We start from the raw sequence: 71,489 nt of genomic DNA on the forward strand, positions 1-71,489 counted from the left end.
TTTCTGAATGATTCCACGTATACACTTTGGAATTAGGAAGAGAAACATTTTACTCTTCACTAACCAAATAAAACCATCTATAAATCATATGCAAAACAACTTTGAGTAACGAGGGACTTAAGTCTAGGAATTGAAGAGTTCTGTATTTTCCCTTTAACTTTTCCCCTCCTTTGGGAAATAAACAAAGACATCTGCCACATCAAGAGTCTGGTTGTTTTTTGTTTTTTTTTTTTTAAACTGGAAACTGAATGCAATCCTTAAGGTTTACTTTGGGAGGAGATTTTGAAATCTTAATAAATGACTTTTGCAAGCTGCAGTCTTTTAAATTTTCCTAAAAATAAAATTTAGCATTCTTAAGTTTAAAAAAGTGGGCAGTTCGACATTTCTTTTAACCTGATTACTAAATGAAACATCGTGTTGTATATCATAAGCTATAATTAACTTATTAAGAATAGTTTCTTGAAAACTGCCTTAAGCAGGCTACTAGTAAAAAAAAATTGAAACACACGTAGTGATGGGTCCCCCAAGTTCCCAGACCACCCCTGCTGAAAATATATTGTTACACATTAACTGTTACTGTTTAATTTAAAACACATAGTCTGTGTGTACCCTATCCTGAGTCTTTGTCAGGTCCACAACTTCCTTTCTAGAAGTCCGCCAAGCCACTGATCAATAAAATGAGTAAAGGCTGCAAAACATCTAGGAACTGTCTTACGATGTCTTGCAAATGTGTCCTGGTGCTTTGCACGTCTTCTTATTTATAAATTTGCGTTTCGGGACATCGAGAAACCTTACACCTGGCTTTCGCCCTGACTTTATTCCAAAACTTTCCAAAAGGTAGGCTGCTTTCCCTCTTGTCCTCCACACATTTCACACAGCTCAACATGGCTGTTTCATTCCAAAGCTTTCCAGAGAGCAGCTCCGAGTCTCGATAGCCTTTGCAGCGTTGTCAGGATCTTTTCCGTCCAGTCTACAATTGCAGAGTGGCTGGCTCTACTGCAAGTTGAAAAATAAACAAGTGCTTTCTAGCTGTACTTTGTTCAGCTCTTCTCTTTATCTGTTTCCCTTATCCAGCTGCCCTTTCCCCCAGTCCCTAGCACTTTTATTTTTTTCCTTCCACCCCCCCCCCCCCCCCCCCCGCCCTGTCCTACCATCAGTTGCCTTTTTGTTCTGTGTCTTTTATCTCCTGTTCTTCTCCTGCTGTTCCAGGCAAACCCCAACCCCAAACCCACACATCCTTTGGTCACGTTGCCATTAGTGATTAAAACAATAGCCATTCTGAGCTTACTTTAAAAAATTAAAAAAGGCCTCAGAAAATGTTCAGTGCTGCCAATTTTATTTTTATTTAATGCTAAAAGTTAAAGAAAAAAAAAAGGTACTGTAAATCTGACAAATGACAGAATGCAGGTGATTTTTCCATAGCGTGATTTTAAAATATAATAATGTTGGTATCTGAGATTACACTCACTTCAGCTGACATGAGTTTCATCATATATAGAAAAAGTATCACCTTCAACTTAAAAAAAAAAAGTAAAGGTTAAAAGGTGGCACACTTTAAAAATACTTGGTGGCCAAGGAAAGGTATATAGTAAAAGTTGTAAACCATGTGAACGTTCTCATAACTTTTAATGTGAGGCCACATGAAAGACAGTACATCTGTTAAATTCTGTAAGTTGTTAAAGCAAAAAAGGGAAAGCTTCAACACCCCATCCCCTAATATTTTGAGTATGAAAAGCACAGCTGAAATATTTAGGATCTGAAATCTGATACTGCCCACGTACAGTAAGTAGCTTTCTGACATTTTTATCCAGCTGTGGAGAATCTCTGCACTGTCATCAGGTACAACCAAAGATCAAGCCCATGTCCCAGCGTTAACTTTTTAACTTAAGAGAATGCCAGAAAAATAACCCAGATCAACATTTTACAGCTGCAAGCCTTCCACGAAGGCCACCCAAGGGCCAGGTGGATTCACGCAGACCTCCTTTTTTTTTAATGGGAGCAACCTCAATTCTCAGCCCTTTAAAGCTATTCCTGTTCTCCACCCTCCCTCCCTAAACACCAGCACAGAGAAACCGTAGGTTGTCTTTTCCACAGCTGGATAGACTTATTCAAAACAGCAGGATGGTTCTTTGTTAATCTTTTTTTGGCAAGCTTATCTGTATTAAGATTGCAAAGCATACAGATAGCTACCACAAATTAGGTCAAATAACTGATCAACTTGCAAAATCTATGAGGTCAAATTCCAGTTTATAATAAAGTGCTTAGATACACATTTATATAACAAACCATAATTGTTGAATTCTTTACAAATGTCTTTATGGGCGTGTAAAATCGACTCTGTGTTTCTGCATGTGTGCATTTACATAAGAGAAACCAGTCTGATCTGAGTCATAGATGCGCCAATTAAAAAAGTGTAACAACAAACTGGTTAATCATGCAAGTCTGTTTGTAATATAACAATGACCGGTAACATGAATTTGCACAGCATTAATAATAAGTGCACTCATTAAAAACACACACAAAAAAATACTGTATTTGGTGCAGTATCTGATTTTCAAGTGTTAATAACTCGACCATTAAAAAAATATTTGAGCAATTTAAAAAAGACAAAAACGTAACTAAAAAAGAATCCAAAGAGGATAATAATCTCTATCTTCAAATTAGAATAGAAGCTAGGTCGTAAACAATACACTTAAGTTGTAGACCTTGAAGCCATGATTCAGCCTAATTATAGGGCCAAGTTACAAACACCTGAACATAAAAGGATATAAAATAGTGTTCCTGTCAATGTTAAATTGTAACAGCACAAAAGAAAAACCAGTATCATTGTGAGACAACTATTTCTAATAACAGATGATTTATTGGTTTAAAAAAAAATCATTTTACTGATGCAAAATAGTGATCAAAGAAATTAGTTTACAAAAGGTTTCTAAGAATAGTTTGAGAGGTGGGGCGCCTGCCTATTATTAAAACCCTTTCTTTAATTTTCACTAGTTTATCTTTTTTTTTTTTTTTTCCAGAAGAACAGTATTATTCACTTGGTATTTCAAACACACATAAGAAGGAAATTACAGGTTTCCTCCACCCCCATCTGGGCTGTCACTGATATGCCCACGGGCAGTCCTGGCAGCACCATGCGCCGTTACTGTCATTGTACCATACTGTATTTAGCACTCACTAGAAACAGGGTGTAGGTGATAGTACCAACAGCAATAGCACTACAGGTAAATGATAAAAACAAAACAAAACACAAAACAGAAACGAAACCAATCCCACAATCTCCAAGTTCACCTGAACTGTAACTTCTCTTGCAACTCTTTTCAAAGGAAAAGACACCACCAACAACAAACAGAGCTCTAGGGTGTTTAAAAAGATAAAGTGGCGCTGCAGAGCCAGGCTCTGTTCAAAGATGGCAGTGCCATCTTGTACACACCACCATCCATTATCACCGCCTTCAGTCACTGAATTGTGTATTATGTAACCAACTAGCATGCAGCATTGTAATCTTACAACTGATCACGTGGTCAGTGAACAGTGGTCAACTTTGCCTTTAAAAAAAAAAAAATCCCCCCCGCCCCCCCCCCCCCCCCCCCCCCCCCCCCGCCCCAAACCACACAGTCCTGAAAATCTCTCAGCAGCAACTCTCAGGCAGTCAATACCCCAACAACTGAACTTTCAGAACAAAATAGATAAAAGATTCAGAATCTATTTTCCTACTACTCTGAGAGGACAATGTTTTGGGGTAAACTTGGTGATATTTCTCAGTGGCATGCCACCCACTTCACAACAGTGCCCCCTTGGCTCCTTCCCTTTCCTTCTCCACCAACTGGCCTCCAGCCTGAGAAAGGGGCCAGCATTAAGGAATAACAGACAGTAAGGCAATCTTACAATGTCAGAAAATGTATTTGGCTTTTTTTTTTTTCTTTTTAAAAGAAGTGCATACAAATACAGCTAGAAGCATTTCGGATTTGCCAAGTGCTCTAAAAAAGCAGCGCAAGTCACAGCCTACATTGAACGGTAACTGTCACCAGGATAATAAAGCACAAAGATATGCTAATAACATTAACAAAAGAAGAAAATGCCTTTATAAGTACATACCTTTTGTCGTCAAAAAAAATATAGAAACACAATGTATTCAAAAAAAATCAAAATTATACAGCCATGTTTATGAAGTCTACATTTCCCTTGTCTTGGATATATATATATATATATATATATATATATATGCATATATATATATATATATGAGTGTGTGTGTGTATATATATATGTATATATATGTATATACATATATATATATATATATATATATATGGAGATATATACACAATTCAAGCAGTTTTAGTTAAGGGTAATCATTGGGTTTTTCTGAAACCGGAAAGTCACGAGTCTCTCTCTTTTTTCACTTTCACATCTCCAGCAAGGATGGTTGCAATTTCCCCTTGCATAAAGGCCCAGGGGACATTGGAGCCCACAAGAGGGCATTTTTCCCCACTGGGACAATAGACCTCTCCACTAGCTCCCTGCTGTTTGATGCTTTGTCTGGAGCAAGGGAAGCAGAACTTGTGCGAAGGGACAGACGGGCACTGCACAAAGTGGGTGTCCTCCAGCCGCTCGTGGCAGAGGGTGCAGCACAGAGGGGCGCTGGCTGCCAGAGAAGAGTCTGGGAGGCTGGCAGGGTGCACTGGCTCCAGTCCTCCTGTGTTGCCTGCCCCCTGGCCCCCCACCTCTCTGGGGCCTAGCCTTCTTTGGTTCATAGAGGACGGAGAGGGTGGACTGCTGCTATTCCTCCTGGTGGTGGAGTGAACCTGGTTGGCATCTTTTGAGGCATGACTGCCCCCTGCATTGTCTGCTACTAAGATCAGGGCTGCCATGGGCGACTGGCCGTTCTGAGCCGCTTCAGGCGGTGTGGTCCGGTTGGAATGAGGTGAGGCAGTGGGTGGTGGTGGAGACACAAAAGAGGATGTAGGAGTAATGGGGATCTTGAGCCCTTCGGTGGGTGTGGACAGCCATGGCTGTGCCTCTCCATTGATCTTAGGGGGGCCGACTTCACCTTCTGGTTCTGGAGAAGGCTTTCTCTTCCTTGCTGTTCTGGCAACTGGGAAGGGGGAAGAAAGAAAAGAATAAACGGATGTGCACTGAAAAGGAGCTTTCTTTCACTAACACAAAACAAGATCCACTAAAGAATTTCTATTCTCTCCAAGCCCGTATATAAAAATCTCATTCAGGAGTTTCAAGTGCACGTGCAACTCCCAACACTTGGGACTTAACGGGGCTCTTAGGCAGTATTTGAAAATAAGCCACAGAACGCAGCACCGCAGTGACAGCCTGTTTTTACACATGCACGCACGTCCACGCACGTCCACGCCCGTACCTACACGTGGAACCGTGCATTCAATTGCTAACGGCCCCCAGCAAGTTGAAGGGTGGCTGGTGCCCTCCCGCTCCCACCCAAGAATGTGCTGGGAAAGGAAAACCCTGTGTCAGTGCCTATCAGCCCAGTCTGACTCATCTCTGTTATGCTGCTTCAGCACATGAACACGTTGCCACTAAGCACTGGTTCCGCCTGGGGCAGATCAGGAAGTTGGGTGTTTGTTGTTTCTGGGCTGGGGCTGCGCGGTGAATGGCAAGAGCACCCCCTCCACTGTTCCGCTTCCCCCGCTCGCCCCCTAGGTCCCCTCGCACTCCACAGCCGCCCCTACCTGCTTTAGACCCGTTGGCCCCGTTGGCCTCGAAACCCAACAACCTGCCTGCAGTCAGGGCCGGCTCCTTCTTAAACTTGCTCTCGAAGGGCCCCGAGTGGCCGTGCTGGTGCAGCGCCAGCAGCGTGTCCCGCACGGTCTTGGGCCTGTTGACCCAGTCCTGCTCCGCGGGCCCGCGGCCTTTGCTCGCGCCCTCGGCTCCCAGCTCGGTGGCCCCGGCCGCGCCCGCCAGGCTGTCGGCGGCGCCGCGGTGCGAGGGCGGCGGCGGCGGCGGCGGCTGCTTCTCCTTGGCCACCGCCTCGCGCTGCTCGTGCTCCGCGGCCGCGCTGCTCGACACGGACGCCGGCCGCTTGTGCGAGCTCAGTTCGGCGGGCTGCGCCGAGCCCAGGCCGGCGGCCGCGGCCCCGGACACGGCGGCCAGCGAGGCGGCGGCGCGGCCGCTGAGGCCGAGCGCGGCGGGCAGCGGCGTGGCCGAGCCGTTCATGAGCGGCACCAGGGTGGGCGGCACGGCGTGCCCGCGCCGCGGGTTCGGGCTCTGGCGGTTCAGCTCCGGGGGCTCCTCCAGCTTGGAGAAGCCGTTGGGCACCAGGATGCCGTTCACGGGCGGCGGCTGCGGCGTCGGCGGCTGGGCCAGGCCCGCGGCCGGGCGGCTGCCGCCGAAGTCGGAGGCGAGGCGCGGGGGCCGCTCGGCGGCGGCCGCCAGGGGGTAGCGCTCCAGGGCCTGCGGGGCGCGCGGGGCGGCCTCGGGGCCGCCGTGGCCCAGCTGCTGCTGCTGCAGGAGGATGTCCTTGGCCGACAGCGGCGGCGGCTTGGCGGCGGCGGGGGCCGCGGCGCCGGGCGGGGAGCGGCCCTCGGGGAAGCAGCCGTGCGCCCGCTTGAGCTGCCGCGCCGTCTCGATGACGAACTCGACGCGGTCGGCGCCCTCGTAGTTGACGCAGCCGCGGCACACGGGCTCGGTGAAGTCCCAGATCATGGCCCAGGGCATGCGGGGCAGGTCACACAGGTAGCACGACTGCCGCCGGGAAGCGGCCGCCACCGCCACCGCCGCGGCCATGTCCGAGGAGCCCGCGGCGCTGGAGGTGGAGGAGGAGCAGGAGGAGGAGGAGGAGGGGGCGCCGCCGCTCCCCGCCGGCACCACGCGCGCCCTCCTCCCCCCCCAACCCCGCGTCTCTCCCACCAGCGGCGGCGGCGGCCGCAGAGGCGGCGGCGGCGGCGGCAAAGCCCGCGAAGGCTCGGCGCCCGCGCAGCGCCCCCGGGGCACGAGGGGCGGCGGGCGCGGGGCGAGGGGCTGCAGCCGCGGCAGCACGTCCCCCCGGCCGGCGCGGGCGCGGGCGGGCGGCGGCGCGGCGCGGCGCGGCGGGCGCGGCGGCGGCGGCGGCGGCGGCGGCGGCGAGGGCTCGGCCGGGGCCGCGGCCGGCCTCCAGACCGGAGCGAAGACGGGCCGCGCGGGCGCGGGGGAGCGCAGCAGGTCGCGGCGGCGGCCGGCGCGGAGTGCAGGGCGGGGGGCGGGGAGGCCGGGGAGGCCGGGGGGGCGGGGGGCGGGGGGCGGCCGCCGGGGCAGGCTCAGCCCGAGCGGCGGGTCATGCCGCGCCGAGGCAGCGGCCGGACGGCGTGGAGCACGGGCGCGGCGCGGGCCCCGGGTCGCTCCGCTGTTCTCTCACAGCTCCTGGCGTCGCCGCTCTCCGGCACCCGCGTCAGCGCCCAGCCCGCCTCAGCTCCGCCGCCACCGTCGCTGCTGCTGCTGCCGCCGCGGCCGCTCCACTTCTACAGACTTGATTCTTCGACAGCCTCGCACCGCGCCTGCGCGGGCCCCCTCCCCTCGCGCGCGCGCGCGCGGGCGCGCGCCCGCGCCCGCCCTCCCCCGCGCTCGCGCCCTCCCCCGCCCCCTCCTGCCCTGCGCAGGGAGAACGAGCGCCGCCGGGAGAGCCGGCTCCGCGCCGCCCGCCCGCCCCGCCCCGCCCCGCCCCCCGCGTCCCCGGGGGCTCGCCTCCCTGCGGCCGCTCGGCTGCCTCCGCTGCTCGGTCACCCTCCTCCCCTCCAGAACGTCTGGGCCGAATGCTGCTGCCCGCTCGTGTTCCTAAGAGCAAGGCCGCTCTGATGCGGTGCTGTCAGTCTCTCGAGGACGGGGATTCTCAATCTAGCGTGGTTCACAGTTTGGGTGTTTTTAAGGAGTTACACTGGAACGCGCGAAGCGCTTGCACACTCGCACTGGTCTTGGAGAGGACACGCGCCGGCGCTGCCCTGACGTCTTCCTAGCAGAGGCGGCTGGCCGTTCCCGAGCCTGGGAGCGCGTCCACACGCCGCTCGGCGGATGCCCCCCGCCCCACGGCGGGCACCGAGGCCTCCCGGCCCCGCCCCGCGGAGCGTGGGGTCCTCGCGGCGCCGGCCGACCGCACCGCCTTACGGAGAACCGCGCGGCGGGCGCGTGACGGGGGCGCGGAGCCGCGGGCCCGCGTGCGCCGCCGCCGCCGCCGAGTGCGCACGCTCCGCGCGGACGTGCCTCGGCGCGGCTGGCACGGGCAGCCTCCTCGAGCGAACGCACATTCCGGGGATCCGGGGTCTACGGCCAGCGCGGCCGCGTCACCGCGCAGGCCCCGCCCCCTCCGGCGGCAGTGGGCCTCCAGGCCCCGCCCCCGGGGCCGAGCTCGGGGCCGCGGTGGCGCGGGGCGCGGGCGCCGGGGTCCCCGCCGGCCGTGGCGGTGGCCGCAGTGGCGCGGGGCTGAGCCGCCGGCGGAAGTCCCCGGCGCCGTTGGGGGGCGGGACCGACGGCGCGGCCCGGGCCGGCGGGGCTTGCCCGGCTGGCGCGAAGGCGGGGTGCGGCCGCTGAGCCTGCCCGCCCCGCCGCGCTCTGCCCGGCTGGCGGCCGCCGACGGTGCCCAGGCTGAAGCGAGCACCCGAGCTTCACACTCTTGTCGGGAGGAGGAGCTGGTGTGTGTTATGGTGAACAACTCCGGGCTGGTCCTTAGTCTTACCGGTAGACGCGGGCTTAGTCACTCTCGTTTGGGGACCAGACACTTCAACTCGGTAAGGGCGGCCCTTTGGAGTTTCCTTTGTTGGAAAACAGGCCCACATCCCTCCCAGAGACTGGAATGGGCTGGTGAAGTGTGGGAAGAACAGGGCACTAATTATATTATCTTCCCTACAACTGGATTGGTAGGTTGGGGAGAGAGAAAAAAATCCTGCTGACGTTTCTCTCTAGTTGTTGCTATTGAAAATGCCAGGTTTGCTTCAAAGGATTAACCACAAGGAAGAGGAAAAACACCCTCAGAGCAACAGCGGAGGGAGCTGCTTAGAGCACATGAAGAAACCTGTTCGAAAGTGGCGCAGAAAACGTAATGCCAGACCTAAATGTGTTTACAGGCCAACCCTGCATGTCTTCTCTGGGGGATTTCCAGAGAAGGTGTACTTGCCATAAAGGTCTCCCCATCCGTTCCGGGATCTTGCTTGCCATTGCAGTCCTGCCTCACCCTCTTCTTGCTGGGAGAATTGGGCCTGCCCAGATCCCTCCCTGCCGGTGGGCTTGGGCACTCCTCGTGGTACCTGCTGTCTGGAGCCTCTTTTAGGACCCCGTCCCTCTGGTCACTCCCCGTGGGGACCCTGGGCCACTCATTGTAGCACATGACTTCCCAGGCCACTGCCCAGAGTGGGCAAGGTCCCGTCTTTGTGCTGCAGAGAGATGAGCCATCTGAACACCCCCAAGAGATGGCCCCCACTAGGCAATGACTGGAACATTTAAACAACCACCACCACCACCCTGTGTTGGAGCCCTGGCCTAATTATACTCATTTACCTGCAAGCTGGTACTGTATGTAATGCCCTCAAGGGAAAGCCTGCCGTTCCATCCCAAAATAGAAATTCTGAGATACAAATTCTGCCTCGAGAGGGACTAAGGAAGGATTTTTGTAGAACAGAGCTTTTCTTCTCCAAATGAAGGGCATTTCCTTTTTATTTTACACTAGGACCTGAATGTCGAAACCATGTTGTTGTAACTTCCCTAATGAAATGCCTGCTGGAGAATGGAAAGGCTATTTTAGTTGTGGTCTCTCTTGCCATAAAAGGCTCCGGAATCAAGGGGGTTAAGGCTGGCCCTGGAACCAGGGCAGCTATTCCTTATATTGTATCAAAAGTCTTTCATGCTGCCTGGCCTTTCATGTAGCTCTGAAGCAGCTTTATCGATCTATGCTAAGTAAACATAGCTTTGTTTTCGTCTTCCACCCTCCGCCCTCCCTCCCGGCACAGACTGGAGTTGGATCCCTTCCAAAGCGGCTGCTGCAGCAGCTCCAGCCGCCTCCTCCACACACAGAAGCAGGGTTTCTAGGGTGAGGCAATGCGTCTGCAATTCGCAGAGACAAGGCAGGAATTGTAATTGTAGTTCATCATGTGATGACTTATGAAAGAGGAAGTTGGTATGTTTTAGTCACGTAGACCCTGCCCTCTTGCTTAAGGCTGCAGGTCCTTTGAGAAGAGCATTATGATAATCTTTGCCATTCAGAGTCAAGGTTACCAGGTTGGCTGGCTGCAGGGTGCTCCTATACATTCGGACATGGACAGACAGGTGGATGCTGCATGACGGGTTGGTGGGGCAGTGGGTTGAGGCTGGCTTTTAACCAGAACACTGAAGTGCTGCAATTTGGTCTTAAGAACTAAAGGAAATATTCTTTGGGGAACACTTCTGCTGAGGTTAGATGAAGCAACAGTCCTTTCTAGCTCTAATTTCTAAGATTTTTTTTTTTTAAAGTAAAAACCACAGTTGAGCAAAAGGAAAGCCGCTCTGTATGATACCATCAAAAAGAAGGAATAAGGGAAGTGATCGTTTGTTAAGACCAAGGGAGCAGTTCCAGGTGAAAGCTCAATGGATGGAGCGAATCTGAACTCCCCGCACTGAGATTTACATGGGCTTCCACTGCGTGAGCATTAAACATCTCAAATCTGAATCTGGTCCCCGGAGCTTACTCCATTCGAGATGCTCTTGTTAACACACCACAGCCCTGTCCTGACAGTCCACAGGGCGGTGTAAAAAAAAGTGGTTCCTTCCAGAGGACCCTGAGGGAACTCAGCCCTGAGAACACGCAGCTGGGGGAGGGTTGCATCTGTGTGCTGTCCACGAGGTGGTATTCCTAGAGACTGCTGAGTTCATGCACTTCACCCTATACCCACATGTGGACTCACAGCCTTCATTCTTTAGAGTGCAGTTTCTATTAATAGCATGATGTTGCAACCATACTAGAGCTTCTTAAACTCTGACCCTGGCATATTTGAAGGAGAAAAAAAAAACACACACACACACACACAAAACGCAGCCGCGTGTCACTTGGATTTTTGTGAATAACATCCTTAGCTCCTTGTACTTGAGCAAAACTACCATAAGGCTGGAAGAGCACATGTGCTGCTCAGGGCTTTTCTACTTAAAAAAAAAATTATGAATATGTACTTGAACATACTTGTTTAATGAATACATCTATACATAATATGGAGAGTCCTGACATAAATGAACCTTCTGTAGTAGATAGGAAAGCCCTTCTTCTAAGTAATAGCATTTTATGAGACAGTTCTACTGGTTTTCAAATTGCAATACACTTTTTTAGAAATACTTTCCCTCTGTTTGACCTCTTCCTGTAGCCTGCCTCCCCTGTGCACAGAAAGCGTTCGGATATTAAAGAGACTTTTGCATGTGGAGGAGATAAACTCTCTGTGGAGGGTCTAAGAATCAGGCCAAATAAAATCACAGGAGCCCTTAATCACCCACATATTATACACAGAAGCTGTTAGTCACCAGCCTATGTATAAACATATGTATAGGTCCCCATTTAGAGTAAAAGTTAGGGTCTTGATGTAGGCTAACTACTTACTGTGTCAGTATTTAAAGAGCTAAGTGAAAAATACAGACAAAGGAGAGATTGAGGTCACACACTCGCTCAGTCTGCAAGGAAATTTGTAGGAGAACTGGAAGGGATTCAACAGCCATTTGCTGCCAGAACCCTCCTATTGACTTTTTGGAAAGAGTATGATGAAATGTACTTTTCTGGAAAAATGTCTGAATGCGGGTTTAACCGATATTTAAGACACTCACCAAAATCTTTTAAAAGATATCACTAGGAAGATGCTAACAAAATAGTGAACTAACTTCAAGGACAATGTTTGAAAATACTAAGATGGTAAATTTTCTTTTCATTAGCTTATCTACTTAAAATGTGACTTTCCTGCATACACATTCAATAGTAAGGGACCGAAAAAAATGGAAGATGTTACGATTCTAAAAGGTTAAGGATAATATGGTCAGTTGGTGTTTATTTATATCTTTCATCTGGATATTCAAAAAAAAGATATTTCAACCATAAATTCTGTTATCTGGTCATTCTTTCCCAGAAATGAGAACCTAAGGTATTGAAATATTAAGTGATATGCCTACAGTAAATTAAAGGGGAGCATCAGAACTGAAATCCAGGTATGAGTCCTGTTGATATAGTCTAATGATATAGTCTAGAAGATTCTACTTTCATTTTGAATTTAAAAGAAAATCATGTAAGCACAGTGTAGAAACCTAGCAAGAGAGTGTTAACATTTGTGAATGTTAACAAAAAGAATGTTAAGATGTGCCAATCTCTGTCTATATTTATAGGAGAAAAAGCAATTCTAGGGTAGTTCACGGGACATGCAATCCAAAGAAAAGTAAACAATCACAATAGATAGAGGGAGATGGTAGAGATGAGAGACAGTTGCCACCACGCCATGGCTGGTATGGGACTCCTTAAATGGCAAGCTATTTTGCACTGGTCTTTATAAACCTTAAATTGAAATCGATGTTGGTGGTAGGATAAGAGATTTCCATTCTGGGATTTAGCTGGGTGAGAATATGGTTTGGGCAATCACCAAATTGGAATACTACACCTTCAGCTCCATATGATGTGTTTCCTTAAGAACAAAAAGGAAAATCTCATGAAATCATTTAATTCCTGTTATAGGATTCCAATCCTGGCTACTTTGCACTCAGACAAATACATATAAGGCGCTTGGGGGCCCTGAAAAGAAAAAAAAAAAAAAAAAAACACAGCATGTGAAGTCAGATATTCCATAGCATTTCTGGTTATAAAGTACCTATAGAAAGCAAAATGATCATAACTTATTCCAAATAGGCCTTCACTATTATTGTTTGTATTTCTTATGAAAACGAAGTGAGCCAGTATGAACTATACTGACTTTCTCTTGACAAGCTGAGAATATATTTTGTAAAAGAATGCCAATCAGCAGGAAAATTTGGCCTTTACCAATGGGGTTTCAATAATCTCTTCTGGTGGCTTACTTGGCTCTCGTCTAATGTGTTTAGAAAAAAAAAAAAAAATGTAGGAGGAGGAGTTCCAGTCCAAGATGGCCATGTAGGAAGACCCTCAACCTACCCGACCGTGGAACACACCAAATCACACCTATTTATAGACCATTCTTCCTGAAGAAGCACTAAGGGCCAATCCAACATCTTCTCCACAACAAAAGATAGAACAGAAAAAAAAAAAAAGAAGAGAGAGTATTGTTATTGAAAACAATTGTTTTATGAGTACTGTGTACAGGTGATATTCTAGTAATATCCAAAGATCTAAATATTTAACAGTAAAATTATTTCTCTATTTTTTTGTGTGTATGGTCAGTTTTATGTACAAAGGAGACGCAGCAAACTCCCTGCAAAAGGAAAAAAGGAAGAAAAATTTTAAAGACTCATTGTGGGCTGTAATTTATTAATTGGAGTAAGTGTGCATATGCATTCACACATCCGATCCTGTGCCCACATGGCAGTGCTTCTTTGCCAAGGGGAGTGCAAAACCATCGAGACGGTTCAAATTCACACTCAGAACTGAGCCGACACAGGGAGTAAGAAAACGAAATACATGGAAACAGACAGCCCGCGTTTGCGCCCTAACAAAAGACCACTGGTAGACAGAAATAGAGAAAGAGATTTCCTCATGCGACTGCCTAAATATAGTGTGTTTACTAAAAAGATTGTCACAGACAGCTAAAACGCAAGCACAGATGAACTTTGATGGGCTTGTTGGCCAGCCTTGTCAGCCTTTCAAGCAAATTCCTCAGTGAGGAAATGGATCTGAGACTTGCCTGGGAACTACCCCCATGTGAACTTCCTAGGGGCTATCTCTTAGCATTTCAGAGATAGCTAGATCTGGAACATTTTTCAGGCTGCTTTTATTCCACTACCTCCCTACTTGCCTATGTTTGCATTAACAGACCAATCCGTTACTCTTCACCATGACAAGATGTCATGTTCACTCACTCTATCAATTTGGTAAGTTGGGCAACCAGGAGAATGAAGACTTTGCCTTCAAAGAAAATGTGCGGGTGAACAACAACAGCTAGAATCCATGTTTCTCAGACTGCAGTTCTTTCTTTAGCCCACTGGTGGGCTACCTCCTATTTCTGTTTTCTTCTCAGGTTCTTTTTATGTACATGTCAATACCTGCGCAGGAAGTGGCCCAGGAACCATAGGTTCTGTTCACACACCTGGCAGATCACCTGAGACAGGTCACCTGGACACCCTGAGCCCACGTTCTACTCTAGTGGGAGAGGAGATGCCATCTCTACTCAGACCCTTCCCATGGTGGGTGATTTAGTAGGAATACGGGGGTGGGGGGAATTTGACAAATCCAAGGCTGACATTTCTTCTGACACATGTAGTATCACAAAACAATGCAGAAAAATGACCAGCCAGGGTCTGCCCATTATTTTGGGGCATTTTGCCATCCAAATAAAGTTGTGAGGTTAAGTGGCTACCAGATCATCACATCATCTGAGAACATTATGTCTGCTTGGTTTGGGCTCAGATCCCAGGCTAGGAGTGCCTAAGCCATGGTCTGTACTTAGTATAAGTTAGCCAGGGCAAAAGCATCTGTATCAGCATTACTATGCCCAATTAAAGTGTCTTTCAAGACTTATGGAAAATATTTCTTTCCACGAGAGACCACCTTATTTTTCATATATAGAGAGGCAAAGGTTATGTATATACTTCACAGAAAATGGGTGAAGATTCAATATACTATTGACAGGCCCTTCAGATTACTCAAGAGGACCTCAGTTGAGAAAAACAAAAAACCGTTCCATATACTGACAGTCATTTGACTGAATAGAGCAGCAGGATGTGGAAACTTGTTTTGAGGGTTTTTTGGTGTTTTTTTTTTTTTTTTTTTTTGCATTCTCACCCAGGATTCCACTACTTAATAGCTGTGCGGCTTCTCTGCTGGCTGTATACTGAATTTATAAAGGATGTTAGGGGAGTTAAGTTCTAAGAATCCTGATATTTTGAAATCTCTTAATTGTAGTGAAATGTTACATTTATAACCTCCTTTATGTTTGTCATTTATTTGGGCCTGATTATGAAGAAACCTAATGAATTTTCCTAAGTTCTGTATAGTTCAAAAATGGTGTTAGCGGGAAGCACTTATATGTGGATGTTTCATTTCAACTATTTTTTCTAAAACCAAAAAAGAGCCATATTCCTTACTTTTCATATAAAAATTACTCATTATCTTTAAAAATGGGTGTCCCAGAATCAGACTTCCAGATCCCATGAATTCAGAGTGTGGAAAAGGAGAAGCAGCCCCTTTTAGCTGTAACAGGAGACATTCTTTTAAAAGCCTGGAATGCTGAAGCCCTCTTATACTGAAAACATGTCAGGACATGCCTTTTTGGGATGCTGTCAAGTGGTTTAGGCTCAGAATTCTACATTCCATACTTTTGAAGTTGTTTTCTGTTGGCAGACGGCCTCTTGATTATTTTCATGTGGTGGGTATTCAGGCCAACCTCTCTGGTTCCCCATAATTAACCAAAAAGCCCCACAAAAAAAACAAAAAACCACCCCCCCCAAAACAACCCCCAAGCCCCACACCCTGTGAAGTGTCCATATTTTAGCATGAAGTTACAGGTTGTGTGAGTGCTGGGCTTATCATGGTCTATTCTGTGAGTCTTGTCATAGGTCATAACAAAAGTCAGTTCCAAATCAGATACATGTGACCTAGAGGGCTCTATCCGCCAGTGCTTGCTTTGACTTCTTAATAGTGTCACCACGTTAAGGAATGAAGAACTACAGCTGCTGTGAAAAAGTCTTCACCTTTAAGGAGCTATCGTTTCCCTGGTAAAATTAAATAGCAATTTCCATGCACCTCAGCCCCTTCTGGGATCAAGGCTGGGAATGGATTAGCGGACAAAGAAACAAAGGGACTGTTGAATGGAGTTTCTTTTTCCTGACTCAGAAAAGTGCAGTTTCCCCCTCGTGCAGGAGATACCAGTTAGGTGCAAACCAGTCCTCCCGGCTCCAGAGAGCCCCTGTTTTGTAGGAAGTCGTGATTCACAGGTGGGAAAATTACACTACATTACAGTACACTGTATACTACTGTATACTACACTGTACAGCAGGAAGCTAGTTAAATTAAAAGTAAATGCTCCTCCTCGCCTCCCCAACCACCAAGAACTCATTTCGCAGGTGCTCCTATCTGTGGGTCCCAAACCAAGGTAGCCCACTTTAAAACCCCGACAACATTTGCCTTATTACAGAAGACACGTGAGCAGATGTTTTGATATTTCTTGAATGCTGGCAGGATTCTCAACATGCCCCCAAATGAAGAGGTTTGATCTTGAGTGATGGTTTAAAAAAAAAAAAAAAAGTCTCATTTCATTTCACTTTGTGAGAATTAGTTCTTAATTGTCTGTTTTATTGGGAAATTTCCCAGAGATTGATTCACTATGAGAAACTAGCCTGGAAGAAACTAAACAAGACAGACATAACAGTCAGAGGTCTTTTAAAACATTTCGTCTTGCAGACCAAGAATACAACCTGGAAATCATTTTTATGCTTTTATTATGGCATATAAATTATGATATTTTTAGGTGAAGCCAATAAAGCCAGCACAGGGAAGAAAATCAGTTTCTCTCTCTTCAAGCTTTCCATAGGTAGTATAATTTAAATAATTCTATGGTAGAGTTTCAACACCTCTGATTGAGTACTGTTGTTTACGAAGTAAGAACAGTAATCCTCACGTAAAAAGGTAGTATTGCTACCCTAGACAGCAGATGGTGTTACTAAATACACAGGCAAAGTCTAAGGTCATAAGGAACTAACAATTAACCAGAAATACGATCTGTCACACTCGTTTAATGGGTAACCTACCAGATATATGCCACTTGTGTTATGGTGAGTGCTGGGGGGTACGTCGTCAAGCTTCAGAGCAGTTACACAATCAGTTTGGAAGTATTGTGATTATATTCTCATTTAAGCATTTAGTGAAACTAACAAGCTAGAAAGAAAGTGAAAATTGGTGTGATTTCCTCATTGTCTTGCTTTCTGCTGCCTGCTTTAAAAAATACTTGACCGTTTCAGATTGGATAATTTCACAGTCACCCCTGAATATAATTAGTCTAGGCAAATTAATACCTGTCAAAATTTTGGGTTTTATACTGCTAATTTGAGTTGTTCCAAGGCCTCTTTACATTATCATAGGTATTATTTTTGCCCCCTGCAGATTTCATCACCATGTGAAGGTGATAAGAAAAGATTGGCCATACGTGGCAGCAGCACACAGGGGGGCCTCCGGACACTGAGGAGTGTGGAGGAGGAGCATTGAGTTAGGAGGGGTGGGGGGCCGGGAAGTGTAGTCAAAGACTTACCTATAAGTAACGGGGGCAGAATCCAAAGCTGGAAGTGGACCCGTTTTGACTGTAAATCAAATACAGATATATCAGTAATGTTAAGACTTTCACAAGGACAGCCCAATTCCTTCTGAGGGTTTTCCAAGGAGAATTTACCACCGAGAACATGTGAACAGTTTCCTTTTCAGTTAGGCTTTTGAGGACGAAGAACTGAATTCTAAATTCACGCAAGGAAAAATGACCAACAGGACAGCAACCAAGTTGGAATCATAAAGAGCAAACTCTTTGCTGGGAATTTGGAAGGGTAAGCAAGCCTTGGCCCCAATGTGTGTCAAAGGGTTGTGACTCCAACCTTTGTTGTCGGCTAATCTGAAAACCAGCATCTGGAAAAGCTAAAACATCTCCCCCACCCCCCAGTGCCCCAGGTGAATAGAAGATGAACAGTGAAAACAAGGTTCAGAGGCCCCTGGCTCATCACAGTAAGTGGGTGGGTCCCGGTCTGTGGACAAAAACCTGTTCTTAAATTTCCCTGCTTCTGGATTTGGCCAGGAAGTCTGAATCACAGAAAATGCATGCTAATAAGATTTTTTTTCTTATGCAGTTTCACATATTTAAATATGCATATTTACATTTCTCCACATTTACACTGAATAAGAAAAGCACAGCATCGGAAGGCACCGACTCCCAGTCTGAGACCTTCATCTACGACCTCAGGGAGCTTGATTCTCCACGTGGCCAGGACTCCTGCTGAAACTTCCAGCAGCCCTCAGAAAAGCCAACTTGGTACCCTTGGGCTGAATGAATGAGAACTTTCTGGAGAGCGGAAGACTGGTGGAGGTCCAGCTGGAAAAACATATGGCAGCAGAGGCGGAAAGAGCGCTTCATGACCGAGAGCTTTATAAAAAATGTCTGGAGGCTCAAGGCAGCCGTTACAACCTAAGATCTTGCTAAGCATGATGGATGTTCTTACTTCTAGGACTGCCTCCAATTTACCTGGAGCACAGCCAGCGCTGCATCCTCAGGCGCCCCTTGGGACGGTGCCCGCAGAAGAACAGCATCGCACCACATCCTACCTCCAGGCCCGGCCCCCCACCCCTGCTCCGCAGCCCCCACCCCAATGCAGCACTCAAGATGGCAGCTCACTGTGTTGTCCTGAAAGAAAACAAAGTTTGCAAATCACTGCAATCAGGAGGGAAAATGACTATGGTAAATTCTCTTCTTAACCCCGCGTGAACTCAGAGCATTTTCTGGCTGTGCAGTGAGCAAAACCAGGCAGCCTGAGTTTCAGGCTAGGACACCATGCCAAGATGGCCTCTCCAGATACATGCACAGCCTTGAAGTTTTATGTCAGCCCCTCCCTGCCCAGCATTTCCAAAATAATGGAAAGGCAGATTTGATTTTTCCATGTGAATTCTCCATAATAATCTTCTCTTAATGCTAATAGCCATTGGTGTTTGTTACCAAGCTTTAGGAACATTCTACACAGAATGCTATGTCCCTTAGAAAAGACATAAATTAGGAGTTGATTATTCAGAATTAGAAAACACTTTCTAAACTCACTAACTTACCCCAGCATTGTGAAAAAATACAGTAAGTTCCCCTAGAATACTTAAGTAGTATTAGGTTTTTAAAAAATGTGACCAACTTATACTTTTTAAAGAAACGCACAGAATGTATTGGAGAGGTAGGCATGTATACCTCTTTTTATCAGTAATGTAGTTACAGCTGACAATATGACTTTTCTTCAACAGATAATACTGTCTCCCTTTCCACTTCCCTGATGGTTTTTCCACCACCATTTTCCTTAAGTGTGGCAAAAGTAGAAGCAGCAATTACTGGAGTCACGAAACTCAAGGCCTGACTTTATTACCCAATCATTATGACAGTTATTCTTCCAGTTTTCCTTCTGTGTATGCACATTTCTGTGTACACACATTTCCAAGGCATATTTTTCCATTACTGGAAAGAGAAAGGCCAATGGATCAGTCACATACACTCTGTACTGATAAAGCAATGTCATTAATTTTTGATAAAAGAAGAAGCAAACTATAGCCCTTTATGCTCAGTCTGTAGTTTCTCTCTTAGGAACTCAAAGCAAAAGCCAAGATGACCAGTGTGTGTGTACATAAATATTGCTATATTGTTGTTTAGTTATCATATACTTCTAAAATGTTTTGAATAATGCCAGGTTCAGAGTGAACTTTCCATCCATCTGACCAAGGGGGTTGGGGAATGTGGACCTAAGACTACTTGGGCTTAATAGAGAAATGGCTTTGAAAGCCCAGAATTTTCTAGATGTTCAGAGAGAGAGAACAAAATCACTTCTTCTCAAGTAAAGCTTTTCTCTTTGCAGGGCCCCAGAAATGCAGAGATAGACATGGGCTGGGGGCTAGCTAAATGTTCTTTTTGACAGAGGCCCAGCTCCCCGTTGGCTGCCTGGCTCTGTTTCACACCATACAAGGAGCTCCAAATCCCTGTCTGCAGACACGCTGAGATTTAAGTCCTGGGAGGGTAAGTCATGCTCTGGGGTGGGTGCCGCTGCTGCCTGTGCTGCTACATTACTGTGTAAACACAGGCCAACCCCTTCTCTCTGCTTCACTTCCTCGGTAAGTTGATAAACAGTTGACCCTTGAACAATGCAGGGGTGAGGGGCACTGACCCACCTCGTAGTCTAAAATCCACATACAACTTTTGACTCCCCCAAAACTTAACTACTAATAGCCTGTTGTTGACCAGGAGTCTCACTAATAACATGCACAGTCGGTTAACATGAATTTTGTGTTTTGTGTGTTGTGTGTATTACATACTATATTCTTACAATAAACTACAAAAAGGAGCACCCGGGTGGCTCAGTGGGTTGGGTGTCTGACTCTTGATTTCGGCTCAGGTGGTGATCCCAGGATCATGGAGTCGAGCCCCACATTGGGCTCCATGCTCAGTGGGATGTCTGCTTGGGATTCTCTCCCTCTGCCCCTCCTCACACTCTCTGTCTCAAATAATAATTTAAAAAGAAACTACAGAAAACATTATTAAGAAAATCACAAGAGGAAATACATTTACAGTACTGTCCTTTATCAATAAAACAATCCACCTGTAAGTGGACCCTTGCAGTTCCGACCCACATTGTTCAAGGGTCAGCTGTAAATGTGAGATTTACTAATATGTCCAGAGGACACTCAGAATGGGTAAGTTATCCCCCAGTGGTTAAGAGTGCAGGGCCTGGGGGCAGAAAGCCAGGGTTTTAATTCCAGTTCTCCCACTTTTACCAGCTGTGTGATCGGAGGCAAGGGACTTAAGCTTGTCATGCCTCAGTTTCCTTATCTTTGAAATGAGCATAAAAACAGCCCTTACTGCAGAGGTTGATCAAAGTGTGAAATAACACACCAAGTGCCTCAAACAGCGTAAGGCACATGACAAGCCCTGGACTGACACTGGCCTTTGTTATGTTAGGGATTTCCAGATGAGGCTGGAGCAGACATTTGTTTTTTTTTTTTTTTTTTTTTTTTTCCCTAAAATCAATGAGTTCTTCTACCCTCAAGTGGCCAGACTTGAGGACCTTCCTTTAGGAACAAACCCTACTACTTAGCCTCTCTCCACACCCACCTCTCCAGGAAGTAGTTATCACCAACACTGCCAGTGACCTCACTGTGACCATCTCCAGGAGACTCTTATCTCTCTCGAATCCTTCCTGAGTCATGCTTGTGATCACTCCGTGAATTCATTTTCTCACTTTGGCTCTTAAAGGGATATCCTGTAGCTACTGAACTTAATTAAAGAAGGCGAGAACTTCGGGAGTGCTTATAGGCTGTGTTTTACCTACCCCCACCATGCGCCAAGCTAGTCTTCAGTGTCTGGCACATAGTAGATGCTCAATAAATGCCCGGCCCCGCCTTGAACTTTGATGTTGGAGAAGTTATTCAATCTCTTCTTTGATGTTGGAGAAGTTATTCAATCTCTGCTCCCCTTGTATTGTTTGCTTGATATTTGGACCCTTGCTGCTTTCCCTGGAATCTCTGCTAAGCAATGTAAACCCTGGAAGTCCATCTGACTTATCATCCATCTTCATCTTCATTTGAGACCTGAAACTCTTTATCATTAAACTTCATCTGCTTCATGTTTCCCATTTCTGTACATTGTTAATCCCCCTCTTTTTTTTTTCAGTAAATAGATGAATAGGAATTAAGCCCCTACACCATCAAAACCACACACAAGTGTTCTGAAACAACTCCTTTTGGGATGTATAAGATGCATCCTAACAAGGGAATCATATTTTCTGAGAGACAGAACCCAAGAATATGCATTTCAAAAATCAAAGTTCCTGGGGTGCCAGGCTGGCCCAGCTTATGGAGTGTGCAATTCTTGATCTTGGGGTTGTGGGTTCGAGCCCCATGCTGGGTATAGAGAGAATATAAAAATAAAACCTTAAAAAATAAAATAAAAAATAAAAATAAAATTCCTTTCTTATACACAGTATAGTATTATAACCAGTGGTTCAATCTCCCTCTGAATTGCCTCTGCCACACATGTCAATTCAGGGCCACTTCAACTGAACAAAGGCTATGTACCTGTGAGGATCAAAGTTACTTAATATATCAGCTTGCAATATTAAAAAAAAAAAAAAAAAGAGGCAGACATCCCCTTATACTCACACACACACACACACACACACACACACACACACACACACTTTGTGAAGTCAATTGTACATGGATTTTAAAAAACTACCCATTATTTTGGATTATTCACACTGTTAGGTATAAAAGGGCCAATGATACTTTTAGGGAAAAGTTTTATTTTTAAAACATTTGAAATGTTTCAAATCTTTAAAATATATTTTATTTATTCAAGAGAAAAAGAGAGCACACATGAGTGGGGGCAGGGGTAGAGGGAGAGGGAGAAGCAGACTCCTTGTTGGACAGGGAGCCCAATGTGGGGCTCCATCCCAGGACCCTGAGATCATAACCTGAGCCGAAGGCAGACGCTTCACTGACTGAACCACCCAGGTGCCCAAAAATGTTTTAATTTTAATTTCTTTTAAAATCAGAAGGGATAAAGTAGTATAACAATAGCAACTATATATTAATTAATTCAGGCTATGTTATATTTATCTTTATACCACTGAAGTTTTAGGACATAGTTTTTAAAGGAGGAAAGGACGCACACAGGCAGAAATATACCCGCAGCATTTCTGAGAACCACAAAAGTGTAATACAGCCCTGGTAATGACAACTGACCTTCTTTAGGTCCATGTGTCATACTAAGAATTCCTGGAATATTTTCATATTTTTAATTTATACATTGCCTTAGACGTAGTCTTTAACAGTCTGCTTTCTTTCTTTTTTTTTTTTTTGATCCCCTAGAGACCTCATCTCTTGCACTGCTTTTGTTCACTGTCTCCATATGTCTTTCCCCCTCTATCCTTGTGTCAGATTCTAACTTGGAACTTCTAACTGCCCAGGGGCTGTTTTCCACTTGTGTAGCTCATGACTGGCTCAAAACCAACAAACATATCACTGAACTCACCTTCCCCTTCCCCTGCTCTTTGGCTTTCTCTCTGCTCTCCCATCTATTAGAATTACTACTAATTTTGTCGTCATTGTGAGCTCACGTCATCTCCTGCTCCTTTATCTGAAGACCGGGCAGGGCCTCAGGTCCCATACTCACCGCATCCCTGTCTGAATCTCGCTGCCCACCCCTACTCGCCTCTCCTCAGACTCTGGCAGACTTCTGTGCATTCCCGTTTCCTCCTACAACACAATTCCTTAATCATCCTTGAATTGACCTTAGTGCTCTTTTCATCATTTTTTCCCTCCGCTCCATAATTCTACTACTTCAACCGAAACCTTTTATTGGTTTTTAAGGCCTTGCTCAGGTGGATGCCTTTGTTCTGGCCAATGTATCTCCCTGCACATGAACACCTATCAAAGGTGTTCAAAGACAGTTAAAAACTCTCCTCTCCATCCTATGAACTGGATTCACTATCCTTGTGCTTTGTTCACATTCTATATTCATTCATTCACTCATTTTTTGGCAGTCTGGGGGGATTGCTCTGTCGGGCACAGTCACCTTACACATTCCCTTAGTACCTATTCCAACCCTAGATAGCTTTCAAAGCTCAAGTCAGGTACCCATTTATGTAGCCCCAGGCCCACCCGTGATCACTGGTCTCTGTACCTGCAGGGTACCTGTGTGGTGTCCCAGAATCTAGCACTTAGTTATGCAACGGTGTGGAATTTCTCGACAATGTCATATATGCTATTTGTCTGAGTTTTGTGAATGCAATAATCTTCATAGACAATCTACCTTTTCTATCACCCCGACAGTACCTGATATCAAATCCAGAGCTGGGCTACTGGTGCTAACCCACTGATTATTAGTAATAAGCCCTATATTTCATGTAGGACACTGATCCCTAGGAGGTTGATATTTTCTTTTTCTTTTTTTTCTTTTCAAAGATTTTATTTATTTATTCATGACAGACATAGAAAGAAAGAAAGAGAGGCAGAGACACAAGCAGAGGGAGAAACAGGCTCCTCGCAAGGAGCCTGACGTGGGACTCGATCCTAGGTCTCCAGGGTCACACCCTGGGCTGAAGGCAGCGCTAAACCACTCAGCCACCTGGGCTGCCTGGAGGTTGATATTTTCATCCCTCTTTTACAGGTTGGAGAAACTGAGGCTCAGAGAGATTAAGTGACTTGGTGAAGTTTGCATAGTTGTTAAGTAGCTAAAGTAGAATTTAAGGCCTGACATGATCCAAAAACTGTGCTCTCACTCTACTAAATTACCTCTGCTTTTGGTTGATTTGTAGACATTCAAATATACTCATTCCCTCCCCAGTGATAATTGTATTTGTTTTCTATCTCTCTTTATATATATATATTCTTTTTTTTTTTAATGCAATCTCCAGGCCCAACCTGGGGCTCGAACTCACAACCCTAAGACCAAGAGTTGCATGTTCTACCGACTGAGCCAGCCAGGTACTCCTCTCCCTTTGTATTTTTTATGGCCTGCTATTCTATCTTTTCAGGGCTTTACACTTATATCAGACCCACTAAATTCTTCTAGAGTCTTATTGTAAATGTCCACCACATATTGGTTATTTGGACAATGTTTGTATAAAATAATTATAAGCATCGAACTCACATGCGGACCTACCCAGCCACTACCTTTCTCCCTTGCAAAGTAGTACATTTTGTCAATAAACAAAACTTAAGATTTAATGAGAAACAGGAAATAAATAAAAGTACAACAGGAAACAGAAATTGGGAACATACAAATAGTATCTCGAAATGAATACATCATATATAAAAGTCCCCAACCCGGAATTCTACAGTTGGGTTGGTGGTAATGTTAAGTCATTAATCCCATGTCTCTCAGCTGTTTTCCATGTACCCTAATCTGGTGGAGTTTCTGTCAAGCCTTAACACTAGATAGTGGAGTATTTCTAGGCCAGAGCCTTCAATAATATTAAAATAAAATAATAAAATTAAATTGCTTAATTATAAGACAGTCGTTTTATATTAAGAAACTTTTAGGGGGCTGAAAAACTCCTGGAGATATTTCTGGTGAAGCATCATTGCAAAAGAAAATCTGTAGTAGAAACTGTGTCATCTCTGGGTTTTAGAGCATGCTGCCTCATTACTGGGAGACGAAAAATATTTGCTTACCAGCCCTTCGGCACAACTTGTCTCCTTGTGACAGAAACTGTCACTCGCTTCCTGTGACTGAATATTACCTGTCTACCAGTGTCCATCTTGTTCTCTTTCTTGGTACCCTTGTCCTTATTATGAATAGTGATTGCTTTCCTCTTTTTTTTCTCTTTAAAACCTGAATCATGATTTGCTCTCTGTTCAAAAATAACTCAGCCAAAGGGATTTTCCTGCTGAAGCTGTGATGTGAAAACAGACATTTTCACCATAGCCTTTTGTTCTGTTTTGCTTATTTTGTTTTTATCTACATCTGTTTGTCACCTTTATTCCTAAGACAAGAATTCAGGACCCTAGAATAGGCATTGACAGGAAATGTTCCTGGACAACTTTGATTTGAAAGAGAAAACAAAGCATTTATTGCTGACTTGGTTACTAGCAGCAGAGTAATCAGAAATTCTATGAAGGAAGCTGGAAGTTGACCTCTTTTAAAGTTACTTTAAAAAGCTGGGGTTGGTTTTGTAGTGCTCTGTCAGAATCTCACAGGAATTTACTTTTGTTGTTGTTGTTATAGTGTCGTGGACATCTGCTGCTTTTTCCTGTTCAGCTTCCATTTCTTCCTATAATACTAGGATCCTGGGTTTTCTTTAGAGAACTACCCGTCCTTGACTCTCCGTCCTCACAGATCAGGAGTTGGTGTGTGGTTCAAGTCTGGCCAGTGAGATTGTTAACCGTGCTGAGTGGCTTAGAAATGAGCAGGTGCTACAAGCTGAGTCTATCAGAGCCAAGGCTGTCAGCCCCAGGAGTAATGCATCAAGTCCCAGGAAAGAATCATTTTTCTGGAGTGATTAAACTGATGGGAAGTTAGCCTAGAGCTTCTGTGGGACACCCTGTCAAAAAACAGGGAGTCCCTGTTTGAGGATGAAGTCAAGAAAGAGAAGGCAAAGCTGAAAGGCTGGAAGTATGCTCCTGAAGATACTGTTTGACCGGCTGGAACCAACTGTACCTGAAAGCCTACTCCTGAATTTTTCTGTGTACACATTACCTTTTATGTGAGTTGTATTTCTGTCACTTGCAACTGAGAGTTTTGACCATACACTTGATTTGTTACTAAATGAATGAGGATGTAAAGACTTAAAAAAAGAATTCCTCTATGAGATTTTCTCCAGTTAGAAGGAGGATGGTCCTTCTTCCCCCAAAGGACTTCTTAGGACTCGTATTCATTTCCCAGAATTTGCATACAATCCCTTTGCTTGCGCGCCATCTAAAGATTTTAAAACATACCTGTTTGTTTGCCTAAATGTTCTTAATACACTGTCTTCCTTTGCCATTCATATTAGGTAGTAGGGACTAAGGTCAAAGTGGTATTACAACACACAACAAAGTGCTACCTGCTATCAGAAGCTTGCTAACAATTTCTAGTGGCAAGAAAAGACCATCATTTTTCCTACAGCCTGGAGCAGAAATCTTCCTGCCTCTCCCCTGAGGAAACTAACCACCGGGAAGCCTTTTCTGCAGAACACCACCTTTTATCTGGGGAATGCAGTGTTTTTCTGATCACACCCTCTGTGAAGGCATTGGGTCCACCACAATTTTCCATTTATGAGTTTGGGTCAAGCAAAGCACCACACAGGTCAACAGAAAAGCCCCTTGTGAGGAGCAAGAGCAGGGCCGGAATGAAGGAGGGCCGCCTACACGTGCTGTTTGCCTCTACTCAAGGGCTGTAGGACAGGTGAGCAGTCCAGAGGGCTGGCTATTTTGGGTTCTGCCAGTTGGGGTTATTATTTGCCAACAGTCCAACTGATGCCAGTGGAACAGTGCTGCAGGCCAAACTGGGTTCTTTACAACTGTGTATCCATTGGGGGGAAAGGCTTCCAATACAAAGGATTGGAATGGAAACTTGATGTGCGATTTGCTGCTTCAGGCAGAGCTGGCACGGTTACCCAGACGAATGCGGGTGCTGAATGGCACCTAATTTACAGCAGGAGCTCGGCACTCTTCCTCTATTTGCTACTTCACTGGAACAAGGAGAGAGAGATATTAGGATGAAGAATGATATGCTATGGACACATAAACATGGAAGAGAGAGGGACACATGAAACGTCACTTATTTGAAAGTCTACTTTTGTCTCCTCTGTCCTCTTGCTCCCCAAAACACATGCCACATTATTTTCACTATCTGTGACCCACTCTAGAGCTAAGGCACCCGATGCTTCTGGTTTATCATTGAGCCCAGCCACATGAAGCTGCGACCTGCCATCTGAAGCAGAGTAACTGGTGTTAGTTTTACTGTCTCTGCTAAGAAGAGGGCATTGACATATCAGATCCCTTGTGATGGGTTGAATTATGTCCCTCCAAGAGATTCATTAAAGTTCCTAAACCCTGTGAGGTGACCTTGGGGGTTGCCCAGTTCAGGGTCACTGTGAATGTGACCTTATTTGCCAGTAGGGTCTCTGGAGATGTAATCAAGTGAAGACGAGATGATTTGAGGTCAGCGTGGGCCTAATCCAATGTGATTGTTGTCCTGACCAGAAGAGAAGAGCAGGAGAGGACACCATGTAACACCAGACATGGAGATTGGAGCTATGTGTCCACGAGCCAAAGAAATTGCCAAAGAGTGTCAGCTACTCCAAGAGCTAAGAGCTAAGGTGCGGGACACATTCTCCCCTCAAGCCTTCAGAGAGAGCATAGCCTTGCTGACACTTTGATTTTGAACTTCTACCCTCCAGAACCTTGGGAATAAAATTCTGTTGTTTCAAGCCCTCCAGGTTGTGCTAGTTTGATGCAGCAGCCCTAGGACACGAATACACTCTGCTGAAGAGTAAAGGCATGAATCTGTAAGTCCCACTACACAGAGGAAAAAGTCACCAAACAGCCATCCCACGTGGTCATAATGAACCCTGCCACCTTCTGCAGAGGAGGTGGAACTCTCCAAGGATTGGAGATATCTCCTCTAGAGGTGGCTGAACAAATGTGCCACTGGACCGGGGGCACTTTGAGGGCAGGATGCCCTTTGTTCTCTGCATCTCTCCTTCTGTGCCTGAAAACCAGAAGTGTTCAATAAACATGGAAAATACGAATTCATAGGACAGTATTTTCCAGATGAGTGATTAGCATTACTTTATGACATCATGGAAGTATTGACCATCCTCTTCTGTGAAAATATAAGTGGCAAAGAGATCACATCCAATGCCTTCATTGGTGAAACCCACTCTTAGATCTTGAAAGACACAACCTTGGGCTTCTTTGAGATCTGCTTTGGTCCCTGGCGCTTTTAAGTGGCAGATATAACCCCTGACACCTTTTCTAAAAGATCTGAAAATCCCACTGATATTATGATTCTGCTGCTAAGATGTGGCCTCAGTTTCTTGACTTTTTTTTTTTTTTTAAAGATTTTATTTATTTATTTATTTGAGAGAGAGAGAACATGTGAGTTGTGGAGGGAGGAGCAGAGGGAGAGGGCGAGAGAGAATCCCAAGCAGACTCCCTGCTGAGCATGGCGCCTGACATGGGGCTCAATGTCAGGACCCTGAGATCATGACCTGAGCTGAAATCAAGATCCAGACACTTCACACACTGAGCCACCCAGGTGCCCCTCAGTTTCTTAATTTTTAGGGCACAACGTGCTTACTCTCCATTTAAAAATCAGCCCACTCAAAATGATAACCTGCTGTTTTGTGCATGAATTCATCTTAAATGCCTTTTGAGGCTCTACGTGAAAGATACCATCACTAGCAACAACCAATAAATGAAATAAATACCAGATATAAAATCAGCCACATGGGCTCCTAGAGGGAAATGGAATGTATGGAGGTTTCATTTGCTAAAAGTCCAGAACTGAGGTATGTCTTAATGTTGAATGTGAGTGTATTTTATAAACTGTAAAAGGCTGTAAAGAAGTCAGTCGCTCTGACTATTATTTTTCCTATTCCATGTCCTTGATTAAATGACAAACCCAAAGAGTTAGTAATCAGCCTTTTCTCTTCCTTGGACTGTGATTTCTTTACCCATCAGTAAGTTATGGCTGATATCCCAAGATCCCAGCTAACTCCATTTTTTTCTTGTAATCTATGATTTTATCAGCAGAGGTGTATATATACCTAAGTTCCCGAAATATGAGAATACTTTTGGTGACTCTACTGGCACATAATAAATTGTTTTGCGTAGATTTTTCAGAATGTAAAGAGGGGAAGTAGAACATGAAAAAGTATCAAGCATTTAAGAAAATATATGTATTATTATAATAATTAAGATTCAACTTACCTAAAGAGGAGAGGAAGAGTATATTCATGATTCACATGAGTATACTCCATGCTCATTGTGTAGATTTTTAGAAGAAACAGAGGAGCAAAAGCTACCACAATACAGTTAGAAATCCTAGCTGCCTTTTAAATATAAACAGCAAACTCAATCTTTTTATTTCGTAAAAGAAAAAGTTGAACTGCCCCTAACTTCATTTCATAAACCAAATGTCACATTCAGAAATGACCATTGTTGAGTTTCTTTGGAATCAACAACTTTTTCTGTGGCTAACAATGTTTCTAGATATTCCTGATATCAGCTAAAATGCCGGAAAGAGCATGTAGAGATGCAGTCAAGAGCCTATTAGTAGAGGATTTTGATTTCAGTGGAATCAGCATTTCTTGTATATTTTATTTGCTTTTTAAAGACAGTAAGCCTTTGATTTGAGTGTGTGTTCTAGCCTTGAAATCAACTCCTTACAGAGAAATTCCTGGTTCTATGCGGGGTTCATCAGAGTGCCCTGGAACCAAAGGTCACAGGTCCCCAAATGTGGGCAAGGCAACACAGACCATTGATTATAGAGGAATCTCTAGGGTGAGTGCTCCCCAGACGCAGGGGAAAAACATAAAAGCAGGAGGAATTCTAAACTCTAAAGATGACAAATACTTAGACTGGCCCTGGCTAAAGGAAATGAGGCAATAGGGCTAAAAAAACAAACAAACAAAACAAAACAAAAACAAAACCCTCAAGCCTATCATTTCTCTCCATGACTTTCTTTAGATAGTCCTTACATGTTTTAAGAGAAAAATTTTAAAAATATTTTAAGAACTAAGTAACAAGAACTGTTAAACATGTTTATATCTCTTGCCCTGGTGATTCTGCCTCTAGATATTTGTTTTAAGAATGTATCAGAAGTGTGTAGAATAATTTTGAAGATGTATGTTTAACTGGCATTATTTGTGGTGTAGGGAAAGTGAGAGACAAGCTCAATGTACAAAAATAGGGAAAAAGCTAAATAAATTACAGTCCATCCATAAGACAGAATGTTGTGAGGATATTTTAAAATTCCTCTCTCAAAGATAGTTGTTTATAATGGAAAATGCCCAATCTGTAGCTCTCAAAAAAAAAAGGGCAGATACACAATCATATATTCCATATAATAATGATTTTAAATATTTATATATGTCCATGTATATATAAAGAGAAAAACTGGAAAAACACACCAACATGTGAACTACCTCTAAGTGGCAGGATTTGAGATTATAGGTGATTGTTTTCTGGTTTTTCAAGTATTTTAAGTAGTATTTTTTAAGTCCTTTAAGATTTTTCTACAATAAGCCTGTATTGCTTTTAATATCTAACTATTAACTTCCAAGGTTAGGATACTCATGGACCTTCCCTTAAAATGATAGTCTCCCCCCTGAATCAGAAACGTGGACACTGTGCTTGGGGTTTAATGTAGCGAGGTGGAGAATTATGATTCAATGCTAGATTTTCATACATAAAGACTCAGTCGCTGAACGGATATTTACAGGGCACACACTCATTCATTCAGTCAATCAATGCTTATGGAGCACTTGCTCTGTGCTGGCCACTGAATCACCCCCAGGAGCCAGGGCAACTCCAGTGGGGCTGGATGATGGTGAGAAGCTCCTACTCTGGGTATTCGAGAAAGTCAGAAATCACTGAGGAATGAGACGTTCCTAAAGGCTGGACAAATTGGCCCCAGCTGACTCCCTGGTCGTTGAACCTTTGCTTGCAAGCCTAAGACCCAGACCCTGCTGAGCATGGAAGCAAAGCATCCTGTAGGTTTGCGGCAGGATGTCATGGCTGCTTCCTCGCCTGCCCTCTTGTCTCAGAAGCTCCATTGGTCTTAGAGGCTCAGTCTGTTGTAGCATTGCACAGCTTAGTACTTTCTTAGCATTCTGTGTTAGTTTTGACAACTTGATATTCTGACCAATGGTTACCATATTTCTCCATATATTAGGTTGATAGGTTGACTTCCCAGATCAGCTCCACTCTCCTTTCCTTCCCTCTCTTTCCCCACCTCTTTCCAGGTTGCCAGCTTCTATTTTCCAGTTGCTTTATCTGCATTTTGGAAATATCTCGAAATAGGAGAAAGCAGGGGCCTGGGACCCCGTAGCCATCTCTGCACAATCTGGCCATCTCTGAAAAATCAGACTCTTGGGCCTTGCTATTTCTTTGAGTCACTGAGGATGGAGCAGAGGCAGCCCTTCATGCCCCAGAACGAAGGCTGCTGTGTGACTATCGGTGGCCTGTGCTCTGAGCACAGGGCTCAGGGTCACATACGGTCTGTTTGCAGGGAGCCCCACACTGTAAAGGGTAGATCTGATGGTAGACATCTTACTCACTTTCCAGAGAGCCTCTTGGTGAACAGGAAAACATGTAAGCAGGTGGTTTTGTGCTGCAGAAGCCACTCAGATGTGCCTTCTTCCTACATGGGCCACAGCCTTTCCCAGCCCCCATCCTTGAGTCCCCCAGAGAGGCTGAGTGCCACTCGTTAAAGGGCTCCGGCACACCCCACAATCTTGTCTTGCAGAGAGCAGGGTCCACCGCCCAGTCTGGGTCTTTACAAAGTGGCTATTTTTCCTGAACCTTTCCCTGCCCCTTGGGATAAGAGAATCATTTCCAAGGATAAACGTCTAAACCTCAATAGGAGATGGCATAGCCTAGTGATTAATAAGCACCCTTGTAAATCCCATCTCAGTTGTGCGTAAGCAGTGTGTCTTTCAAGAAATTTACTTAAGTTTCCTTGCAGAGTTGTTGTCAAGTGATAATTAGTGTTGCCCCTTGACCCAGTGCCTGGCTGATAGGAGGTTGGCAGTGAAGGTGGCCCTAATAGCGATTCCCGGTTCCCGGCAGGACCGCGTCCCTAATAAGGATGTGCACCTGCGCACCTGGGAGCGCACACACGTTTGGTGCATGGGAAGAAATGGAGGATGCACCTGATGAGGCTTGCTTGCAGAGCTGCCGTGGTTGGGGCTTTCTTTCCCTAGGGAAGATAGAATGTGCTATTTCTTACGTATCATATGGGGAGATGACTTCGATTTTTCTTTCAGCTCTTTGTCATTTGAAAGGGCATTTGGTGACAGTGAGCTGTTTTAGAGGTCTGTCTGTGAGCTGGGAAAAAGTAAAAATAAATGGGACAGTGAAATTTTGTTTGTTCTCCAGGAAAACCTCTTTTTCCCTCCCAACGGCCCTGAGAGTGTAATGCGCGTTCTGACATGCCCTCTCCTTACAATCCCTTCCACACATTTCTTTTCCCCCATTTCTTCTCCTTTTGAGAAATAAGATCTTTTGAAGAATAAGACAGTGCTTCACCTATCCAAATTTGGGAGAACCAAGATGATTCTTAAAAGACATGAACTAATACTAATCTCCTAATATGTAATAATCACACCCCTGTACATGGCACATGGTAAACAATGACGGTAACAATCCCAGCCTTCTTTGGGAAAGTAGCCATTCTGGAGGGCTGAGTTGTAAGCGATTGAAGGCTGTCCTTCCAAGCACCAGAAACTAACTAAATTAATTAATAAAATAAATTATTTTTTAAAAAAGGAAGGAAGAAAAAAAAAGATGTTTTGGGTGGAAAACTTTCTGAAATGTAACTCAATCTCTATTGCTTTCTGAAGGAGTCTGGGAAACTTATATTTAATACTTTTTTTCTCTTTTCTTGGTCTCAAAGTTATCATAATGAGAACCGATTCTAATGCTGTTGTAGGACAAAGTTATGTGCTTAGGCAATTTAGATAGGATGTTTGCCTGCTAAGTAGATGCAAATTACTTTGCCTTTTAGAATCCTTGTGTCTGCTTTCTTCTGTCTTTTTTTTTTTTTGTCTTCTTTTCTTCTTCTTCTTCTTCTTCTTCTTCTTCTTCTTCTTCTTCTTCAAGATTTTATTTATTCACGAGAGACATAGACAGAGGCAGAGACATAGACAGAGGCAGAAGTAGGTTCCCTGTGGGGAGCCTGATGCAGGACTAGATCCCAGGACCCCAGGATAATGCCCTGAGCCAAAGGCAGATGTTCAACCACTGAGCCACTCAGGTTTCCCCTGTGTCTGCTTTCCACAGTTTCCTATTTCCCTCTTCTGTGGGCTGTCACCATCACCTTTTGTCAGCATGTATGTCTATAGCAAAAGGCCTTTCTACTTCTAATTTCCTAAGTGCTAGAGAGGTGAAAGTGAAAAAATTATACTGGTTAAGGTTATGTGTGTGATAAGCATAAATATTTCCTGAGTCAGGACCTACAGGCTACTTCTTCTTACATGTATAAGAAAACTACTTCTCAAGTTGTGTTTTAATTTTAAAAAAGTCCCTGCTCCCAAGCTATTTTTTGGATAAGTGAGCTTATACAATGGTCAGTTCTATGTAAATAAAAAATATACAATATACTGTGGACCTACCCAGTCCCAGCTCTGTCAGTTATATGGTTATATGAGACCTGTTAGCTGTTATTCAAATGCTTGCATTCAGATCATATATTTCTTCGGTGCCCTGAAGTTTTGAAAATTTTAATAGCTCTGTGGATTGAACTGACATGAGACGAAGCTATTTCAAGTCTCCTGCAGTGATTTTTACATTCATAAAAATGTTCTCAATGTATCACAGGCACTGTTTGATCACAGAGAAATAATGTTCTCAGAAATCTAACTCAGGTGTGATCTCCTTTTGGGGAAAGTTTCCTCTTTTCTCCAATGCTCTTTAAGATGCATTTTCTATGACTGGCCATTTCTATTGGTCACAATTGGTAAGATTCTATTGGTCACAAATGTAACCTAGGCCATCGGCAGGATTTTCTGGCAGAAACCATCATGGGTATTAAAAGTCAGTGGGTTGGGAGCAAGAATCACCAGACACCATCACATTCGACTGTGTGAAGCTCCTGATTTACAATTTTGTCTCACTTCCTTGGGTTGTCTCCCATGTGCAGAAGTAACTCAGGAGGCTGAGGAAAACAGCAAATTGTGGCTGGGCCGACCTTCTAGAAAGGTCCACACAGTGGTCCCTGGACCCTAGGAGTTCTCCACTCCCCCAACACTGTTTATATTAGCTATCATGCACGGAACAGTCATGTGGTACACTTTGCAGTCAGCAAGTTTATCTTCTGTTAAAGTTTTACCAGTAGAAATCAAGTAGTATTTACCCCCGTTCCGCGGCAAGTCATGTGCAAACAGCACCTGTGAACATTTTCAGCACACATGCTGGACTTTCTCCTTCGTGTTTCTCATCACAACAAATGTTGGGGGGAAAGCCAACAATTGTCGAGACTCTGGCAAATGTGGAACTCCTCACCAGAAATGACTCACAATCACTGCTGTCAAGGTGCATGGGACTTTGCTTTTGCCGTCGTCAGAGCACCTTCGTTGGTTACAGACATTCGTCCTTACATAAGGCCAAACTCAGCACACCCATAAAAACTCTGAATGCTACTAACAGGTATTTCCTCCATGAAACAAGAGTACTTTACAGTTAGAATTTTTTTTTTTTTAAGTGTTAGCATTTAAGAGGATTCTGTAAACCAGATTTCATGGTACTTTCCCATCTTTTTATTTAATATTTATCTATCAGTCACAATGTGTGAAGGACTGCTTTTAGTGCTTTAAAACGCTAATTCATCTGGTACTCAAAACAACTTTGTGAGATAAGTCCTATTACCCTACTTTACATTTATGTAGACTGACACACAAAGAGATTAAGTAATTTGCCTGAGGCCACATTGTTAGTCAAGTGATAGAGCAAGAAGTTGAACCCAGGCCCAGACCAGGGCAAGCATAAAACCACTGTACTATGTTGCACCCTGCCCCCCCACCCCCTGCATGATTATAAGTATCGGTAATACTGTTCTTTTTTCCCCCAAACTGAACCAAAGTTGAGCTTTTACAATATCTACTGTATTAGCTTGCTAGGGTTACTGTAACAAAGTACCAAAAACTGGTCATAATTGCTAGCCATTAGTATGCTAGATATTATTACAAATCTCAAAATAAAGGTGGCTCAGTTGGTTATGCATCTGCCTTCAGCTCAGGTCATGATTTCAGGGTCCTGAGATCAAGCCCTGCATTGGGTTCCCCACTCAACAGGGAATCTGTTTGTCCCTCTCCTTCTGTTTCTCCCCCAGTTCGTGTTCCCTTTCTCAAATAAATAAATAACATCTTTAAAACCATGTCAAAACATGGGTCCCTGGGCGGCTCAGTGGTTTAGAGCCTGGCTTTGGCCCAGGACGTGATCCTGGAGTCCCGGGATCGAGTCCCACGTTGGGCTCCCTGCATGGAGCCTGCTTCTCACTCTGCCTGTGTCTCTGCTTCTCTCTCTCTCTGTGTCTCTTGTGAATAAATGAATAAAAAATCTTAAAAAAAAAAAAAAACATGTCAAAACAGGGGATCCCTGGGTGGCTCAGAGGTTTAGCTCCTGCCTTTGGCCCAGGGGGTGACCCTGGAGTCCCATGATTGAGTCTCACATCGGGCTCCCTGCATGGAGCCTACTTCTTCCTCTGCCTGTGTCTCTGCCTGAATAAATAAATTAAAAAAAAAAAAAAAACATGTCAAAACAAGCTCCATGTTCTTTAAGGAAAGATAACATTTAAAATGGTCATTGGCATAGCAAAGTTGGGAAGTTCTTGGGTATTTTTGGGTAGTTTGTTTGACAAAAGCCTCTCCAATTTGAAGCGGGTACTACAACTATAAGAAATAGTGCTAAAATCACTATTTTACCTTGATTTCTTCCCTTCTACTTCTTATACCAAATGTGAGGGTATGGGGAACTGTTCATCTATTATCTATTTATTTCTCTTTCTATCTATTATTTGTCTATCCCCATCTATCTTCTCAATAGACCACAGATTGAGGAGTGAAGTAGTCATCTTATTAGTTAATTGTTTTTTTGGCAAGTGTTTAGCAAGACTTCATTTTAGCTTTGTCATCATAAAATGTGTCCTTTAAGCTAACTGTAGAAAATATGAAGTCATATAAAGGGAAAGAGCTTTATGGCAAGAAATCTAAGATAAGCCATCTTTAATGACTACAAATAAATCCCAGGTTATAGTGAAAAATCAGTGAGATGTAGAAATAATAGGTGTGTATATATGTAAATGTGCAATATCCTATGGTGTCTGGCATGGAGCAAGTGGTTAAAAATATTAAAGGGGAGGCAGGTAGGCAGGCATGAGGTCCCAGTTTCTCCTGGCAAATGGCAGAAATTGACACCAGCAATGATTTTGGTCCCCACAATGATGAATCACATGTAACACTATAATTTTACTCCTCATATAAGGACAAATATTATCCTGCCCCTCCTAATCCTTATTCAGATTCTCCAAGTAGAGCATGTCTGTCTTAGCTGTATTAATCATTTCTGCAACTACCACTCTTAGCAGTGGAAGAACAACCTAGACAAATCCTGAAGCATCAGACAAGTGTGAGCATGAGTACTCACCATTCCCCTCCTTTCTTTTGGTTTTGAATGCCAAGAAACTTTAATACAAATTGGACACTAGTGAAGTGGAGTTGCCAGCATCATGCTGAATAAACCATAGCGATCCTTTGACAACCTTGGTGTTGTGGTCATATGGTTTTATATTTGTTCATGACAACTCAAAAATATGTGAGCCTTTACCAAATGCTGCAATTAGTTCAGTGCCCTGAAAATGATGGCTTTCTTTTCTCCTGGGTTATATGTGCCAAGTGCAGAACTGTCTCTGTTCTATTTTTCAATGAATGGACAGAAAAGTAGACCAAAAAAAAAAATATATATATGCTCTCAAGTTCCTCAGTATTTTGGGCAATAGCCAGGTAGTTAACTGTGGTGGAGCATAGTATTGTTTACAATTATTTGTTCCCTCTCCTTTATTTTTTTAAAGATAGATTTATTTATTTTTATTTATTTATTTATTTATTTATTTATTTATTTATTGGAGAGTTAGATAGAGAGAGAGAGAGAGAGAAAGCACACCAGTGGGGGGGAGGAGCAAAGGGAGGAGAGAATCTAAAGCTGATTCCATGCTGAGCACAGAGTCTGACACAAGGCTCAATCCCACAACCCTGAGATCATGAACTGAGCCAAAAACCAAGAGACAGATGCTCAACTGACTGAGCCATCAAGGTGTCCCTCTCTTTTATTTTTGTTTTATGATTTTTTACTTTTTTAACTGATCTCTACACCCCACATGGGGTTCAAACTCATAACCCCAAGATCAAGAGTCATGTGCTCCACTGAGCCAGCCAGGCACCCCTATTCCTTTGCCTTTAAAAAAGATTATAGGGATCCCTGGGTGGCGCAGCGGTTTGGCGCCTGCCTTTGGCCCAGGGCACGATCCTGGAGACCCGGGATCGAATCCCACATCAGGCTCCCGGTGCATGGAGCCTGCTTCTCCCTCCGCCTGTGTCTCTGCCCCTCTCTCTCTCTGTGTGACTATAATATATAAAAAAAAAAAAATTAAAAAAAAAAAAGATTATACATCCCTACCTATGTCAGAACCCCTTATAGTTCAAGTATGCTTCCCCCGCTCATTGTCTGGCTTGATCATATGATTGACTTTGAAGGACATGTGAATAGACATGATACATGCCATTAAAAGCAGAAGCTTTAAATGTAATTCTGTGGTTCAGCTTGGTCTCTTGCTCTGCTAACCCCTTCTAAGAGAACAGCATGTTCCAGATAAGGACTACTCCTTCCACTACAACCTGGAAAGAGAAAAAACATGGGACAGAGGCACAGCAGACCCAAAATCTATATGTATCATGAATGAGAAATAAACTACTTATGTAAATTACTGAGATTTGGGAGTTGTTACGTAGTGAAGCTAATAGTCACACAAGATTTTGCTGAGATTTGCATGAATAAAACAAGGGAGAATGTGAATGAGAAAAGATTACATTTCAAGCCAATGAGGACTACTTTATAGACATAAAAAAACCCAAAGTTTACATAGCATAGTATTTGTTGGAAGAAATTGCCTCAGAAAATCATGATGCCACAGATATATACCAAATGCCTGATGCGGGTTAAGGAGAGCAGATCTTTAGTATAGACAGAGCTTGTTTCAAAATTGCTGTTTTTTAGAATTTTTGTTTTATGTCTGCATATTTATGTGTATTTATGTGCATGTGTGTGAATACTCACACACAATACCATTTTTATTTTGTACTCTAACACCCAGTTTTCTGAGTTGTTGATCTTGCCAACAGAGGTTTTGTCAACATTTTCCAGGAATGTATGCCTGATTACAGATTATAGCTCTGCAATCCTGGAAGGTTTTTGATAAGTTTTTATTGAATATAATTTTTAGATGGAGAAAATTGGAGCACCATGACAAGACTGGAGCCCAAAACAATGCTTGTCATAGAGTAGGTGCTAAAAAGTACTTGCTTATTGAATGAGTACATTTTAAGACCATAGAGTTTAGGTAAGAGGAGGGGTTATCTTTGTAGTGAGGTTTGTTTGCTATATTTGTAATTATGAATTAATACCCATCTCATCTCATAAAGACTTTGGGCCAGCTCACTCTAGAAGACGTGCCTCATAGAAGTGATTTCCTTTTTCTTTTCCCGTTAGCCCACACAGAAAGGGGAATCATGGGTAAGAAGAAAATATCTAAAATGTTTTGAGAACTTTTGCGCTTTGTAATTATATTCTTTTGCCCTGTTTCTCTGCTTGTTGAATGTTTTTGGATTCTTGCTTTTCTCCCAATGATTGATTCAAGCCCACTATGATGGTCTTCTTGGATACCAATTCCTGTTCTTAAAAGGACATTTGTTGGAGGAACATGACTTGAGAGAACACATTCTTTGAAATTTTGAAGTAGGTGGATCCCAAAAGTATCCAAGGATCCATTTCATTTCAAGGAAGCACATAATTCATACAGCACAAAGGAGATAAGATAATTAATTGCTCCATTCCCATTCTGTCACCTATGGATTCTCTCTTCTATAAGATCAGACTTAGCCAATATGGCCTGTCATGCAGCTAATTTGTGGCTGCTTTGTTTGCTTCTCAGTGTGATTATGAAAGACTCATGAAGTCAGGAGCTGGGGCAGCCATCTTGCAATCATTGAAGAGGTAAGCCTGAAGACATAAGACAATAATGCTGAGGCTGGAGAAACCAAAAGATGGGAAGAAACTGGGTCCTCGGTACCAGCCTCTAATTTCACTAACTAGTCCTTGAACTCCTCAGCCCCCAGACTTCTTGTTATGCGAAGATGATAGGCGTCATTTTGTGTAGGCCACTTTGTCAAGTGTTCTATTCATAACACCTAGAGTCATCCAGAATGATACCTTGGCCTTTTATCCTTTCACAGATTGATTGTTGTGCCCAGACATGTCTGGCTCTCAGCAGAGGAGTTCACATTGAGCTTTTCACTACAGGCACCTCTGGTCTCTGTGAAGAAATACAAAACTGGGGTCCATACTTCCTGCTCCTTTGCTTTGTCTAATGTATTGGCCATAGTGAGCACTAAAGAGTAGCAACTGCTAATTTTTAAAAAATAGTGGCTAAATACATGAATATATACTTTTGAGACTATATAGATGCTCTTACAAAGAATAGTTAAACACCCTGGAGGATGGTCATACTCATGTGAGTCCTAGCTCTGCCCACCTCGACTTGGGCTAGGTCTCCCAGGAAACCATGGTGTCACCTATGTTGTGAACCTAATCCCATGATGTTGCCAAGAAGTTTACTTCTCTGCCTCTACCTTGCATGAGAGCACACTTGGCATCAGTAAGTTTCATCAATATAAAATAGTAAATGTGTTTTAATTAAATAAATTAAGTTGTTCGGAAATTGACCATAAAAACTAATAACAAACCTCCCATTTACCCCCAGCAATCATGTAGGTTTACACCTCTCCTGTTAGCAGGACTAAGAGCCCCAAGAATGATGGAAGCTGCCATTTCTCTGTCCAGATCCCCTCAATAATGTGAAGGTATTAGCTATGTCTGCCTAGTTCAGCCAGTCCCTACCTGAGCTTCTGTCTCCTTGTAGGTGCTAAATACCTAAACAAAGGTTGAATAAATTATGAGCCATAATGAGAGACCCAGGGCTGTGTGAGGGTCAGCCATATCAGATCATGGCAGGGAGTGCTCCTAGGGGTGTCCTGCTCCGTGAGTTCCAGGAAAACAGCAACAAGGATGAGTTAGTACATTATTGGCAAAAGGGCTTCGCTGAAATTTTGCTGTAAATTTGTTTGCAGAAAAGGCACTTGGGCATTTACTGTTAAAGACAGGAATCTGTAACATTAATTAGAACTTCCGTTTACTGAGCAAATGCTGTCTCAAACACTATGCTGTGTGATTTGGACATTAATTCATTTAATCCTCCTGACCATCCCACCAGTGCTGTGGTTGGCAGCCTCTTAAGATGTCTCCTGATGATACTCATCTCCTGACAGTCACCTCCTTGTATAATTCCCTCCCCTTGGGTGTGGGCTAGATTTATATACTCAATTCTAAAGGACAGTGTGGTAGAAACCATGGGATGTCACTTGCAAGTTGAGGTTATAAAAAGACTGGCTTCTAATCTTGGGTTCTTCGGCTGCCCTGTAGGGAGGCCTATGTGGCCAAGAACTAAGGGAGATCTCCAGCCAATGGCCAGTGAGGAGCTTCCACACACTGACATGGAAGAGGGGCCTCCCCCAGTCAAACCTTCAGATGGGACTGCAGCCCTGGATGACAGATTGACTGCAATCTCATGAGATACCTGGAGCCAGAAGCTCCCAGCTCAGCCATGCCTGGATTTATAACCCACGGGAATTGCAAGATAATAAAGGATGATTGTAAGCTGCTATGTTTGGGGATAATTTTTTATGTAGCAATAGATAATATAGGGAGGTACTAGTATTATTTGCACTTCACAGAAGAGGAAATTGAAGTTCAGAGTGGACAGGAAATGGTGGAGCCGGGATGTGGACTTACGTGGTCTGACCTCGGAGGCTACACGATCAATTACTAGAGTCAGTTTCAGTTGGTATTAATCATGTTGCTGCTGTTTAGCTGGGTCTGGTACCATGCAGAAGTTGGAAAAGCTAATGTGTCTCCTCCCAAACCAGATAAAATTTTTGAAAGATTCCAAAGGGGAAAAAAAATTACACAGCACTCAAGTGATGATAGAGCATTACCATTTAATTTCTAGCAAAGATGACCTCCCTGCCTCCCAGCCCACCACCTCAAAAATAATCATTCTGGCAGTTTCTTCTCTACCCCCTCACAATTATGCAAAATACAGCATGCATGAATGAATTTATACAAATTTCATAGAGTGTGTTCACACACACACACACACACACACACACACACCAATCTATGAGAAATTGAGATCACCATTGTTCCTGTTACCTATTGCTATGTAGCAAATCACTCCAAAATGCAGAGGCTTAAGGCAACAACAGCATTTTCTTATCTCCCTCACATGGTTTCTGAGGGTCAGGAAGGTGAGAAGGGCTTGGCTGTGGGGTGGACTTGGTGCTGTTTGCAGTAATGGCCAGACAAAGGCCAGGGTGACGGGGGGCTGGCTGGCTGCCCTCCCTTCCATGCTAGTTTGGTGATCCCAGGGCAGCCTGACTACTCACTTAGTGGCTGAAGGTTTCATGAACAAGAGTTCTAGAGACAAGGCAGAAGCAACGACACCTCTCATGACGTGGAGCCTGAATCACATATTGTCATTTCTGCCAATGCTGTCGGTCAGCACAGCCACAGAAGCCTGCCGGTTTGAGGGGGAGAAGGCATAGACCTCACCTCCCAATGGAAGGAGCGTCAAAGTATCTGTATACATATATGTGAATTGCCATAGTGCTACACTCCACTTCTCTCTAACTAGAGCAAGTACATACACCTGGCGGAGGGGGGTGGGGGGGAGTCCCTAGAATAATTTGAGGGGAGGGGCAGAAAAAAAAGAGAGCTTATATTTCTGTGTTTCAATTCACTCATTTTATCTGGTTTTTGAATCTATAAATAACACATATTTTGGGGAATATGCTCAAAAGTTTTTGCTAATGAAGTGCACCATTTAAGAACTTTGTCAGATATTGCTAATACCTTGTCCAGAGCCTGACTTTCATTCTCTACTTATTAAAAAAAATCAATGACCTCCCTCCCCCCTCATATCAAGATCTACCAATCAACTTAGAACCTTTTTCTAGAAACTTCTTCATAAAGTTCTATTTTCTGACTGGCTCAGTGGATCCCAGCTTTTTTGCCATTCCCAACAAGGCTACAATGTACATCCTGGTCCCATGTGTCATGTTATGATTTTGCCCAAGGTAGTTGTGGGCTAAATTCAAGCAGTGGAATTCCTGGATCAAAGATTATGTACATTGAAAATTATGATTGACATTGCTAAATTGCTCTTAGGAGAATCCTAAAATTGGCAAATGATCACCAGTTGACAGTCCTGGTAATAATATTTGCAAATACCTGTTCTTCCACATATCTTCACTGGCAGTAATTATTATAAAATTTTACAGTCTTTGCCAAGTAGGTGAAAAATGGTGTCCTGTTATCACTTGGATGTGCGTCTTCAATTTCAAGTGGAAGTGTTGGACATTTGTGTTGTCTTCTAAACTGCTCATTTATATTCTTTGCCCAGTTTTCTGCTGGGTTATTCTGCTTCTTCTTTATTGATTTGTACCAGTTCTTGGTAATTTAAGGAAATTAGTTTCTATTACATGTTGCAAATAATTTCCCTGTTCAAAAGTGCTTTTGTCACACAAAAGTATAGATGCTTTTATGGTATGGAATTTATGGTTTTTAAATCTATGGCTTCCTTGCTAGGTAAGACTTCCTGTACCAAGATGATCAACAATGTACCCATGACTTTTAAATCTTATGGTTTCAAATGTTATCTTTAAGTTTTATCCTCGAGGAGTTTATTGGGAGCAAAGAGTAAAGGACAAATCAGCTTAAGCTTAATTTGTTTTTCCAAATGGCCAACCATTTCCAAATGGTTCCAACACCTCTTTAGGCTACTTTACAGTAGGTCTTGCTACCTTTACCTGACCTTCACTCATTGACCACTCTGGGTAGATGGTTATTCTGACAGTGACCTAGAATTGGGGTAGAAGTGATTTGCAGCTTTAGGAGAGGAGAGAAAACTGAGAAGGCACACCGTCCAGCTTCTCACTAAAGGCAGACGCATGCTCTGCCTTGGGTACTGAGTGGGAGCCACCCCACCCCATTGTCCTGGTCCCCCACCCTGAGCCTGGCTGAGAAAAATCTCTGTTATATCCCTTTGGCAGTTCTTGGCCACAGGACCCTTTTGGGTCAATGCATTAGGCAGAGCCACTGTGTAAGTTGCTTTCATAGAGCATCCTGGAAATTATTCAGGAAGAGCTAGCCATGAGCAAATTGGAATTTGAAATAAATCATTTGTCTCTGTGAAGGTAAACAACTGTAGGATTTTATATGGATGTGGCCCTGTCTTTAAGAAGGTGGAAGGCACTTTGCCCTGTGCATTAACCCATTTGGCTTGGTGGGGGGTAGGGACAGAGGAGGCCTCTGGTGAGATCTTTACCTCCACCCTCCTTCGATATGACAGAGGCTGGGTTTGAGCTGAAGATATCTTTCCAATTGGCCAATCTAGGCTGCTTGGAAAAAAGTTAGGTTGGTGCTGGGATTCAGCCCTTACCTACCTAGACAGAGACAGCTGCTGGGTCCCTGGCATGGCACCAGTGACTGCAACGTCCAGGACTCAAGCCAGCTGCCTGGGGAGCTTAGGAGAGGCACAGGGCACCTCCCCACCACACTTGAAAGGTGCCAGGACTGGAGGCCAGCCCCTGGTTCTTGTCTGAGACAGAGAAGCCCCACCCCCCACCCCAGATAAGGCTTGCAATTATGCACTCCAGAAGAAGCAGGAGGACCTGGGCTCTCCCATACCCTGTGGCAACCCAGAAGCCCCAGAGCAGGAATAGGAGCCCCCTGTAGCATCTCTGTCCCACTCATGTCTCATGCGGAGGCTGGGCCCACTGAGGCCTCCCTGGCACCCCAGGCTGGTCCAGGGCCCAGATTTCCACCTGAGGCTTCTGGGACTCAGCCCCCAGCAGGGGCCTGGGAGAGAGAGGAGTGGGGAGAGCCAGCAGATGACATTTCATCCCTGTGGGACTGTGCAGGTGGCTTCAGGGCCTTCAGCTTCCCAGATAAGAAACAGAAGCACTGCCACCCCAATTGAAAAACAATTTAAGATAGCATGCTAATTAAAGGGGTTTGCAGGCCCAAGACCTGACGAGATTTAGATCTAGTAGTTAACAAAAATCAGATGGTTGAGAACAAGAATTTCGTGTAAATAAAAATATGACTCCACGATTGCAACTGAGCAGTTGCAGTGGTTTTCTGGTTTTTTTTGTTTTGTTTTGTTTTTTGCTTCCCCAGGCTGGGGATACTCCCCATCACCAGACACACTGCATCTGACACGGGAGATGATAGCTGGGGCTACTGATTTTTTTATTTACTTAAAAAATCACTGCAATTGGGGCACCTGGGTGGCTAAGTGGTTAAATGTCTGCCTTTGGCCCAAGTCGTGATCCCGGGTCCTGGGATTGAGCGCTTCATTAGGCTCCTCATGGGGAGCCTGCTTCTCCCTCCCTCTGCCTGTGTTTCTGTCTCTCTCTCTGTCTCTCTCATAAGTAGATAAATAGATAAAATCTTTTTTAAAAAAATCACTGCGATTTGCTAAAGAAGGTTGCATGGTCCTACCTTTCTGTTAAAAAAAAAAAAAAAAAAAAAAAAAGGCAGTCCTAAAATGAATGGTTTCAGTGAATCAAATCACTAAAGAAGTGGTACCAGCAGGACCACCCAGGCCCCAGCACCACTTTTTCCTCCAGCCCTCTTTGAAGGCAAGAGTTTAGGCTTGTAATTAGAGGATGCCTTTGTTTCTTTAATGATGCTAATCCCCATCTTGAGGGAAATCACCTTTTAGGTAATATAGCAGCCACCACCCCTGAGGGCATGAAATAAGGGAGGACCACACTGAAGTGTCAGCCTCCCAGCTTTTTTGCAGAAGAGGCTGGTCACTGGGCAGGTAAGAGGGGGGTGGCATAGAAAGGTGACAAAGGACTCAAGCGCCAGCATAGGAGAGGACAAAACACTGCTTTGCAAAAACAGAACCATGACCGTTTGGGTCTTGAAAAGTTGACCTGCCCCCTATCCCTCCCCAGTCAGCCATCAGAAACCTAAGCAGGCGCCTGCGGAAAGGCGGGCCTTGGGGTAACACCAAGCTACCAGGTCCCTAAGGTACCAAGTTGAATTTCTCAATCTAACTTTGTTTAGTTTGGGGAAAACATTTTTTTGGTCCGGAAAAAAAAAATCACTGTGGTTTCTCTGCTACTCCCACCCTCTATAATCGTTGCCTGCAAGAAAGAGTTTCACCATTTTCCCAGAAAACCAAAAAAATGAGGATGCTGGGCAGACATTCTTTGTTTCTTTTCTTCCTTCTCTGTCGATTCCCCCCACACCAGTCTTCTGCTCCAGGCAGGCCTGTCTGCCCACTGTCCCCACACATCCTTCATTCGCTCTGGGCTCCGGCCAGGCATTGTCCTGGCCCTTTCTCCGGTCACACTTCTCTTCTAGAAGCCAGCTCAACACCCACCTCACTAAGCAAACCCTGTGGTCAGGTTGGTTATAGCTCTGGGGTCCCACGCTGCCAGAACAGCCCTGTGCCACCTGCCAGCGGCACGGGAGCTTGCTGCTGCCTCCCTGCAGGCTCCTGGGATTGTCTGCATTGACTCCTTCACGCTTCCCTGCTCCCTGTGGTCACTTGTGACTAATTCACCAGTTGGCCCATCACCCCATAGCTCCTGAGCTCCCACTATAATGGGTCAGCTCGTTGCACACTATTATTTTGCACCCGCCCCTTTGCAAGTCTCCTAAAGCCAGTCCACCTGCACAGGCACGTGGGCTCTCTCTTCTCAACTGACACATTTTGAGGGATTCCCTTTCTCTTCCAGTTATTTTCTGTTGCTAGTCTTCTCCCCACTGCTTTACTCACACCTTGGCACGGGTGTGCAGTTTCAACCAATTATTGTCCTTTCTACTCCCTGAGCAGGGCGGGGTCAGGGGTGAGTAGCTCCTTAGTCAAAGCTCTTGGATTCTCATTAATTGCTCTGCTACTGACTCACCGCATGAGCGTGGACGAGTCACTTCCCTTTCTCAGCCTCGGCCTCTCCAGCTTTACCAGGCTCTCTGTCTATCTGGAAAGTACGCGGCTGGAAGGAATGTGATGTCTTCCATACATTGGATGACTATATAATCCACTGCCCAGCTGTCACTTTTGAGAGCAAAAGGGGGTGTTGATAATCATGCTGAGATAGGTTTGAACAGATTGGTCCCTGGCAGATTCTAGAATCTGATGTAAAAATTGGGATAGGAGCAGGCTTCCCTTGGCTTATCACCTCCCACCTCATGGAACTAGAAGAACATCAGCTCGCCGCAGTCTGTGCTATTAGCTTTGCTCCAGAGGAGGGCTGAGAAATTCAGACTGTCTTTCATGCATTTCTAACCTGAGAGCAAAAATAATCAGATGCACCCGTGTAACACAGGGTGATCTGAGAAGTGGTGGACGACAGTGGGCAAAGCTGTCATTGTGACAAAGAAGGCTCTTATCTGCTCACTGTAAGCCCCAGCCTCACACATTATGCCAGGCCCTGCCCCTCTGACATTTAAGGCACCCTGATACCAAGCACTTGCGTATTTGAGGTATCTAAAAGAACACCTGGCCATGTTGATTAAGTGGGGCCTGGAGGAAGGACTAACAGAACTCCGGAACGGCTCGAAGGGGCCTTCCTATGTTCTGAGAATTCAGTTGGTGGGAGTGTTCTCATGTAAGATCTACATCTTACCACTGGCTGTAGTGCCCATGGACTGAATTCCTTCCCCTGGGAGGGAAGCTCCAGGAGAGAACAGCCAGCCAGCATGCAGTGTGCAGCATGATCAGGAATCAGCAACAGAGCTATCCATGCTTGGCTCAGGAACCAGATACCAGAGGGCAGGAATTTGCCCTTGGGGAACTGTTGCTTAACCCCCTGGCTCCTTGGGCTCCCTGTCTCCTCAACAGAGGCCAAGGCAAACAGGGGTCCTGGGTGAGACTGGACCAACCAGCCAATTCCAGCTCACTTGGGAGTTGGACAGGGGGCTGGGAGGGGCCCAGCAAACCTGCAGGATGCCAGGGTGCTGGGCAGAGTCCCAGGGCTAGGCAGGTTTCTTCAGCTCCCACTCCCCAGGGGAAAAGGGCAGGATTCCCCAAGATTGTAGAACAAAAGGCTCAAATTGTCTTCAGACTGGGTCTGATCTAGCTAGAACCACTCAGGATTCAGGATGGAGCTGGCTCCAAGTAGGGACCTTCCTGAGAAGTGAAGAGAGGGCCGGATATACCTAGATCTCCAGTTAACACAGACTCAAGGGCGAGCCCAGTCCCCTGGCGTAGGGTTAGGGTCTGTGGCCTTTGCCCCCGCCAACCATCGACATTGTAAAGGGTTTATTCCATTATCAGAGGGAGGGGAAGGGGGAGAAGCACAGGAGATGGTGTGTTTATTTTCTTTTAAAATATAAGCTGAGTTGGAGACATCCACAGGGACACACAGGGTACTGTGATCGTCGGCCTATTGGGTGGGCAGGCCATGTAATCTCTGTTCTGTGCGGCAAAGCGCTGGCACTCAACAAATGGGTGAAGCACCTCCATCTTGACTGGCCATCTTTACACCAGGATCCAGATGGCACACAGGGCGTCTGGACATTCAGCAGGACTTCTTTCCCATTACAAACAGACAGGCTGCGGCCATCTGGAAGGCTACCAGGTAGACTAACTCTAAGTTGAAAACGTTTCTGCTTTGTCCAGAAACCCAAATACAACACTGGAGAGATCCTGGAGAATATAGAGAGGAGTTAGCTGACAGTCAGTGCTGTCCCCGGATTAGGTGCCTCTGATGAATGAAATCCCAGGGAGTGCATGTCCTCCTGGCATGATTCTGCTCTTCTCTGTTCCAATGATGAATAACTAGTATGTGTTTTTCGTTCATATGAACATGCAGGGACCCTGTCTCCGGGGAGGGAGGTAGGATTAGGCAGCTGATCCTTCTCTGCTGATTGATCTGCTGCTGCTCAGCCCCCAGTGCAGAAACTCTGAGGATAAGCTGCTCCCAGGAGGTCACAAAGAGCCTCTACATTTCAAGACGCTAAAAGTTGGTGGTTGGGGAGGAGAGAGCCTGGGTGTCTCAGTCGGTTGAGTGTCTGACTCTTGATTTTGGCCCAGGTCATGATCTCAAGGTCCTGAGGTCAGGCTCCCCACTCAGTGGGGAGTCTGTTTAATATTCTCCACTCCCATTCTCTCTCTCCCTCTCGTTCTCAAAGTAATGAATCTTTGGGGAAAAAAAGGTTGGTGATTGGGGGTGAGAGACCCCGTCCCAAGGAGGCTCATCCGCCCTATTGTCCAGTTCTTAAAACTCAAGTTTGTTTCCTTAGGTCCCTTGGCTGTGAGGCTGTCCCAACAGACACGGGGAAGGCTCTGTAGGTGGGAGACAGGCCATCTGGGCCAGAGCCAAGACTTGCAGATTCTCAGTGAGTTAGAATGAGTCACCAGCCCAGGCCTCTTTCTAGTTAAGCAGAGGCCATGCCCCAGTTTTGAACGCCTGAAGGGCACGCCAGTGGTGGGTGAGGAGCCACCCTGATCTGCATACAATGGGGATAATTGCAGGCCCAGGTTTGGGAACCAGAACTGGGAACCCACTGCTCTCCACACTGCCCAGGGTCCCCGGGGGTCTTATCTCCATATTCACGCCAGTGCCTCCTAGTCTTCTGAGCCAAGCAAGCCTAGCTCCCCTCAGTTCACACACACACACACACACACACACACACACACACACACCTTACCAAACAGTCCTCAGCCAACCCGTGTTCCACAGAGCAAGTCCATTCTTCAAGGCCAGAAGTGCCACTGTTGACATCACCTTGGTGGAGGGAGGAGAGACACCAAGCAGGGGTGAGTTGGTGACGTTGCCTTGTGTCCTGGCAGGCTGAGGAGATTTGTTCTCCTGCCAGGTGCTCTACATGCTTTGGCCTTGGCTCCAGCCAGGGCACCTGCAAGACCGAATGGAGCACAGCCACCTTTGGACATCAGCATCTTCTATCAGGGAACCCAAAGAACACGGAAGATAAAATGCATAACAATCTCAACTGGATTAATTAATTAATTTATTTATTTAGCATCTGAGAGGCCTTCTGGTTCTTTCTAAATGAGGGAAAGTTGCAGGCTGCATGGTTTTGGATGGCACCTGATTAATGGAAGACAGATATGTACCCAAAATCTGTGAGGTCTCCAATGCCAGGCTGCTGCCTGGACAGTCTTCAGGAGGGGAGCCACAGGAAGTTGACAAGTCAAAAGAAGACAGTCATGATTTTCTCTTTCCTAATATTTTCCCCTGCATGTTAAGAGTTGCCTGCAGATTCAGCGAACCCTGCAGTGCTGAGTGGGTCTGAGGACTGACCGGAGTGGTGCAGGCTGTGGGGTCCTTTGCCTCCTGAGGCCTGTCCTGGGGATTCGACCAGTTGCCCGCCCAGTGTCCTGCGTCCTGTGGCAGGAAATAAGGAAGCAGAGGCAGGGAAGCAGGGGGAGGGGGAGGGCTGGAGTGACCTGACCTCTCCATTTTAGGTTCCAGGGCCCTCCCTGAAGTCGCAGACTGTGGGAGAGATGGATCCATGGCTCAGGAACCCAAACAGACACACGCAGCCCGGTGACCTCCCCACCAGTCAGTGACCCGCAGCAGCAGGCTCTCATTGAGAGGTTCCCATGTACACGACGCCATGGGGGATCCGAGTGCCTGCCCACCATGGCTTGGGGCTTACATAAGCGGAATTAGGGAAGTGAGAGGCGCCCATGAGAAGTTCTGGAAGCTAAGCTGGGGAGGGCAGTGAGACAGCACAGGGGAGGGCAGGCTTTCAGAGAAGGCCGAGCCGGAGCTGGACCGTGAAAGGGAAACAGAATTCAATTAGCAAACCAGAGATGGCAGGGAGCTCTAGGCTTAGTGGGCAAAAGAATGAATAGATTATGGACAAGGGACGGTTTGGAGAAAGTGAATACTCAACATGGCGGTGCTGGGGGTCCTGGCAGCGGGGAGGCTGTGGGAAACATAGCAGCAAAAGTAGGTTCACAGCAGCCGTCAGACGTTCCTGAGTCAGGCCAGGTGTTTGGAGTGTTTCTGAGGGGAGCTGTGGAGCAGTTTTGCTGAGGGGGTCAGTATTTCTTGAGATTTTATCACAGGCCAGGGGCTGTAGTTGGAACTGGGGGTTCAGCCATGGCAAAGACATGGTCTTTTTTCCCCGAGAGACTTTCTCGTCTAGAGGACACAAGGTGTAAGAAACAGATGTGTTCAGTAAATGTGCTGAGTGCTGCGGTGGAAATAGTCACAGGTGCTGTCAGAGCTCAAGCAGAAGGCTTGAAGGCCGCTCGTGTGGGTCTGGGTCTGGGACGCGGGGAAGGGTAATGAAGAAGCCATTGGCTCCAGAAGGAGTTGGAAACGTCTGGGCTAGTGGTAGGCCCCAGAAACAAGGGAGTGGCAGGGAGGGTGTGCCTGGACGTAGGAGGTGGCTGAACGAGGTAAAGGAGTAGACTAGCAAGTGCCCTTCAACACAGGTCAATGAGTCTGGTAGCAGCTGAAGGGGAGACAGGGCAGGAAGATCCTAGGAGGTAAAAACACCCTCCAGAACATGACTGGACTTGGCATGGAGAGGAGACAGAAGCTGGAACCGAGAAGGAGCTAAGCAGAATGAGCAGAGAGGGACAGGCACCTCGCAAGGTGGTGGGCCGCCCAGCTAAGAGTGCTGCAGGAGGCCTCTGGTGAAAGGGGCCATCCTGGTGCCACTAGTTTTCTCTTTTAAATAAATCTATTCATTCCTTTTATTCTAGAAGAAGGAGAAGAAACTCCCCCCACCCCCACCCCTTCCACCCGGCTTCCCACAGACCACCCCCACTGCTAACACTTTGGAAACACCCCTGTCAATTCATTTTCGATTTTTATTTGGTTTTCACATTGTTGTAATCATAACATGTTTGCAATTTTGTATCCCACTGCAGTTAACATCTTGGCATGTGTATTTTTCTGCATGTTAAATTTATCCTGGTTATTGCGAAGCCTCATATTTTTATATACATTTACACACAAAGGCTCACTTCACTGGTTTTCCCTTTCTTAATGGCAAACATTGAAAATGTTTCTCTCCTTTTTTTTTGCATTCTCTGTGACCCTCCCATCCTTTCTTTTTCTCACAATTTCTAGTTGTCTCCTCAATGCCTCCTTTCATTTTACATCTCCTTCTCTGGCGTCATGAATGAACATCTCTCTAAAACCTGCAAGGATCTTTGTAAGACACACACCAGAGGATTGCTCTAAGGTCAAAACGCCTTCAAATTTTGAGGTACCTGCTGGGCAGAGGGAAGATTTCTGGTGATGGCAGTTCTCACCCAGAGGGACTAGGGAGGGCCAGGAGGCTCATGACTCCAGGCCAGGGACAGTTGTCAAGATGAAAAAGGACAGGAAGGCGAGTATGGGCCAAGGCATGTAAAGGTGTTTCCTGGATTTTTCAAGACCCTAGAGTGTCAGAGAAAGGGAAATGTAACATATTCTACTTGGAGAGGAAATAAATACGTGGTCTGTCAACTAAGCCCTGGACTACAATTGGAAATAGACTTTTAATATCAGATAGTGTTTACGGCGATGTTTCCCAAAAGCCAGTTTGCCCTTCCTTTGCTGGGTACCATGACTAGCTAGGTACACACAGCCCTGTGCTCCCCCCTTCTCCCTCTCCTTCTTATCTGTCCCTGACCCCCCTGAAAGCTCTGTTCAGCCCTACGTGTCTGTCACTGTCCCCAGTCCTTGTGTGAGTGTTTCTCAGGACACTACCAGGAGATATGTGCTATCATCATGCTTAAAAAGCAATGTCCAAGGTCACAGGGCTAGAATGTGTCAGAGACTGGATTTAAACCCAGGGCATCCGATCCTAAAGCCCATTCTCTTAAATGCTACCCCAATACTCTTTTTTGTCTGCTATGCACTCTTAGCCTCACCCTTTTCAAATGCAGAACAGAATTCTAGTGGGATTTTTTTTTTTTTTTTTTTTGCAGAGATATACATGAAGTTTAGAGCTCTTTTTTAGATTATGTACCAAGAATTCTATATTTTTTGCACTTCAGTGTTGGGTGACCGCTTTTTTTTTTGGGCCAGGTGTAGAGCAACTCAAAAAGACTCTTTGCCTTTTCCTGAACCATCCAGAAAAATGCTTATGAGCTTTGCCTAAGCAGTGAAGCCTGGCTACAGATATGTCAAGGCTTTGTGTTCATCTGACATCCAGGGCCAAGGGCCGCAGACTGAGGACAGCATGTTCCACTGGCCTGATCTAATCAGAACACTGCCGCCACCGCACGTCTGTCCCCCATGTGTCATAGAGTCCATTTCCCATCCCCCAACGCCTCTGTTCCTATCCCTATCGACTCACAGAACAGGGTTTATGGAGTAGAGAACTTCGTCTCTAGACGAAGAGGAAGTCACCAGTGTTGATTTCAAAAGATCCCTTCTGCACACCTCCCTTCTGTAAGACCCTTGAATGACTTTCACTGGGGGTAGCCGCCCTGCCTGAAGTCCACCCACCACTACTTGCCACATGCTTCCTGCCCCAAATGTCAAGGTTTTCATTTGACCACGATATAATGAGCTGTATAAAATTAAAAACAGCTAAATACCATCTTATTTACAGTAATTTTCTGAAGTCATCACAAAAACCTCTCCTTAACGACGCCAACCTCCAGATCATACCAATCACCAAGGAGAAGCCCAATCACTACAGCCACCAACCACAACATAAATCAACCCGGATCCCGAGAGCCTGCTCGCCCTCACTCTGTCCTTAGCCCAGGCGGGTTTTTCCATCACGTGTTTTTTCAGCAACAGGGAGCTGGGGTGCAGGGAACGCTCAGTTCCCTTTCCAAAATCTGGGGACACTTAAAAATATCTCCAAGCAAGCAACCAGGACTCAGAGGAATGCTGTTCACACCTGCAGGAGCTCAGTGCTGGGTTTCAGACTCCGGAGTGCCCTCCAACCTGGGCCGTGGCCGAGGCACCATGTGAGCACCACTAGCAGAGACCTGCTGCTCTATGGTTGTATCTCCAGCTGGGTGGATAACCGAGCCACAGCACTGACTCCCTTTAAGGCCTGTTATGGGCTGAATTGTGTCTCCTCCTCACCCATCCCATTTTTATGCTGCTGTCCAGACACCCAGTAACTCGAAACATGACAGTGTTTGGAGACGGGGTCTCAAAGGAGGTAGTTATAATTAAACGAAGTCATAAAGGTGGGCCCTAATCCTATAGGAGGGAGAGACCCCGGGGAAGAAAGGCTGTGTGAGGCCACAGTGATAAAGGTGGCCACCTACAAGCCAAAGAGTGAGGCCCTGGGAGAAATCAACCTGCTGATACCTTGATCTTGGCCTTCTAGATTATATTCTGAAAATAAAATTCACTCCATAATTTTTTGTACATACTGGATTTGAGGTTTTCTCAAATATATGTCATGAACCCATACCTCAAAAATAGATCATGGATACCAAACTTTAATATGATCTGCTGACTTATTTCAGTCTGTTTTTCTTTCTCCCAAATTACCTGCACCCTCAGTCATGCTCTTTTACTTGTCGAGTGTAGATTTAATTATCATCGTATGCAGTGAGTCTCTGCTTTTTATCAAGTTTCATTCCTGGAGAGTTTATGGCAAAGTGAATGGCCTGAAAGTAGATTATATTTTACCATAGGAACAACAATGTAATTGAGAGTTTTATTCTTGATTTAACATCAAATGAATTCTAGATAGGACCATAATATGTCACAAAAGCAAAAACACAACAGCTTTAAACCCCCAGAATCAATTGCAAGAGTAAAATTAATGTCCAAGCCATTTAAAATGGGATTAAGTGGGTTATGTATATTTTGTAATGAAAAAGGCTGTGTGTGTGTGTGTGTGTGTGTGTGTGTGTGTGTGTGTGTGTGTGTGTGTGTGTGTGTGTGTATAAAATACAAAATTTCCCTGTTTTTCCATCTCTCCCCTGACAGTCCATTCTACACACTGGCACCAGATTTATCTTAATAGATGAGCCTCCAAGTTGACAAAACTTCTCAATCCCCTTCACTTGTAGGATCAAGTTGAAACCCTTGAATTAGAAGATCCCCACAAGAGCCTCAGCTACCTCCTGGCGCCTCCTCTATTCCTCAATATTAACTCAATGCTTAGCAAACTGGCTAACCGCTGTCTCCCGGGCCTCACACAGCGCCTCTCCAGCCCAGGAAGACTCACATGCCCAACCCCAGAGCACTGATTGGCTGGTCACCTTCTTCCACGTTGGGGCATCGCTCTGTGCCGTTCCTAATGGGTGGTGCTATCCATGGTGGACAGCTGGACCTCAGTAAAGGAAAGGGAGAGAAACCAACATTTGTTGAGAATCTGCTATGTGCCAGGCACCATGTCTAGCATTTTTATACATTGAATCCTTACAACAACCTTACGTAGTAGGTATTTGCATTTTAACAACTGAGAATGCAGGGGTTCTTTGAGTAACTCTGTTAAGAAGTGATGGAGCCAGAATTTAAACCCAGAAAATATACAGGAAGGATAGAAAACTGGAAATCAGGAGAGCTCCAATTCAATTAACTTCTTCAAGTCTCATTTCTTCTCATTAAAGAAGAGGACTAAGAATACCCACCTCACAAAAATGGGCAAATCAAGGAAGACAAACTTTTGAAAGGTTTTATCAGCCATTAGAGGGGTTATATCTCATGGTGCTTAGCACAGCATAGCGCTCACCAAATATTTGTTGTTAGACTGATTTCTATTTCTTCTTGTTAGAGTTGTACTGTCTGCTGGCCCCGCCCACCATGTCTCCCTGCTATTGGCTGGTTACAATAATATTCATGTTTTCAACTTTGAAAAAGAGATCACACCATTGCTGAGAACCATTTCTGGTCCAGAGTGATCAGATAGGCAACACTTATCTGCACACATTGGTAAATATTGCTTAATGTCTCTAGGAGAATTCCTCCCTATACTTTGTAATCTGTGTTGGCGAGTGCTAATGAACCCAATGTGTAAGGTCAGTTTGTTTCTACTCCTTGAAAGGGAACGATGGTAAATAAGCCTTTCCTTGTCTCCTACTTGTAGGGCTCACTTAAATGGGCTGAGAGCCCTTGACAGGGAGTGATTAGCAGCCCTTTCTTTCCCTACAGTACCTAAGAAAAGCAGTATGGGTCACATGCTAAGTCATTTATTTTTACTAAGAGTTCCGTTGTTCCTTTGCATCATAATGGTAACTGAGTTTTGGCTTCTAACTTATCTTTCCACACCTTCTGAGTATTTGTACACTCTACTCAGCATCTTTTATGGTCTGGGTTCTGTTATTTATTTGGGGCTTCAGGTTTCCTCCTCTGTCCTTGTCCTTCCTTTGACGATTGACTCAAGTTAGCTCCTTGCAAATACATCTTCTGCATTCATTCTCCTCACGATATGATTCTGACTCTCAGCTGTCTTATTTAGCCTTTCAGAAATTTCCTGAAGCAGTCTCCTCTTGCTCTGATGTAATTAGAGTTCCTGTCTCTGAGCCACTACAGTCAGAATTTGCCCCATTCACAATTTCTTTCCTGCTTATAAATTTCTTTTCATCCAAAGGAGTAAAATCGGTAACTCTTTACATTTCTTAACTGTAGTTTTAATAGCTTGGATTCTTCTCATAAGAAACATGCTTACCCTTCAGAGCGCCTTTTCCGCTACAACTACCTCTATAATGTCAAAGTTCTTTTTAAGACAGAATGGCACACAAAGAGTAGGCACTGGGGCACCTGGATGGCCCTGTGGTTGAGGATTTGCCTTTGACTTGGGTCCTGGAATCGAGTCCCACAGGGGGCTCTCCGCAGGTAGTCTGCTTATCCCTCTGCCTATGTCTCTGCCTCTCTCTCTGTGTCTCTCATGAATAAATGATGAAAATCTTTTTTTTTTTAAAGAAGAGTAGGTACCAACAGCACTTTTGTGCATAATGCTAATAACTTCTAGATATAGATTTTCTTTTTCTTTTTTTTAAAAGATTTTATTTACTTATTCATGAGAGACACAGAGACACAGGCAGAGGGAGAAGCAGGCGGCCTGCAGGGAGCCCAATGCGGGACTCGATCCCAGATCCCAAGGTGGCTCACACCCTGAGCCAAAGGCAGAGGTTCAACCACTGAGCCACCCAGGAATCCCTAGATTTTATTTTTCTGTCCTATATCCCTGCTCTATAAGCTAACTTGGGAATCAAAACCAAAACCTCACCCAAACAAATTCACTTTTCCTTTTACCTTTCTCATCCAACATGCAAGCCTTTTTCACTCTGCCTTGTTCGGCTTTTCATGAATATTAATCAGTCTCACTGATTCATCTTTCCACTTTCCATCCATTAATGGACACCTCTCTGGATGGACATCAGATAGTTTATCCACCCTAACTAGGCTTGCTACTCTCTTTTCAGAAGAATGCTTGCTTTAGAGAAGTCAAAGGATATTCACTTCCCTTCCTGCTTTCCTTGACTGGTCTCCCATGGACAAGTCCAAGGGGAGAGGAAGCCTAGCTCCATGTCTCTGCTTTCTTCTTCTCTGTCCTCACAGTACCCCTTACTTTACCCCAGCATTTTCTCCTGTTTGTCTAAAGGGCTCATTCCTTGCCTTGCTTCTTACTCAGCTTCCATGCTGCCTGGCTGCCATGACAGTCCTCACCCTTCTTGTTGGCCTGGGTGGCCATCGTTCTTGCTCCAAGTGTCCTCTCAAGAGCCCTGTGAAGTGGAGATGCACTAGGACCAGGGCCACTTATGGGACTGCTAATGGATTGCTGACAGACTGGGCGGACAGAAGGTCTGTCAGAGCCACCCTGGCTGCTAGTGGCAACTGGTGTTCCTTGGTCAAACAGGCTTTTTCGGTCTCCTCATGGGAGACTCTCTGCCAAGGTGGTTAGAATACACTGAGGTAATATTCATCCTCCAGGCAGTGGCCCCCTTCTTTTACTAACTTTACTGATAGGTAAGTCTCCAGTAGAGAGGGGGTCTTCTCTTTCCACAGGGCCACCTGAAGCAAAGGGCCTATTTCTGTGCTGCTTGCATATAATTTCTTTGGGAAATGATTTGTTTAGTAGCTAGAAGAGGTGAGACTTATGTTAGCCTGAGACATAATTAGGCTGTAGGTATTCAGCAGACCCACTGATACCAGCTATTCTGGAAGGAAAAGCAGATACGTAAATGAAAGAAAGAGGTGTATAGGAGGTTACAGAGCAGAGGTCAGTGGTGAAAACAAGAAGTGAAATTCAGATTTCTCACCGTCAGATTCTCTCCAAGCTCCCCCTCCTCTGCCAGGGAAATAAGGAATAATAGATAATAATAATAATAGCTAACCTGCCAGCCATTATTCTGATGGTTTAAATATACTAACTCATTTAATCCTTACATCAACTAGAACAGTCCCCATTAACAGATGAGAGAGAGAGACCGATGAATTAAGTGGCCAAGTTCACAAGAGAAAAGAGTATGGTACCAGGACTCAAACCCTGGCAGTCTGTGTCCAGAGGCCATGTTCTTACCCACATGTGAGTGTGGCTGTATGCATGCATGTGTGTGCAGACATATGTGTGAGAAAAAGCAAGTCATATTTCAAAGACAGATGTGGAGGGATGTCTGGGTGGCTCAGGGGTTGAGCGTCTGCCTTCGGCTCATGGTGTGATCCCAGAGTTCTGAGATCAAGGCCCACATGCAGCTCCCATGGGAGCCTGCTTCTCCCTCTGCCTATGTCTCTGCTGCTTTCTGTGTGTCTCTCATGAATAAATAAATAAAATCTTAAAAAAAAAAGACAGATGTGGAGATGTTGATAAGCATATGGCTCATCTTGTTCCTCTTCAAAAAATATTCCCAGACTAAATGACAGCCTCAAGAGCTACCATTTACTGGGTGCCCATTAAATCTCCAATCCTTATCACAAACAATCCAGAGAAGTGAAGTGAATTACCCAGAAGTACTTAAGGAGTATAAGGGGAGCACCAAGATTAGAGCCCAGAGGTCAAGTTCTTTCCAGGAAACCCAGGGCCAGGCCTGGAAAGGACCTCTCCTCTTCCCAGGGGCATGAGCCAATCAGATAGCTCATAGAACTCTCTCATAATTAAAAAAAAATTTTCATTGCACATCTGGCTGATTACAGATGTAATCTCATCTGATCTTAGATCATTGTACGAACAGTGAGGACTCCTCTTTGCTGATAATTTTTGCACAGAGTAGCAGTTCATTATTCTGGATTCATCGACATCCACAAACTAAAGAGGGATAGCCTAGTAATAGTCCCTGAAGGCTTATCTTTGAGGAGGAGCTGTCCCCAAATTCCAGGAAAAAAGATGCCACAGGAGAGTATTTCTACTCCTCAACATCACTTTGGATCTACTTGTTTTTATCCTCACCTTTCAAATGTTTTGACTAGCCTGTAGATGAAGGATGTCACCTGGGTCCTAATCTGGATGTGAGCTAGAATCCACACCTGACTGGTAGACTCGTGCATGGCTTCGGGGAGCATCATTTTGTGTTGGGTTTCAGGTGAAGGAGGAGGAAGACCAAGTAGCTGGGGGAGAAGCTGAAACGGCGAGGCCACCAGTACTATGTGTCCCTGGAATTGTCTCTAACTCAGCATTTGTAGATTCCTGTTCAGTCCCTAGACAAGAGGGTCTTCTGGAAGGGCTCTATGAGTTGACTCATGGCGTCTGAGAAGAATGTTCTACTTTGAGGGAGAAGAAGTCATAAAGCAGGAGAGGACTGTTAACTCCACTAATGTGGGGGTCAGGGTACTCAGGGAAGACCTGGATGTTCTCTTGGGGGAATGTGGGGCACAGACCTTGACCATCAGTGGGGTCGGGTAGGGAGGCAGCAGAACAATAGCAGGGCTGTTAGGGCACCTGTGAAATGCCTCTCAGGGCCCACAGATACTCTCAGAGGGTGGTACAGGGGTGAAAATCCTGTATTCTGTGTGTTGGTGTGGGAGGTGGTCAGAGCCTGTGAAAACTGGATTGTTGCTATTTAGGCAACTCCTTAATATCCACAGATCCTCAGGGCCTGGGCTGATAAGAACACCATGCAATATGGATGGGGTGGTCCCTGAATATGGGCGCAATGGATTCTCCACCACCAGGCAGCCTGTCAAAAGGAGGTAGATTTATATTCATGCTTGGATATAAGCATATGTTAGAAGAATATATAAAATAGACATATACATTTCTCTTTAAAAAGATATTTTAGGGGCAGCCTGGGTGGCTCAGCAGTTTAGCGCCACCTTCGGCCCAGAGCCTGGTCCTGGAGTCCTGGGATCCAGTCCCACGTCGGGCTCCCTGTGTGGAGCCTGCTTCTCTCTCCGTCTGTGTCTCTGCCTCTCTCTCTCTCTCTGTGTGTCTCGCATGAATAAATAGATAAAATCTTTAAAAAATAAAAAGATACCTTAGGGTTGGGGCACCTGGGTCACTCAGTGGGTTAAATGGCCAACGGCTCAGGTCATGATAGGGTGGTGGGATAGAGCCTTGCATCTGGGCTTCACACTCAGCGTGAGTCTGCTTGAGATTCTCTCTCTCTCTCTCCCTCGGTCCCTCTCTCCTCTCTCTTTCTCCCAAATAAATAAATATATTTTTAAAAAGATATCTTAGAGTTTTTAGTCCCAAGATCATGGCTATGATCCAAGTTTAGGAGCCCTGATGATGGAAACCTGCGCCTAGTAGGCTCAGAGAAATAAATGTTAACAGACTAAACCCTGAGAACAGCACGGGCCCTGGGAAAGCTTATCCATCCAGAGGCTGAGAACACGTGGGCTGAGTAACTGGTGCACCCACCTTAGCAGGTGTACTGTGTGATTGAGCCTGGGGAAGCCCCCACCCAATGCTTCCTGGACATCCAGGGCATTTCCATAGTCATCCATATACAGACACTTTTGGAGGGCGGGGATGGGGGTGCTCAGTCTCCAGGAGCTCAGCCCAGAGCTCCCACCCAGGCTCTCCAGCTCCCCTGACACTGTCCCCCAAACCCTCGAGCAGATGGTAGAGCCAGACTCCACAAACAAGCTGGGACAGAACCCTCCTGTGCCTCCACTAGTTCCAGGCAGACCACCAGCAGTGCTGGGCACAGTCCACATATCTGCTAAGTCTTTCATCTTAACCCTGTGTCTCGATACTTTAATTAAAGGATCCCAGAAAGCTGATTCTTAACGGAGGCTGGTATTGAGCGAGGCCCTCACATAATACACATGTACTTGCTGTAGACAAGAATGCCGGAGAAAGATCTATGGGATCAGAAGTGCTCCCTTCTCTTCCTGCAGTTTGGACAGCAGCCTTAAAATAGTCACATGTAAGAACAACACCATCCCACATTTATTATCGTACTTAGGTGTTCCCTGCCTCTCTTTTCTCCCTCTTCTTACTCCACCTTGAACTTCTCATCTTGGAAGGAAATAAAGTTTCGTGGGTTGTTGTCGTTTTTTTCTCAGCATCATGCTCCTCAGCAAAATGTGAGGCCTCTTACGTGGATCTCTTACCTGGAGCAGTTACCTAGGGAGGGGTGTGGATAAGCCTGCTGGATGGGAGCAAGGGGGAAGGCCTCTACAACACATCTTTGTCCTTCCACTGCTCTTTCCAAGGTTTGATAGAGGAGGACTCAGCTTTGGGACTTTGCCTTCATCTCGGCACACAGAACAATGAGGCAGAGATGAGAGGAACTTCCCTGCAAAATGAGAGGCAGAGCTGGATGAAGCAAGGAGTAGAGCATGCCCTCTCTTGCATCTTAAAACTGAGTTGAGGATGAGAGTGGTCCTGTGGTCAGCGGGGCTGGCTCCGGAGGGAATGTTTATTGACTGGGGAGGTTGGGGAGGATCTTTTCAGAACACTTAGGATTCTTCAGTTTTGGTCATCAGGGTGGCTCAGTCAGTTAAGCATCTGCCTTTAGCTTAGGTCATGCATGATCTCAGGGTCCTGAGATAGAGCCTCACATTTGGCTCCCTGCTCAGTGGGAAGTCTGATTCTCCCTCTTCCTCTGCCCTTCCCTGCTGCTCATGCTCTCTCTTGCTCACTTGCTCTCTTTCAAATAAATGAGTAAAATCTTAAAAGAAAAGAAAAGAAAAGAAAAGAATTCTCCAGTTCCACCATATCTCCTGTTGATGGAGATATGGGAGACACTCAGGTAGGGTGATGAACCACTTCCATCCTGCTAGGACACCAGGTACGAGGCCACATTACCTGGAGCCCACAGAGCTTGAGGCTCCTTTTCTCCTGTGGCGGAGGCAAGGATTAAACCAAGGAATGGGAGAGTCCAGAGCACCAAACTGTGTTGTGCACAACTTATGGAAGTGGAACTTGATAACTTGTTTCTGGAAAAAGAAAATGTAAATACATAATGAGAGCCTTAAAATTGTACCTATCCTGCTTCAGTGATTTCTTTTCTAGGAAATTATGGTAAAGATACCATCCAACCCATTGACAACCCATTTATAAGTGTAAAATGTACATCATGACTTTATTAATATACACAAAAATAAACGAAAAAATTAAACAATAAGTGACTTGTCCAGTAAATTATGACACATCTGCACTTTGGAATAACATGAAGTTTTTAAAAATTTACGTTTCATAAAGAAAAATTGTGTTTCACAAGAATGGCAATAACAGAGAAATGCCTGTTACATCATACAAATAAAAAGCAAGTTCTAAAAATTATATGTAATTTTATTTTATATTTATCTAATATATATAAAATTTACTTTTTTTTTTTTTTTCAAAACAGAAGTGGGGAAGATGCGAGAACTTCTTTTTTTTTTTTTTCCTTTAAATTTCTATTCATTTATGACAGTCACAGAGAGAGAGAGAGAGAGAGAGAGGCAGAGACACAGGCAGAGGGAGAAGCAGGCTCCATGCACCGGGAGCCCGACGTGGGATTCGATCCCGGGTCTCCAGGATCGCGCCCTGGGCCAAAGGCAGGCGCCAAACCGCTGCGCCACCCAGGGATCCCCTAAAATTTACTTTTATATAAGTTGTATTATATATATATATATATATATATATATATATATATATATATATAAAATAAAACCCAAATTTTGAGAAGAAATAAAAACACATAGAGAAAACTAGAAGGGAATACACTTAATAAACTTTTTATTTGGAGTGGTAGAAGGTAGGATTGTATTTTTCTTTATATATTTCATGTACTTTCTTTTTTGGAAATAGTTTATATTTTGCTTTTTAATGATAAAAGTAAAGATCTTTTAAGATATTGAGCAAAATTTATTCAAATAAATGAGCTATTTAAAAATCAGTTAGCAAATGGAGTTACATTCCCTCCATATCACCTTGTTGCCAACCAGGAATTATTTCCCTCCAATAGAATACTTTCATTATTTCACTAAACAAGGACTGAACTGGAATTTAAATCACAGTCCAAAAGGCAAAGAATAACAGTGGTGAAGTACCAGAAAAATAACCCCAATTATTTGCAAGTCAGAGCTCAAGGTTTCCTTCTGTATCTACCATGGGAAGAGTGTCCAAGGTCTTTAGGGAAGGCAGAAGCATTTCATGCCCCGTGCTCCTCCCATTCCCACCCTGAATCACTTTTTTCCCAGAAAAGAATAAAGAAAACTCAATGAAAACTATTAAAATGCTTGGCAAAACTACACAGACAAACACAGAGGCCATTTAAGTATAAATAGTTCATACCAAAGCTGTCTTTTTGACCCAGCCATGAATATCTACCCAGACCCAGATTTAAATGTTTGGATGAAAATGACAGAGCAGGGAAAGACCGGCCAGCCAGTTGCAGAGGAGTGCCCATTAAGAGCGATTACATCTGTCTGAAGAATATGTGTGCAGTTTGCAGTATATTTTCCTAAATTCATGGAAGAGGGTATAGATATCTGACAGTCACCCTAAACCTGAAGAAAGTGATTTGTTTTTTTTCCACCATCCACTCTGACTTTTATTTTTATTAGTTTGGTCTAAAACAGGAGGGTCCGTTCCCCTCTGGATTTTGAAGTTATCGGTATCCTTTATTTTTTTCCTATTATGGCTTAGCTGCTTTAGACTTTGCAAGTGAATACACTAATAATCATTCCGAGAAGACAGCCTGGCTATTTGGAGGACAAATGCTTTGGGGTTCTGGAAACCTGCGGATTCCATTCCTGGCCTTGGTATTTAGCGTATGAATCTTGCTGTATTCCCTCATTTCCTTCGGCTTTAGTCTTTCCATCTGTAACTACAGGATGGCAATACCTGATATGTTGTAATGTTGTGAGGATAAAATGAGAAAATACTTTGTAACCCCTTAGACTCAATGCAGGTTAACATGATGCAGTCATCCTCACTTAGCTAAGTGCTATGTACTCACTGCTCTTGAGGTAAAATTAAAACAAAATACATGGTAATGCCAAAAAAAGAAAATCACTGTGTTAACCATTTATGCAAAGATTATTAATGTAGGAAATATATTTTGGTTTTTTTTTTCTAAGAGTGAGGACAAGGGTTACTATCATTCATTTGTAATACACACTTGGGGGCACTTGGCTGGCTCAGTCAGAAGAGGATGCAGCTCTTCATCTTGGAGTCATGAGTTCGAGCCCCACATTGATTGAATCTGTTGAATCTCATTGGTACCCACGTTGGATGTAGAGATAATGTAAAGAAATAAGTTAACTTGAAAAAACCCCACATGTACTTATAAGACGGTATTTGATAAGAAGATACCCACCATATAGACTGCCTCCCTGTATGTTAAAAAAACAAAACTATTTTGAAAGCACAGCTAAAATCCTCCATTTCCAAAAATAGGGTGGATTACATTTTCTGAACTCTCTCCTACTACAAAACACCCAGCAGTGCTGAAAACCTATAATATCTTTTAAGTTAATCATCTAAATTCCAAGAAAGTAAAAGAAATCTCTAGGGGTTAAAAAATGAAGATGAATATGAATACCACATGGTAAGCATGAACTAATGTAGCAACTGCCTGGATAGGAAAGGACGAGTCAGAAGATGGGAGGTTGTCAGTCTGATTAGGCAACAGGACTCCTCCCCCCCCCCCCCCGTCTCTCTCTCTCTCTCTCCTGTCTCTCTCTTTCTAAAAATTTCATAAACACATGTAGGATACTCTGAGTCCCCCATATACTACCAACAAGATTCGACAGATTCAATTGAGATTTTGCAGCATTTATATTTCCTTTTTTTTTAAAAAAAGTTGTGTTTTTATCTTTGCTGAAATATTTTACATCAAATCCCAAACATCATGTTTCTTCACTCTTCATGCTTCAATCAGACATGATGTGCCTCTGAGGTGGAGCACTTGGAAGTAAACAGAACTACCTATGAAGTATTGCTTCCAAACAAACATACAAAATTGAACCCAAACCTATATTTAACCATTGCTTTAGGGAAATAGAGGACTCAGGAAACATCTAAGCTTTGGGATACTGATCTTTATAACTCAAATTACAAAAGACTGATGCCAATACATGAATTTATGTTGCTCAGAGCTGCTCAGACATTTTCTAGTAAATGAAATATTCATGTAGTTGCTTTTGGGAAAGCCCCCCCTCTGCCTTTTCTGTCAACCAGGTATCCAAGAAACTCTCAGACTTCAGCATGCTGCTTGGTGAATATAAAACCAGACATAGAGAGTGAGTGTTCATGAGGGTATTTGACCTCGGGTACAACAGAGATTTATGAATTAATTTTGCTTCACTCCAGGGATTTCCATTCTAATATCAAATGACTATAATCAGAAGAATCATGCCCTTAAATATGTTTTTAGATTTGTGTATGCCCTAAAAAATACGTGATTTTTTGTGTTTATGCTTATGTATCCTCAATTTACATAAATATTGTTATAGATCTCATTTTGTTTATATCATTGAAAAATGTAGAGTGTCATTTAGTATATATATTTAATAATGACAACAACAACTTACTGAGGGTCTACCCTGTATTGGGGACTTTTTTAGCTGTTGGCGACATGGTCAATTTATAAAACTGTTTTGAATTTGGATTTATGTAAATGACACTATGATGTATATCTCAATCTGCTTCTTACTATTGTTAATCAGTACTATCTTATTAAGATCCAACTATGCTGAATGTACATCCGTGTTATTATTCTAATTGCTGCATCAAATATCCATATCAACCCTCCCTGTGCTGGAAATGTATACTGCCTCCACTCATCACTACCACAAATAATACTGGATGGGACAAATGTCTTTGAACATATTCTATTATAATCAGAATGTATCTGGGTTATTAGCCCAGTTATGGAACTCACTAAATGTTGCCAGATTGCTCTCTGGAGTATTTGCACCCATTTCATGGAAGTTCCTATTTCTTGGGACAAGACTGTCTTGATCTCAGGCTGCGAGTTCAAGCCCCACATTGGGTATAGAGATGGCTTAAAAATAAAATTTAAAAAAAGTTCCTATTTCTCCAATCTTCAATAACAAGTGGCATTATTTAATTTCAGTAGTTTTTCCCAATCTGATGGATGCAAACAGGGATCTCACTATTGTCTTAATTGCTATTCCTTTTATTTTCATGTGACTCTGACCTCAGGTTTGAGTTTCCTCTAGTATGAATTGTACATTCAGATCCACTGCCCACATCCTTACCTAAATCTCCTACATTTTTCTTCTTTGAAAGATATCAATTCTCCCTTAAGTTAAGATGTTCCATGTAATAACAATCCCAATTCCAGCTTGAGTTTGCTTTGGGTTCGAGATATTCTATGTCCTATTTCTCTCCTTCAAGCTCCTGGAGGGCAGGCTGCCATTGTTTTTGGGTATCCCATGACACTCAGCCTCAGCCCTACTCAGAGCAGGCTTTAATTAGTGCTTGTTGATGGACTATGAGCTGGGGGTAGGGGGAGGAGGATGCCACTTAGTAAGTGGGCACTTTGGAAAAGGCAGAGGCCAGGCATGGTGCTTGAGTTAGCCATCCAAGGCCAGGGGAGGGAGGGATGGACAGTAGAAGTAGGGACACCAGGAGTCCTATTCCAAGGGACCAGGACAAGTGCCCTTCACAATCCCATTTTTAAAAATACAAATAAGGAACACAATGGAAAAGGCAAAAATATATCTATAACTTTTTCAGTTAGAAATATTCTACCTAAGTGAAGCCTGCGTGGGTCAGTGGTTGAGTGTCTGCCTTTAGCTAAGAGCATGGTCCCCACGTCCCGGGATCGAGTTTAGAATTGGGCTCTCCGTGGGGATCCTGCTTCTCTCTCTGCCTATGTCTCTGCCTCTCTCTGTATGTCTCTATGAATAAATAAATAAAATATTTTTTTTAAAAAAAGAAATATTCTACCCAAGAGCTGCTTTTCTCCACAGTTCTGAGGGTCTGTGTTAAGTTTGGTCCTGAAGCTTCCGTGTCTTGTGGTCAATGATTATCTTAGACTCACACTGAGTCCTGTCCTAGACGACAAGTATGATAAGATCATTCCTTAGAAACAGCAGGCAGCATGGAGAACATGGGAAGAGGTTGTCTTTGCTCAGCACGTTGTACACTATCTTTTTGGGGGCTCCATCTTTACTGTGTATGTTGATTAATTGGACTCAATTAATAAATAATAAATTGTAATAAATTTCAGAAGACTTTTAAGTTTCTTTAGCTAAGTGCTGCAGAGAGACAGTGATTCTGTCAATGCTGAATGAAAATACTGGATTGCGCTTACATGGCATGTTGTGCTGGATTAGTTGGACCAGGTTTGTTTTAACACAATGCTGGCTAAACCCACATAATTCTGAGATCATAGAAATTACCTGAAATTGTATGTATTTGCTTAAGGGCGTACCTCTTGGTTTCCCAGATAGAGTGCAAGCTGCCTGAAGATATAAACCATAGATTATACCTATTTGTTTCCAGTAGAGAGCTATGCTGATAATTAAGCACTTGATAATTATCTGTTAAATGTACTAATGGATGAGTTAATTAGAAGGAGTAATCAAGGCTGGATTTTCAGTCTCCTCGCCTAAACTCTTTGGAATTGTATACAGGCACCTGGCCTGGCAGGCACACTGATCTAGTATTTGAGGATTGTTCAATCAATTGGGAGCAATATTGCTTTGTAGAGATGCAGAGAAAGGTACCATGGACGAAGAGGAGAGAAGTTAAAACTACATAATATACTGGGGATCCCTGGGTGGCTCAGCAGTTTAGCACCTGCCTTTAGGCCCAGGGTGTGATCCTGGAGTCCCGATTGAGTCCCACATAAGGTTCCCTGTGAGGAGCCTGCTTCTCCCTCTGCCTGTGTCTCTGCCTCTCTCTCTCTCTCTCTTTCTGTGTCTCATGAATAAATAAATAAAATCTTAAAAAAAAACCCTACATAATATAAACTCCACATTAGCATAGAGGGGTTGAGTGCATGCTATGTCAGGTTGTTCAGGACCCTTTATCTCTGCATTGGATGACCAGGTCCAATTTCCTAAGCCCCCAGCTTAGCTTGCTCTATAGACAGCTCTGGATAACCAGCCCCTGCAGGCTACAGTTTATTAGTTCGGTGATGGATAGATTCAACCAGCCAATTTATCAACTGGTCAGCAACCAGAAGTCTCTCAAGGATTTGGAGTGAAGAGACACTGGGGAAAGAGTAAGCAGCCCCGAGAAGCAGAGCCACTTTGTCATATGAAGATCGGTGCTGTGCCAGCATAAAGGCGGTGAACTCTTGCAGCAGAAGGCACATTGTCTTTCAGCTCTGCCCTTCCTGAGTCCTGGTGCTCAGCTTTTCTTGGGTTTCTGCAAACCTGTTTATATCCTGGAAATGCACACCTATATACTTTTCCCTTATTCTTTCTAACACCTGAGCTACTTTGAGCTAATTCTGCAACCCAATGAGCTATGTACGAAGCACTCCTCTTGATGTCGATTTCGTATCTTGTGTGCTCCGTGGGTAAATGGCAGCCCCACTGACCACTCCAGCAGATGGTCACCCTGCAGGCGGCGGGGAGGCATGAATGACTCAGAGCATCTCAGCTGAAGGAGACTTGTCTCAAACAGACCTGAAAAGGCCCAGAATAGAAAGAATCCAAAGGGAGAACAGGGCAACATGCTGTTCCCCAGGGCTACGGCCACTTGGCATCAGCTGATACCTCCGATCCAAAGGACTACACACAGTGGCTTTTGCCCATGTGACAGCAATCAATTCAGCCAACTGGTTGTACCTGCAGCAGGTCATAGAATTCCAGCACTGGGATAAACTTAGGATGTGTCTTAATTCATTTTAAGAGCTTTCTACAGCTTTCCCTACAAGCAATCGTCCCATCTCTTCCTGAACATGACAGCACAGCCTATTTCTAGAAAACTAAAGGGTAGGATGTTGACCCTAATTTTAAGCCAAAATCTATCTCTTTTTAATTTTTACCCATTGGTACTAGTTCTGGACCTCTGCAAACATACACAAACAGAATGCTCTAGAATCTGAAGCCAGCCCTTCAAATATTTGAACAAAAGAATTGCATCGCTTTTAAATCTTTCTTCTTCCAGGCTACAAGTACTAAGTCCCTCCAGTCCTGTGACATAATTTTGAATCCTTTTGACCAATCACTGTCACTTTTTTTTCTGGCTGTGTTCTGAGTTATCTCTGGGTTATTCTTAAAATGTATCAGTCATGTACCTTTGGATGATACCTGACCAGGGAAGGAAGGAGCAAGGCTATCATCTCCTTCTTGCTTGTGATTACTCACCTTTGGAGCACTCCAAACCTTCCATGGAAGTCGTATCTGAGTTCCCAAACCTTCTGGTCATCGATCAACCAAATGCTAGTCTCGAGTTAGACCTGCCTGAACTTTTCCGGGAGTGCTAGTGTGGCCACTCCTGTCCAGCCAACCCTTCCCCACTCTTAGACAATCAGCCTTTGTCAGCTCCACAGGGGATACCTCACTCGTTACTAGGGCCATGGGCCAGAGACAGGCCTCTGAACCAAGGTGGGTCAAGAGACCCCTGCTGGTCAGTAAGCTGGAGGAGCCTAGCTGGAAGGTCGTGGAGACATGGAGGAAACTCTGGCTTTTGGGATGGTCAGGGGATAGTAGAGATGCCAATCTTCAGAAGACAAAAAGGAGGCTCCTGGAAGCAGAGACAGGAGTCCAAGGCCCATGGAAGTAGAGTCAGAGAAATTAACCAATGTCTTGCCAGTTTCTACAAGTTCCCACTAAACCTCTTTCAACTAGTTTCCATGAAGCTCCTCTGTAATAAACCTTCTTTGAGGGCCCCTGGGTGGCTCAGTTGGTTAAGCATCTGACTCTTGTTTCAGCTCAGGTCATGATCTCAGGGTTGTGAGATGGAGTTTCTATCTCCCCCCTCACCTCTCTCAAAAATAAATAAATAAATTTATGATTCTTTGAATGAATCTTGGTTCTGGACAATCTTTAACCAAGACTTTAGACAGACAAGTCTTTGATCCTCATTGGGCTTAATTTTCCTATGGATAAACTGAATTGCTCATAGACATATGTATATGTACATATGATTTGACAAATATTTTTGACAAATATGATTCGACATCATATTATTTTTATTATTAATTTAACATATTATATATTATTAATTTAATATATTAATATATTCATATTAATATTTGACATCATATTATTCCCATTCTACACTTGTGTACTTGGGAGGGGGTTAAAAAGAAAAACCTAAGTGTATAATTTTATAACTCCAAGTAAATTCCATCTCATATATTGGATGATGTTTGGGTCTTTGATTATTCAGTTATAAATGGGAAGAAGCTTGAGAGCAGTGGGCTCCCACAACTTCATCGAAATGTTGATAGTGATTGTCTTTCACATCTATAAATAAAATTTCAAATCCAGAAATTTCATTTATAGGTGGCTTAGAAAATTATTCATTCATTCATTTATTTATTCATTCGATAAGTCCATCAAAAGTCAGTTGTAGACTGAGGGCATGTTTGTTCAGCATTAGCAGAAAAGCCACGTGAGCAGGAGGTGCACATACTTTACTGTGGTCTGTGAAGATGGCCACCTCCCCACCAGCTGCCCGCATGTGGAAGGGCCCAGGAGGTAGGTTCCGGTGTCTCACACTGCCTGAAATACTCAGTCACAACCAATTATACAAGGGCAGACACACCACACGAAGAACTGGGGAAACTCAGATTAGTCAGGCTGTGATTTGTTAGCAACACGGGCCTAGAGATTTGGTGGGAAGGATGCACCAATTTTGGCTAAGATGAGCTTTGGCTTTTCTTCAGATTTTAATTACGCAGAGCTGTCCCCATCCCTCATTACCACAGATAAATTTAAACATCAGCTTAGGGTTCAGTTTGGTGACTGGGAGAGAGAACAAAGAAGAAATCTTTGAGGCAAGATGTGGGCTGTAGTTCTCTGAAGTTCATAAACACTGCAGAAAGCCAGGCAGACAGGAAGCACAGCGGGCTCTCTCAGCCTCCGTGGTGAAAAGTAAAGGCAATGGGCACACGGGGTATTTCTTGCACACACACTGTGCTCTGTGGGAAACACATAATTGTGGATATGAGGTTCAGGAAGGACTGAGGAGAGGAGGGAAAGCAGAGAGAGAAGTGTCTGTGTCACTGTCACCCACAGGCACTCGTGCAGAAGCCTTTGCAGCTGGCTCATACTAGGTAACTGTAATGCTCGTGGAAGCGAGCCATTGAGCCCAGGTCCTTGCATCTGGTCTTTGTCACCAGCCAGCACTGCACCAAGTCCCAAATCTAAAAGGTAGTCAATCATTCCTCGCCCCCAAGGACCTCCCTCACCACACCATCCTCTCTGCTTCCCCTGCTCAGCCAGTCCCCACCCCCTCCGACCCCCTCCTGGGGGCATTCACTGATTGGTCACGTCTTTACTTGGAAAATGGGCATCATTTCATCTACCTCACTGGCTTGATGGGAGGATGAAGTGCCATATGCATGTTCAATGTGTGATCCAGGCCCACCCCTAGGATCCATGCAATAAATGGCAGCTCTACCACACACTACAACCTCCCTTCCCCGCCGTCTCTTCCTTATAAAATGCTCTTTCCCCTATTTTAGAAAAATCCTCAGTGCTCAGAGTCTCTAGCCCTTCTTCTCATTATTAAACTTCATAAAGGACTCATCTATACTTGCTGCCTCTTCTTCCTCCCATTCCAGAAGCCACCAGAGTCTGCCTTCTGCCCATCACTGCCGTACTCCTGTCCTCATCCTGCC

At 44.5% G+C, this 71,489-nt stretch overlaps 2 protein-coding genes and 1 long non-coding RNA gene across 6 annotated transcripts in view; 2 read left to right on the forward strand and 1 right to left on the reverse strand.

The window, feature by feature from the left end:
- LOC121488395 overlaps positions 1-199 on the forward strand; it is a 3,811-nt gene extending 3,612 nt beyond the window's left edge. For all 3 annotated transcript variants that reach the window (XR_005987043.1, XR_005987042.1, XR_005987041.1), the window contains one exon: positions 1-199. This exon is cut by the window's left edge and continues 97 nt beyond it. This is a non-coding gene — a long non-coding RNA (uncharacterized LOC121488395).
- A 2,641-nt stretch (positions 200-2,840) lies between these two features.
- On the reverse strand, positions 2,841-7,024 carry IRF2BP2 (interferon regulatory factor 2 binding protein 2). Of its 2 annotated transcripts, none has more exons than XM_041748776.1 (2): positions 5,751-7,024; positions 2,841-5,098 (listed from the first exon to the last, which is right to left on the reverse strand). In XM_041748776.1, exons 1-2 carry the CDS (start codon positions 6,754-6,756, stop codon positions 4,383-4,385), a joined length of 1,722 nt encoding a protein of 573 aa, XP_041604710.1. In that variant the 5' UTR covers positions 6,757-7,024; the 3' UTR covers positions 2,841-4,382. The 2 variants fall into 2 exon arrangements, with proteins under 2 accessions (XP_041604710.1, XP_041604709.1); XM_041748775.1 differs by having other exon boundaries at positions 5,703-7,023.
- On the forward strand, positions 6,755-41,031 carry LOC121487030 (translation initiation factor IF-2-like). The gene is made up of 5 exons (XM_041748500.1): positions 6,755-6,829; positions 7,366-7,539; positions 7,959-8,726; positions 39,246-39,307; positions 40,793-41,031. The coding sequence occupies exons 1-5, from the start codon at positions 6,755-6,757 to the stop codon at positions 40,815-40,817; spliced, it is 1,104 nt and encodes a 367-aa protein (XP_041604434.1). The 3' UTR covers positions 40,818-41,031.
- Positions 41,032-71,489: the final 30,458 nt, after the last annotated feature.

Source organism: Vulpes lagopus, chromosome 3 (assembly GCF_018345385.1).
Source record: "Vulpes lagopus strain Blue_001 chromosome 3, ASM1834538v1, whole genome shotgun sequence".
Taxonomy (NCBI): domain Eukaryota; kingdom Metazoa; phylum Chordata; class Mammalia; order Carnivora; family Canidae; genus Vulpes; species Vulpes lagopus.

Bases quoted from the DNA above. Each gene is read 5' to 3' on its own strand.
- LOC121487030 (XM_041748500.1), top strand. From the start codon at position 6,755: ATGTCCGAGGAGCCCGCGGCGCTGGAGGTGGAGGAGGAGCAGGAGGAG. The intron at 6,830-7,365 runs GCCGGCACCACG...GTTCTCTCACAG, and splicing joins AGGGGGCGCCGCCGCTCCCC to CTCCTGGCGTCGCCGCTCTC. The intron at 39,308-40,792 runs GTAAGCCTGAAG...GCTGCCCTGTAG, and splicing joins ATCTTGCAATCATTGAAGAG to GGAGGCCTATGTGGCCAAGA.
- IRF2BP2 (XM_041748775.1), bottom strand. From the start codon at position 6,756: ATGGCCGCGGCGGTGGCGGTGGCGGCCGCTTCCCGGCGGCAGTCGTGC. The intron at 5,099-5,702 runs GTAGGGGCGGCT...CCCCCTTCCCAG, and splicing joins GGCCAACGGGTCTAAAGCAG to TTGCCAGAACAGCAAGGAAG.